This window comes from Hyposmocoma kahamanoa, unplaced genomic scaffold (assembly GCF_003589595.1).
Source record: "Hyposmocoma kahamanoa isolate Upper Pololo Valley unplaced genomic scaffold, ASM358959v1 99879, whole genome shotgun sequence".
Taxonomy (NCBI): Eukaryota; Metazoa; Arthropoda; class Insecta; order Lepidoptera; family Cosmopterigidae; genus Hyposmocoma; species Hyposmocoma kahamanoa.
In genome coordinates this window covers 252,568-324,656 of record NW_020656077.1, presented here as the reverse complement: position 1 = coordinate 324,656, position 72,089 = coordinate 252,568, and the positions used below count along the sequence as shown (strand labels likewise).

The window sequence follows — 72,089 nt, the reverse complement described above, 5'->3', positions numbered from 1 at the left end:
TGGAGAAAAGACACGCTGCGTTTTGGTAGCACCAAATTGGATAAGATTGGCATCGACTAACCATGGTCTCTCTCGACAAGACTGGATTTCTTTTCTACTGACCCTTGCATTGGTCAAGTACCTGTTTGCAACTGTGCTGTCATCAGCATACCCAAAGGTACCTGGAATCAACATATCATTTATATGCAGCAGAAATTGGATTGCGAACAGTACAGGACCCTGAAGAACTACGGCATCTATCGCCCGATGTTCGGAAGAGTAGCCTTCTAAGACCACTCGAATCGAATGTTCACTCAAGAAATCCGAAATCCAATTGCAAAGGTCAGTGGGAAGCCCATAAGAGGGAACCAGACCCTGACAAAGAACTTAGAAATTACTAAACTGCAATGGCTTCGCCATTCCCTTCTATAGACTGGTTCCATGACCTGGGAACTACACCAGGCTCAAGTGAATACACAGTGTAATAAAATTACTGTTATCGCCTTCTCCAATGTGTATTTTAATATGTTAAATTTATAATGTGTTAAAATTAATTCCATATGTATGTTGCACATTATATGCTAAATATATCTTCAAACTAAGCATACCTGATTATGTTATACTATAGTTGCATAGCATTGCGAGATTTGGTATTAGTACCAATTCAGCATTAGTGAGTAACCAGCTCCTTTTTTATTATTTCAGTTGGACGCCACCTTCGCAGCGTTTATTGATTTCGTTTGGATGGCATACAATGTAAGTATTAACCCGTCCGGCGTTCTACAGATACGCGGTGTCCTTAACAATTTTGGTACTGTAGCGTATTAGAGCCACACGATGTCACTAACGTGCAGTTGTGTTTTCAACGAACATTTTTCTTTTTTTTATTAATTTTTTTTAACATAAACATAATCGTTTTAGACGCCGTATGTCTTTCGGACACGTCTTACTGACTAAATGCACACACACAAATAACCGCCTTTGGTTCTTTGAGTTCTCTGAACAACGTTCATTTCTGTAACCCTGCACCCCGCATTCATTTCATGGGAGTTGGTAAAAAATAAATAAGTGGTTGTTTGTCACTGAGTCTTTTACGACATGGTTTTTTAGTAAGAGCGGTCACACACAACGACTTTTAGGAGCGCGTCTGCAGTGATTCAGTCGCTAATCGTCTACCTATACACACATGCGCGACTAAAGCAGCGATGCAGACGCGATGCCCGTTTTTAATTATTCAACATAAGCAACAATATCGGCGTGTTTGTATCGATGCTAAAAGTCGTCGTATGTACTCGCTCTAAGGGTTCAACTTAACAAATATGACTTTCACATCCAAAAACTAGCGCCCTATTACATTTTTAAGTATTTATCCAGTTTCAGATACCGAACAAGTAAACAACCTATAGTTACAGGTTTGTAACCCTGAGATATCAAGATGAAAAGGGAGAATTCTAAGTAATAACACAGATATAATACTGTAATTGTTGGCGAGTGGACTGTATAAGTTAGGGCACTAAGATGGAAACACCATATGTGCAGATTAAAACACATTGAACTCAAAACCGAACAAGGCAGCGCAGCGAAAGCAACTGTCAAAATGAAGTAGAAAAACGAAGGAGACTGCGTCACAGCTGGTCCCCAACATAAATAATAAACGCTAATACATAGACATCGTTGAACAATAAGAAACATTTCTCTATAATTTCTAAAAGTTTCATGTGATATGGACAGCTTAGGCGTGTCGCTTAACACCAGGCGCACGACTTGTTCGCCCCTTCATTTGTGATCATACAAAAAAGGCTTTCTTAATTAGATACTACAATTATTCATTTCAATCATCGTTAGGAATAATCCTATATTATTACAGGAAATGATTACAAGATCTTTACGTGAATATTTTGATACCGTGACAACTCAATAGAGTCGCTAGTAATAACTAACGAGTTCGGGGTTACAGTATTTTCAGTAGTGCAGTATTACAACTTGATCTAGCCCACCAATCTCAGCAATTTATTTTATGACATACTGAAATTATTAAGCTCTTTTTATAAAAACTATTTTAAGTAGGACATCTGGTATCCAGTATCCTTGCAACTTGCCAATGATTACACTACATGGTACACACACTACTACAACCATGGAGGAGGACTGCTAATCGCGAAACGGGACAGCGTAGTCGGGTGTTTAATATCTATTGGTGCACCAGATGTCACGTTGAGGATCAAATAGTTATTTTTGTAACTGATTTGTTTTACGTTGACGAGCTGCAATTTATCTAAAGCTACTTTAATCTAGTGATAACAAAACAAGTCAACTAGATGGCGCTTATTGCACTGATTTTTATGGATACTGCGACTATGCTTTTATTTTGTTTAGGATTAGCACCATCCATCTACCTATATTAGCAAGCGTTAATTACACAATACCATATAGACACTCATATTTGTCAAAATTCAGAAAGTAATTTTAGGTCTTGGTCAATATTTGAATAATATTACAAGAAAAAAAGTGAGTACTTATATTTCATATTCAAAAGGAATTAATTGATCTTCACGGCCATTTACACAATAAAAACTACTTCCAGTAGGACTAGCATGGAATCTTTATGCAAGAATAGTAGTATCTCGCGGTTTATGTCGCTCTCGCGCAAGTCGCGCCCTTTCATGCTAGCCCTACAGGTTATCGATCAACTCCATCTCTCTTGAGTTTTTAGTCCATGCTATACCTCAAGGTGGGTCTCATTTCGTTGTCAGTAGTTTTTTATCTACAATAGATTATTTCAAATTTTCCAGATTTACTGCTGGCTCTGCGTGTTCTCCCAGTACCAGATTATTCTTGAGATGCAATCACCCAACATTGAGATCTTAGTAGAATACTAAGCTTAATCTAAAATCATAAGTCGTAAGTTAGAGTTAGCTGATCGTAGACTACATTGTGCATTTATAGCATAAAATTAAATATGTGAAATTCGAATATGGATACTCTATACAAAATGGTAGAGTCTAAGGGTCGTATTCTAGAACTCTACTCATTGCTCAAGTCAGGATTGCAATTGAAACACAGGCACTGGAAATACAACCCTAATGGAAGGGACTTGAGTATGATTTCGAGTGCTTTGAATCATACTCAAGTCCTGACTTGAGCATTGATTAGAGTTCTAGAATACGACCCTAAGAGTTAAGTTATTCGGGTTTTAGTATGTTTACTATATTCCATTATCAAGCGTAAAAAAAATTAACGAATGATCGTAAATAGAACCTATGAATGAATATATGGTTAAGTAACTCACTTTAACTGACTTCAAAAAAAGGAGGAGGTTCTCAATTCGACAGTATTTTTTTTCCTGGAAACCTGCTTGCGCACTTTCCCGTAAACAATTTCAATAATACTTGGCAAATAGATGTAATTCCACAAACTTTTGAGGTCGGTTTTCTTTTTATAAAAAAGTTACAATTATTCATTTAGGAATAAGCATCTTTTTATCAATTAAGCCACAAATTTATTGATTTAAATTAAACAACTTTTCCCAAGGAACAGGATACGAAAAAGTGAAAAAAAAATCAATCATCATCGACGATATAGGTTAAAATGCATGGTTGTGCAGTTTCTGTAACGAAACTTGTAGCTTTAGTCACTACAAACTAGTCTTAAGATACACAAATATCTCGTGTGTAAACAAGTATTTGTTGTTAAACAAGTCGAATAATTATGACGTATTTAATAAGAAACAGCTGATTTTTATTGCGTCTTTTAAGAAGTCTCGTATTGAAAACATTTGGGTACAATAATAAAATTGGACCTGTGACTTCTATAGATGTTTTTTTGTTTGATAATGGATTAGGTAACCTTTCTACATCCCGTTTTACACAAAAAGTTCCAAGATGACTTAGTGCCTTCTATTTCTGTGAAGATACTATCTATTTAAAGTACTTTTATTTATAAGTATTTTTAACATAAGTAAGTGAAAAAGTAAGTGAAAAAAATGACAGAAAAAGATGACAGTTAGTCATCTTTTTCTCTGTAAACGCTGATAATAGATTTGACAACTTTGTACGTTTGCGAAATTTTAAATAAGTGTTTTATTTAATAAGTACTATAACGTATAACGTCGCATAACGTCGCTTTACTATTAAAACGTCCTGCCTACTTTTTTACATAGTCCACTTTTTTGTTGTATAATATGCAAGCAAATGAGTGCATTACCTGTTAAAACTTCACATGTCTACAGTGATTGCAGGTCATCTACTGATAAATTGCAGAACCTCAGATTTCTTGTGGTATATAAAACATTTTGGCTGAAATTTTTTACTCCTATAAAATTTAAAAAGTGAACATACAACGTTTCAAAAGTAAGGCCACGTTAAGTAACTTTAAAAATGTGCACCACATCCTGTAGATATGTTGACATAGATTTTTTGCGTGTATATTAAAAATATGTGTATACTTTGCATGGCGTTTGCAAAAGTAGTATAGACCATAAGATATATGTGTAGACATATCCCTGATAGAAATAGCAGCTTTATTTACATTGCCTATATGCACTGTAAAGGTAGAGTTCCGAACATTGACAAAGCGTCAGTAGCGTCATAACCGAGATGCAGTCTCAATGTCATGACACTTGAATTAGTCCTAGCGCCCCGCGGAGTATAATCAAGTCGCAACGAATGCACGTTCAGTCGTCTTGTCTTGCACCAAAACTATAAATATAATAAATAATAACATACGGGAGAACCACACGAATTATTTGTCTGGTCACTAACTTGGGAGTTACGGAATTCCCTCTGGGGCACTACTAGTAGTTTATTTCCCTAATTGATCACTGAGGTCGTCAAATATCTCGTAAAATCTCTCAGTCTCTTTCCGCCGTAAAATCTTCCAAATCCGCCTTTGTTTACAATTAAAATAACCGGTATTACGTACAAATACGTTGATCGTGGCTGAACCGCCAGTGTTGCTTGCTTTTCCTTTACGCATAATACTGGTACTCTGACTCGGCGTCATTGTCGTTTGGAACTGCACCTTAACTTTTTTTTCTTATCATTAGACATAAGTACAATCAAGACTTAATGTCCGTCCATATAATAATAAAATACAATTTTACACAAATATTGGATCTTGATAAGAATCTCAATCACAAAGACTGGTTTATAATAATATAATGGATTATAATAAATACGGTCGAATGTTTAATATAGTCTAGTGCCATTTTCTCTTACAAAGCACACGCACAAATGTGCCATTAGCTAGTAACGTGAATAAGAACGAAAGAAATATTTTCACTCGGCTCTATCACACCTCCGTAAGAGGAATACCACAGAGCAATACATCGACTCATCCGAAAATATAATAAATACATAATCTCGTTATTCAAAATAAGGCCAATCGATAGGTGTTTTCAAATTTTTTATATCTTATTTCGTTTCGGAAGTATAAAATCGAAAAACAGTCAGTCTGATCGCATAACAGTCGCGAAGAACAACGTACGAAATGTACAATGTTTTCAGAATAAGCAGTCTTACACATAGGCCTTTGTTCTACAGATGAGTCGAAGTGGTTAGTTAGCGTCTGACGCGTGCCACCATTGGGTCTCGAAAGACCTACGTCAGCTCAGTCCGCCATTTTCGTTTTGTATGGTATGGTTGTGTCATTTTTTCGCGCAAATTCCCTAAAATCGCAGAAAAAGACCTTATTGTGCTGTTTTGGAGTGCAAAAATTATAGCCGCACCAAAAATATTACCCGTAGTTAATATTTCACATCATCTGTAAATGTTATTTTAATCATAAATAGATTGCAATTTTCAGTTTATCGAATTCATTCAGATATTAATCTTTTGTAGTAGTCCAACTATTGGCTGTAGATGGCAGCACGTTGAATAAAATTTCAATATTAAATCAAAACGCTATAATATATAATAACTTGCAATAAAGGTAATGAACTTTCAACGATATAGTGATTGGGTTAAGTTTAAATTATATTAACAATCCAGAATTTGTTACAATCTTTTTAAATTAGAAACTGACCAATCGTTATCGAGATTTCATAGTGTTTATCATTTGTTTGTGTGCGTTTTAGTAACAGCGGTTCCGACAATAGGTACCTAATCGAGACTTAAGGCACTAACATTATTTTTTTCTTTCGTGAGGAATACATTAGAACTTTCATAATAAAGGATATTATTCCACGTGGAACTGAGTACATGGAACTGCTGGGAATAAAGGACTTTCATCAGCAAATAATATATCGTTCAGTTACAATATCGCTTAGTCAAAATAGCAAAGTACTTGTGTTGCAGAAACACACGTCCTTTCGCTCTGCTAAGGTAAATAATTTAAGTAGCAGTAGAGCTCCTTGTGAAACAGTTGAAACTCTTGAATGGTAGGGTAGATAGATAACACGTTAATTCAGCACAAATATAAACAGAAACAAAACATTTACAATCACTTCACAAAGTATAACACAAAATCACATAGAACATACATTATTATTAATTTAATATACACTTATATAAAACATACTGTGAGAGAAACAAACGAACAAATGGTGTGAGAATTAACAAAATTTTATGTATGCCTACAGTTTGTGCTAAAGTGGCCCTGACTCAGCAATAATACTGTAGACCGTAAAAAATCAAACAAAGCTGGTTTTCTGCCAGTACCAACCATATGGTGAGCGATTACAGCCCAGTAAGCCATGCCACCAAAGTGCATCACACGCACATACATATACCTAACTAAGGGTGCTGGTGAAATAACACATGGGACTTGTCAACTTATGTCTCAGGGTGACGGCCGCTAAAGACGGGCGTGTCGCTTACCATCAGGCATCGTATCATTAATAAAAAGATAATGGGGCTAAAATCTGTAATTTACTTTTTGACATTTTTCATACAACAAAACATTCAAGGCGACTTTACAAAGCAGAGCGGAATCCTCCATGTGTCGCCCAATCGTTCCTAAGCCACAGACTACATTAAACAGTCAGACCACATGACGTGTACAAACCGCATTTGAGATTCATTATTTTTTATTATACTAATCAAGGACATACACCTTTATTGGTATGTCAATGATTACGCATTGAAAATTACTTACGTTCTATTTATTTTAGTTCGATATTTTGCAATTTGTGACTGAAAATAAACTGTATCATATTACAATAGTTTTAATTCAAATTCACAGTCGCAAGACTGATATTTTACCCAATTAGGCTAACTGTAGTGTACAACCAATAAAGGTCGCTGCGACTCGCCCGTTCCCATAACTACGACGACGCGACGCTAGATATGGGTGTGAACTGACGTGTCGCACAGACACATTAATTAAGGATGAGTCACTGGAGGAGAAGTAGGAAAAACTGTATTTCTAGATCATATGGTTTAGATAATGACTTTACTATTAACAGTCTTACAAATAATAGACGATACATACATAGAACCTGCTAAATTTTGGTTTTCAACTGAAGCCCTATTAGTTATCTAATTCACATTTATTCCAAAATTTGCAAATTACCCAACGATTTAACGACGCGCTACGACGCCAGCTGCCCCGTCAGTCGCCACCGGCACTTGTCGACTTCGGAAGTGTCAAATTTTCTACGCGTGTTCTTATTTTATTTATATTGATTTACAGCTTACACCTCACCTAAAATCTAGGCTCGCGTTACATACCTCGCCTTAAGCAAACGTTGTTTTATTTAAACACATATCATAAATACTATGATGTGTTCAATAACCGCAAATTACGACCAACTTAATAAAACTGTTTTGTTAGAACAAAATTTCTTATCTGTGAAAATGTTATTATTGCTTCATAGCAACATCGAATTCGATTTTATTATGACATTCAAATTTCGAACATCTCTGTAAAACAAAACAATTTCATTCAGCCTCAATTCTAATATCAGTCTAGATTAAGTTTTATTCGAAATGAAATGTCAATAGCAAATAATTTTGTAAATTTCACACGTTACTTGATATCGGACGATATGATAGTTGGGGCCGACTCTAGTTTGTCTATGAATTAAATAAAAACTATAGTTGCGTGACATGCGCGAGAAAAGTTTTTATTTGCCGCCATTTCGCCAGTGATATGCGATTCCTGAACACAACATAGAGAGCTATTAATGTGTGTAGATAGAGCAGTGTATGTAACTACTAACTGTACATAATTAGGCATAAAAACACACAAACCCGCACTCGTATTTAATACCTTTCATTATGTAATGCTTCTCACACGTCAACGCCCCATATTTTCATTAAAATATTTAACGGCGTGAAAATATTTAATGAAATTCCAAAAACTGATGTGTAAATCACGAAATGAGACCTTGCCACCTCAAATTTCTGATCCTGAAGAAATAAACAAACATTTTCTAACTCTCTCATGTATTGGCGCAATTCCACTTTCCCAATTAACATTCTTTAAGCAGAATAAATACAACAGTAGTATTTTTACTCAGCGAACAGTAAATGAAATAGAGGTGGGTAGAACCATCCTTTCAATAAAGTCGGGAGCGTCAGGGGAAGATAATATAAATGCGGATATAGTTTTATTGTCACTGCCGCACACTCACACAGAGGTAGCTCTGAATATTATCAACAAATCCATTTCTTCCTCGACATTTCCGCTTGGCTGGAAGACCGCTCTGATTACGCCCTTACCCAAAAATTTCGAATCCTAATAATTATAAAGACCTTAGACCAATTAGTTTACTGCCCTATCTATCCAAAGTACTGGAAAGGATAGTATTTTGGCAACTGACTGCGTTTTTGGATAGAAATAAAATTCTACCTGAAGTGCAGTATGGTTTCAGAAAAGGCCTCAGCACTTCAACTGCTCTTTCAGAAGTGGTAGACAATATACTAGACGCTCAGGATAAGGGTATGGCCACTATACTGACTCTACTCGATTTTTCACGAGCGTTCAACTCTATCAGTATCCCGTTACTGCTTGCCAAACTTACATACTATGGTTTCACACAGCCACAGTAAAATGATTCAGTAGTTACTTGACTGATAGGACTCAAATTATCAAAGTTCAGGAGTTGAACGGCCATATCTCCAGATCTTCTGTAATGAGTGTGCATAGAGGCGTACCACAAGGATCGATATTAGGACTCATTCTTTTTGTTTTGTACTCTGCGAATATCATAAAGAATGTGAAATACTGCAAGTGTCGTCTTTATGCGGATCATGTCCAAATCTATATTCATACGAGTCCACAGGATTTAAATCTGTCTCTTTCGAGGATCAACTCCGATCTTGATAGTATTGCCCGATGGTCAAATCATAATTTTTTGATTCTAAATCCAACTAAATCTAAGTTTATGGTTCAAAAAACTAGGTTGTAAGCATTCTATCACACAATCTTAGGATTAGTATTCTTGGATCATCGGTCTAATTTGATAACCAGGCCAAAAATTAAGGTGTCACTGTGGACAGTGGGTTGCGATTTGTGAGACATGTAGAGTCTATTGCCAGATCTTGCCTCTTTCGACTAAAGATATTATATAAAATTCGGCATTTACTCATTGAAGGTATTAGATTAAAAATGTGTGAACCTCTTATTTTATCACAATTGAACTATGCGTATACAGTTTTCGGTCCCTGTCTTCTCGCTACCTCAAAAAAATTAATACAACGTGTTCAAAACGCCTGCATTCGTTTCTGTTACAAAATTCCACCGAGGAGTCACAACACCTTTACTAAACCTACACGGTATTCTTAATATGAAATCTAGAAGGACTGCATTTTTCTACTTTGATGCACTCTGTTGTTAGATACAAAAGTCCACCTTATCTATATGCCAAGTTAAAATGGCGGATTTATTCCTATAATTCACGCAGAGTTAATAGTTTTTTTATTGGTAACGCCATTCCATAAAACAAGAGCCTTTGAGGATAGCTTCCGGTATCAGGCATCTAAATGCTGGAACAATCTGCCTCCTCCACTTAGACAGCCAATCTCAAAATTCGCATTTAGAAAAAGTATGAAAAATCTATTGATAGAAAACCAGCGTAAGCCCTGATGCCGGATGTTCCTAACTCTGGTCTTCTAACTTATTTATATTTATGTATATTTACATGTATCACACGTGTATTGTAAAAGTGAAGTGTGGCATAAAGCAGAGGATACACAGAGCATGTACCATTTCCTTAGGTCTCACCCGACGCTGAAACAGGAACGACTGAAAATCAACGTCTGTCTCGCGGGAGATAGACATATTGCTGAGTCGTATCCTTTTCTTCTTTTGCGCCACTATACACACTTACTAATTTAAAATCACGCAGCCATTATGTTTTAGTGTTAAGTATTAGATTTAAGTGCGTATAGTGACTCAATTTAATGAATAAACGTTTTTCTTTCTTTCTTTCAAAAATAAAACAAACATATGAAAATTCTTAGTTATTTATTCAGAGAAAAGAAAGTTCATAATTTTTTTGTTCATATATCAATATCATTTAAAAAATATGGACATGAACAGGTAGTGTTGAAAAAAAAAATATCGAAAATATAATAACATATAATTGCATTTTAGCCTAGCCCATTTAATGATAATAATTACAGCATTACTACAATTTTAATGATAATTATCTTAACTATGTACGATACATTAACGAAGCTTTTAAAAAATCGAAATGAACAACATTTTTGCACTCGTATTGCACAGTTAAAAATAGCATAAATATTGTTACCGATTACTGTATTTAAAAACATCTACCTAATCATCTTATTAATTCATTACATTTTTTAAATATAAAAATAAGAAAACAAATTTGGTTTTACATGAAAACAATTGCTTTGTTGGAATGCGATTGAGTATTATATTTACTGCATTTGTTGTCATGCGAAATATCTTCGTGTAGCGAATTTCACTCTATTTTATTTGTGACTGACTCGATACCTTGCTGCCAATAGATATGCCTTTGAATTTATGTCAAACCAGGTAAACAGTAAAAAGTCATCGGTTTCCATTGCTGTATTTTTTCAGATACATAACTCGTAAACTGGTGATAGCTTAAGTGACAAGCCGCTCTTAGCAGATATTGTTTTTGGAAATTCAGATATAAAACATCACAATTAACTGCAATTTCATTTGGCAATTAAAATTACATTTATTACCAATCCTTTCAAAATGTTGTCTACTAGGACAATTGAGCTGGCTTAAACTGTCACCCATTTAAATATTGTTATAACAACTATGCAGATATCATCATCATCAACTCATTTATACGTCCCATTGCTGGGCACGTGGCTGCTCTCACGTGAGGTTTTTGGCCATAGTCCGCCACGCTGACCCAATGCGGGTGGGGATTTCACACGTTTTCAGAGGGTTGTAAACCTTCTTCGCCACACAGGTTTCATCACCGAAAAACTCATGGTAAATTTCTAGTTAAATTTCGCACATAAATTCCGAGAAACTTGAAGGTGCGAGCCTGGATTCGAACCCACGACACTCGGCTTGAGAGGCGGTAGGTCAAACCATTAAGCTACCACGGCTTCACTATGCATACACTGTATTACAATTTACAGTAATAATTGTATACTGAGTAAAAGAAAAACATTTTTCGTATGTCGACCTTAGTTTGCATAAATTAATCTTATTCTGTGGGTACGACAGTTTAAATTGTATAATACTGCCCTCCTTGTCATAATTAGTGCTAGTTTTTTTCCCGATGTGATATATATCACATCGGGAAAACCCGGAATTCGCGAACGCTGTTGTCGCGTCTACATGTTATCGTGTTATTCACTGATGTATTTAAAACAACGAAATAAGAAACTATTAACGTTGTCAATGACTTTGACGTTAAATATTTACTAATAAAGTTTCATATTACATTGTCATAAATACATCAGTTATTAATGCAATAAGTTATAGACGCGGCAATCGCAAATAATCGTGAAATATTCGCGGCTTCTGGAATTTCCCGATGTGCAATATTTACAGCGTGGTACTGTACGATGATTTTGCTTAGTAATAAAACTGTGACTAAATGAGATATTAAAAACCGCTTAAAGATAGATAAGATAGAAACGACAGATATGTTATTAACTCACTTTCGGTAACAATGTCGATTACATTAGTTAAGGAGGACAGATTACATACACGTAAATTTACATTTGTGCGCAGTCATAGGAATCCGTAGTAGCGATTCTATTTTTATAATAATCCTTAGTGGAAGTACTTTGGATTACACATACACGAATGATCTAATTATCTCTTTGTGTTTGAACGTACCGTATAATCAACATAATTTCGAAAAAAGTTGAGTTTCAGTAATTTTTTAATACTAACGCGAGGTCAGGAGTGTAGCGGGTGGAGGTTTATAGTCCCTGGCTACCCCACGAGGAAGCGTAGGTATGTAGATTCATGGACGTATCAGCATGGTTCTATGTGTGCATCGGGCGTACCAGTAAAATTTGAGACAGGTTTCCCATTTCGTAGGAATGAAAGATAAGTTATTTTGTATTGTGGATTATTGGTAGGAACTTGAGCCATGGTGATTGGCATTGAATTTCGAACGAAACTTTCAAGTGACAACAAAGTGGAATGATCGAAGCCTCAGTTTTAAATGTCTTTTGTCTATGACCAGTAAGTAAAATTAAGTAATATGTTATTCCTGAAATTTAGTAGGTATACTTATCTAATCATTGCAATTTTAATTTTACTTAAACTCATGCTGAGGGTAATTTTGAGCACTATTAAAAATAAAAAGATTTATAGTCTACTTACGAAGGTATTTACAAAGTATCTTAATTAATACGGTCGACAACTATTTAAGAGAGACAACATTCCAAAATGTACGTAAAATACCAGCACCCGTATGCGGCTAAAGTTTAAATCTAAATTGAACGAATCTCACTTTAGTTTTTTTTTTTTTCAGTTATCCAATCCCGAATACCTATTAGCTAACAAGCGATGAAATCTTTTTGAAATGTTGTCGACACTTAACTAAAATTTACAGCGTTAATGTAATGGAATTTACCGCCTAAATACAGTCGTGAGGTACTAACTATGGTACAATAATTTACAAAAGCTTATTTTAAATGATATGCAAATAAGCTATAGGTATAATTATAGCCCGCGGGTGTTGTCTGATTCAAAATTATGAACTAAACCTTATGCTATTAACTTACAAACTTTTGACGTTTCTATCGTTAGAGTTCGATTGATAATATTGTAGAAGAGAAAAGTCCCTGATACCTCGTCAGGATATTTTTAGAACGGGACATCGTTCAAAATACCTAAAATCATAGAATTTATTAATCTATTTAGAAATGGTCTTTAAAATTTAAGCTAACTGCAAATGCATCGATCCAGTGCCACAAGCACCAAGTATTTGGCACAATTATTTAAGTATTAAATTCATACAGTAGTACATTAATAATATGTCCAAAAATAAAAAAAAGTCTACAATGTTTAATAAATATTGTAAGAATTGTTTGAGTATTAATTACACAATGTCGAAAATCAATTAGTTGGTCGGTAATACAAAATTTCATGAAAGTCTTGTAATCCGTATACAATTCTCAATAACTACTGCCGCTAAAAAAATTTAAAATATTTTACCTCGTATTTACAACACTTAAGCGTGCAGCCCTAACTTAATTAAAGAGTCCAAAAAAAAATATCGAATCGCTATACCAGTTAACGATAACAAAAAAAAATGCTAAACTTAACAACAGAGTTTTTTAGAACTCAAATCAAACAAACGTTTTGAACAATCATAGGTCATAACGTAACCACCAAAACCAAAGTCTTTGAAAATCTAGTCTCTCTGGACTATCTCTTGTAACCACAGCGTGGTTATGAACCGGCTGAGTACCAGTTTGTATTTGGTGGAGCAGATTTATCTACTGGTTGATGAGAGTGAGTGGCGTGCGCCGAATGCGCCTGAGGGTGATACAGGTGAAAAGATGAAGGCGGATGAAAAAACTGTGACTGATCTATAGACGACGCGTAATCTAAAGCCCCAGGCACAGCTGAATATGCCTGTGGCTTTAACGGCAGTGGCGCTTCTCCTAAATAAGAATGTCTCAAGGCTTCCGAGTAGGCACTATTATCGTACGACAAAGCGTACTGCTGCTTATCTCTAGGCGACACTGACCCTGGAGGAGTCATTGCAGAGTGGTAGTCGCCATACCCACCGTAAGCTAAAGAGCCTATTTCCGTTCCTTTGTGACCTAGTTGCTCACCATATCCAGAACCTTCGCTACCCGGTGGAGTGGGCAAAGGTCCACTTTGGCCGTCACTGGAGTAGTATCCGCCTGTTCTACCATCGCCCAAAAAATTGCTTCGAATTACACTTTCCCTATTGGCATACAATTGTCTCAGTAAAGCTGAAGCTGGTGTGGACGTGTGATTGCCAGGAATTTGGCGGTTCAAATGATTCAAGTGGTGATTTTGTGTTCCTATCCACTGAATGGTCGATTTTTGTTGTTGTTGTTTTAACAAGGCGTCTGTAGAAAAATCAGTGGGTCGATGGGAAATTTCTTTTCCATCTAAAGCTGGTAAATGCTTGGACATTGCGTTTTCTAAATCCCTAACGGATGTGGCATCAGACGTGCCCTCTGCAATCGTTAAATTTGTTTTAGACATGTCTCGCTCAGCTGGTGATAAAGCCGCGCCGGGGTTAGAAGAAGATTTTCGTCTGTCTTCATCTCGTTCTTCGTCTTCACAGTCGGTGGTGTGCTTTCGCTTCTTCAATCTCCTCGCGGGCATTGGCGACGTTCTTTCTGGAGTGTGCAGAGGTAGAGGTTGGGTGTCATTCAGTCTAGTTAGTTGAGTTACGTCTGAAGTAGGCACAGGCGCTGTTGAACTAGAGTCTGCATTAGTTGCTGGCTCGGTCCTTTCTGTGTTGTGTCGGGGAGGCGGAGGAGGGCCACCAGAAGAATCTGCGTCTGGTGGACCATTTTCCGGGTCTCCTGTAGTTTCTTCACGTTTTACCCCTTGTACACTTTCTTCCAGCTGACAGCAATCCATCACAGTATTGGGATACTCGCGGCCGCTGCGAAATAAATTTTAGATTAATCAAATGTTTTTGATTTCCTACGATTTTGGTATTTCGTAGTTTCTTTCGAATGTAAAAGGCGGTGAGAAAAATATTTAAGAAACTTTACCTAATTGAGACTAAGTAGTCTCACAAGCCATTCATTAAGAAAAATAAACTTTACCTAATGACGTAGTTAACACAAATTATATTTTGTTCTTCGGCGTTCTTGGAAGAGCAAACGACTGTAGCACAAGTTTGCATCCAGGTGTACCCGCCGAGCTTGTTCATCACTCTGTAGTAGTGTGTCAGCACTTGGCCCTTGTTCATTACTGGAACAAAGAATTGCTACATGAACAAAACAGTAATAATATATATATATTTAAATAGATGTAACACATTTACAAGTTTATATACTGGAAGCCGCAAGGATATTTGGACTTATTTACAAAATACACTTTGGAAAAACAAACGTTTTCGAAACTTTAAGTTTCCTGCGACTTTTTATTAGTTTAACCCTTTTGCGTGGACCGACACATACTTGTTGTTAAAACAACCTATTCCATTATTTTATGAACTCTAACGAGCCTTTGGCGTCTCTTAACGTACCAATAGACGACAAGTCCGCTATAAGACTTATTAGCTCACCTAATTGTGTCCTTGAGTCGAAAATAAGTAATGCAAATTAGTGTCATTGTAGATTTCATACGATGGCATCCAATGTCGTTTGTAAACAAAATATTCAATAAGTAGATGTAATACGCAAGTGCATATTATATTCAATCGCGTACACAAAAGTCGGAGTGATGAACACGTGTATTGTGCTACGTGAGTCATTAAGACTGAGTCGCGTTTTGGTTTTGTTGTCGCATTGTTTATTGTTGTTGGCCATTTATTAATTAATGATTGCACTTGGAACTACGCCAATAAGTGAAACCTGAGCGCCATACTTTGTATGCTGATATTTTAATTACTGGGATATGTTTCAGTTTGATGCACCACTTAATCAAATTGTACATATGCAGACTATTCAATCCGCAGATAAAGGTTTGAGGTGTTGAATTTCTTTGTGATACTTCACTTTAGCTGCGTGGTCCAACATGTCTCAATCGCAACTATGTAATGTAATCAAAATAAATACATTTCTTGTCGTTTATACGACCATCATTTTTACGAGCATTCCAAAACGTCGCGCTTATTGTCGGAAGTCTCGAACTTCAGAATTAAATTTTATTGTCTTATGTACAAATTTGAATATATTTTTGGTTGGATGTCGTCAATAACTTCATCAAGTACCCCGATGGCGTAGTCACTCGTAACCAAATTACCCGCTTTCTAACAAACACCCGGACTTTTATGGTAATTTTCAAATTTGTTATTCTACACCCGATTTGTCCACATTTGATCGCCATCTATATTATACGTTTTAAATTCAAATGGAAGATCGCGTAAAGCCATCAACGGGTAAGGTGCTAGAAAAAATATCATTTGACTTTAACGCCGTTATCGTGATTGACTTTACAATCATCGGCCATCTTGAATTTTCTCACCTCGATTGGATGCAACTTTAAGACTCGCGATTGATTGAATCAGATTTTTCCATCGTTATTAAAATGAACGAAAACATCATACAACAGACGACGTACCTAAATACTGATACAAATCACGTGTAGAATCGTTAATCATTGCTTGGGGTTTACTCGGGGTTAAAATATTTTGTTGCAAACAAGACGTTTGTATTTGCATCATTTTCTTTACTATAAAGCTGATGATTTGACCCAGAAATCGTTGAAATCCTTAAGTTGGGACTGCCAAGCGCAAAAGACAAGTTTAAGACTAATTTCACAGCATGGGCATTTGACGACCGACACAAGCACCTCCGCTGACGCACGATTAGTAAATGTATAAGTAATAAATAAGAGTCACTGTATACTCAAGACATGCTAAATGTAGGTACAGCATGTAACTAAGTCGTGTCGGACCCGCAAGGACGGCAGTCAGTATCGGATTCTGGGTCTGAGTTAGGCTATTTTCTTTTTTAAACTTAATTGATTAGCAAGTTTTGAGACTAGGCTTTACAAAACACTACGAATCATGTAATTAATAGATTCAGATACTGACTGGTAGGGTTGTAACGAATATTCGCTTTCACGTTCGCGAAAGCGAGACTTTCGCACCATGTTAGATTCTCGCTTTCGCTTTTACTTTCGCATCTAATAATGCAAAAGTTTTAACGAAACGTTTTGTTACCCAGAAACACGTACGGACGTGCAGAACAGTCGCCGATCATGGGGGACTCGCTGCTTCGTCAGGCAGCGCCGGACACGATCAGATGTGGCATTTTTCTACGCATATCTCGAACTCCTGGCCAGGTTATAGGCTGTGTTCAACCATTTAATTGATCAATCATCGTCATTTAACATACAAAGAGATAAGACGAAAATTCGCATGGCAGTTGCAATCGCTTTGGCACAACAATGAAATTCCTTCGCAATCGCTACAACCCTGAGAACGTATTTCTGGTCCGACACGAGTAACGTTACATGCTGTATCATAATATAAAATCATATAACACGCAGGCATGTGTCAGTCTTACAGGCATAAAACGCACAAAGATAAAAGTAATGAAACAGGATTCAAGATCCTAAAAAGCACCAAAAGCTATTCCGAAGGACATTAAGGTATGACATTTCCCACGTCTGTAGTCAGGGAAAGGAAACCAAAATGATGGTATAAAAATTATTATTCAAATCACAATCCACATAGAGACGAGCCGGCGCATGGCGTCAGGCCTAAATTGTATTCCTCTGACGAATGCGTACAGAAGCCATATTATCATACGTATATGAGAAAGATTACATTATTTGAATAAAAATGTTTCGTGGTAATTTATATCAAATCACTAGTTATATAATTTCGGGTAAAAATGTTTCCTTCAATCAATCTGAAAACACTGAAATATTACTCAACTAACATTAGTACATTAGTGCTGAAATAAATGACATTTCTCCGCAAAGCGACACCTTAAAGACTCGAGAATGGTTTGAAAACAATGATTGGTAATGAAAGCTAAACGTACAGGAAAAAAATTAATTCAAAGGAAGAAGACAAAGAAACTTCGGACCGGTGCGGTGCTGTAAATTGTAAGCAAATTCCCAACAAATCGGAGCAAGTCGTAAATTTTCCTCGTAACGCCGCACTTACGCCTTGAGCTGCCAGTCCTCTTGACATGGATTTCTAAAGAGTACAAACTGAATACAAATCGGCAGTTACAACATTAACCTCAGAAGGATTTCACCACATATTATTGGGTCATGGGACGATACATCAGCGATCGTAAAATCCGATCGAAGTGTAAGGTGTTACAATGAGGTGAGTCTCAAGAATAACAATGATCTAGAAAGAGACATATTATGCCAATTGTGCTGAATATAAAAGTTATGTAAAAGTCATCTGAAAAACACTGTAGGTAGGTACCTATATGCTATAATTTACATATATGAATTAGAAAAGGATTAAGAAGTGCAGAAGGTACACAATTTAGTACATATTTCGTACAAAACCATATTTTTTAAAATTCTCAACACTCACAATCTACGTGACATTTCCTAAGCTTGTTCGCGTCTTCGCCATGGCAGAGTGCGTAGAGGTTTTTCCCTGTGAGCTCCTCCGCAGTGTATCCGAGCAACTCCGAAACCCTGCTGTAAATAATCACACAATGCATACCGGAAATTCATAACATTTGAGAGGTTGTATTCTATATCAGAATAACGATTTATTTTACTAAAACTTTAGTATTGGAACATGGAAAACCTGGGCTCGCAGTGCGCTATGCGGAAGTCAAAATTGATCCGTGTGACGAACATATCCGACTCTAATCGGATCTCGTGGACCGAGGGTGGTGGTAACGCAATGGCTAGAGCTACCATCCCAAGGAGAGCCGGTGGGGACTTCCGACTGTGAGAAAATGTGTACTGCGGCCGTAGACGGCACAGCATCAACACCACCTGCAAAGAAAAAAGTGTTTACAGAAAGAATGACGATAAAGTCAATATATGTGTTGAGCACAACATAGGCTGAAAAGTAACTGCAAATTCGAAATGGCTTGGATATAACTGCATCTTCTATGCTAATAAAACAATAAACTTAACTGAAGTAGCTAAGACATATTAACAAACAGAAACACAAAAACAACAACTGAAAGTCAGACAAAAAAAATCTTATTAAAACTTCTGATTTCATTGTCTCACAACAACAAACACGAAACGTGTTTCATATAAGAAAGATAAAGTTTTGGAATGTAACAAGGAAACTTTAAAAGGCTATTTATATTGCGGTAGAGTTTCCGAAATCACGTACTGTGCGGAGTCATATTCTCAGGTAATCGACTGTGAGTATCAAGGATGAACTAATTTACAATTTTCCTAATAAAAGCTTTGCCCGTGGGGTATTATCCTTAGCGAGGGAGGTAATATACGGGCCACACTAATTGCTCTGTCGATTCTTGCGCGAACTGTATGAGCCATTTAGATCGCGATTATAGAAATTATAGCTGTAAGTTACAGATTAGTTTAACGTTTTATGGCTTGTTCTATCCAGTTGTATTTCGATTAAATGTTCAACAGCGCATTCCATTCTTGCTTTAATATATATAACGTAATAGGAGTAATTTTCATTATTATTTAATATTTTTGCAGAAAGTATTTCTTAGCAATGAAACAACAACAAAGTGCACATACAATAAATAAAATACCACCTCTTCAAATAATACAGAAAGGAGGTTATGCAGCAGTTATAAAATAAAAACAGAATTTACACCCCGACGACAATCTGTTACGTAAAAATTTACGCACTTATCTATTATGATATTCGCAGGTCGGTTGAGATTTAATCGCATTTTATGTTCTAACACCGAGTTAAAGCAAAAATTATGGGCCGCAGGCCGTGGCTTGAGGCACCCCACGCGTTACAATAATTCTACCCAATAATATTTGTGATATCGGGCAGATAAAGAGCGTATTGCTATAAAACTAAAATAACGTGTCGAAGTCACAGTTATAAAGTTTAATTGGAATTATTCGAATACTTCATTGTTTTAAAGCCTACCATTACTATGGATATCATTGTTAAAATAAATTATATGTCCCTAAAGGTTATCGTTTCCTGCCTGACAACACTGTGCTTCATGATACCCACCCGCCAATTACCACTCTCTCCGTATCTTGATGGCTCACCCTCCTTGCTTCTTCCAACCTAGATTGAAAATGAAAATTCAGCGTCCATTTATTTTCTCATTCTAAATACTAGAAGATAAGAATAAAAATGTTCACAAATTTTCAGTCTTTTTCGTTTGCTAATGACTTTGAGATATTTCGTTTATTTTCTGCTCCCTTAGACCTTTTACTTCAGATAAGCGTAATACATTAAAATTATAGATTAGAAATATAATTTTCTATATTTCGTTATAGAATTGTTTGCTTACCCTATATCCCGAGGATTTAAAGTGGCAGCCACGTTTGGTGAGAGTACTCTTCATTCTGATGCAGAAAGCACGATCCATGCCTCGGTACAGAGCTCCACTTGCTGCTAGACTCATTTGCGATGACACTATGGGAATAAGGAAAACAAAATATTAACTTTACTGCATTACATACGAGTAGCAATCGAAAATCAACTATTGTAATTATAAAAATGGAAGTAAATTAATTTGCGTAAAATTAAATGAAATAAAACAAAATTAATTTAAGTAAATTAAATTAATCAAAGTAACGCCTGAATTTATTAATTGTTGTAATTATGACATTCTTGGGTCTGTTGTGAATAAAATTCTAATTTACATTAGAGAAAGGAAATAAATTGATTCGAATTTGAGAGTGATGGCCTGCAATAGGTAGTCTGGGCTAATTAAATGGTTGGAGGAACGATGGATCCCTTCAGATCAGGACCACGCTTTAATTGATTTCACTGAGCTTGCTTCTGGCCCCTGAGAAACTTACCAGTGGTTCTTAAAACTTTCTTTTGATAGTTCGATTGAATTCAGAAACATATGTTTTTGTCTTTTTGAGTTTTCGAATACAATACAATAGGTAGGATACAATAGGTAGGATTTTAAATTATAGATTAAAGTTAAACATTTTTTGAACTTAATAATAATGTGCCAGACAACCACACCAATTACCTGGTCTCGAACTCGAGATTACTATATTAAGTAATTCCCTATACTACATATAATAAGTACCTACTAGAGCGAACGGAATTCATTCTGAGGCATTTCCCAGAGCACCAGTAGCTGAAACAATTTAGAAAAGTTCATTTTCCAAATTGTTCCTACCTTGAATTAAAACCAGGACCTCTTCATCCAGCACCCACAATGCAAACCGTTGGACCACCGAGTGAGAATCGTCCTTGTAATGTACATAATATGTTGTGGTAAAGTTAATGTTATATTTTGCAAATAGTAACCTCCTAAAAGACAGCAAAATCTATTTCAAACAGCAAAAAAGTGTTAGCTAGAACGCCTGACAATAAGTATTTTTTACAAAACCGCATCAATCGCTCAATCTTCGTTATTGGCCTAACAATTTCCATTGTGATGATTGCTGTTGAATCACGCCTTTGTGCAGTATCAAATGCGAATAGGGTTGAGTCAGGACATAGGCTATTGTTCTAACTTTGGCACAAGTTGGTTTTCGTGAAACACAGGCTCTTGGACAACAGTTTAATCTATCTATCGGTAGGTGCCGTTTCATCAGAATTATGTTGTTACAGTCTATGAAATATGCTACGGTATTGTGTTGGCATTAGAAGGAGTAAGTACTTGCGCTCCAACAAAAACTAATATGAACTGTAAAGTAAGAAGGGATCTCCAATTTGAAACCCCAGGAGAAACTAATCAATTCCGAAAGAAAATTTTTGTCAGCGACCCCATCAGACAGCGAGAAAAGTTTAAAAACCGTAGACGTGGATCAATCTTTTGGCATGATCAGGCTCTCGAACAGAAGTGCACGCCTATCAGGTGACAATGTGCATCTTATCCACGGACCACTGTTCTGTGACTTCATTTCACCACGGCTGTCACCATACAATAGCTTACTGTCACACCACCTCGATCCTGATTGATTTTTTCGAACCGACTTTTTACACATCCAAGAGTAAATTGAAAACGACTAGCTAAGTATTCATGGTACTAAATTAAAAAACCCTTAGCCATTATGTCGGAAAAAAATGGGTCAAATGTGTTTTTCGTTTCGGGCAAATTGATTTAAAATCTAGTACAAATTATGGATCATTATTTTTAGAAATTGTTTATATTATTTATGTAACTAAATTCCCGTAACGTGCACTCGTGTTGTTGCATTATTCCCCAATTTGTAAAATATTTTTTTTATATTATTTATTATAACAAGTGCAAAACTCTAGATGCTCGCCTAGTCTCTAGCCTCCAATGAGAGCGAGGGCTAATTGCTGTTTGATTGTAATATTAGATTTATAGGAACGAGTGAACTTTTGTGCACTTACTTATGTGTTTCATTATTTTTTTACCAAAGAGTGACTTCCTGACCCCTAAATAGTATTTATTACTAAAACTTTGCGTTTGAAAGGAAAGTACAGGATCATACAGCTTCATTTCTTTAATTTGAATAGCGTAATTTAGTAAAAAAACATACAAATCGTCACTGTACCTAAGTTATCATAAGAACTTATAATACGGTGTTCGATTCGCAGTGGCGCCAGAATTTCAATAAATTATTTTGTTACGTTCCCGTAATAGCGAAATGAAATATTTAATCAATTGGTACAACGGTGCGTACACTGACGCCCCAGTGACCATTTCATGAGGTCCCAACACACCGTGAACGGTCCATAATCTAATTTCAATGTGGTCCACAACTTATTATAGAATGCTTTGAGCGATTCGATACAGCGAGTGAAATTTTTGGGATCGGTATTGTCGCTGATTGAAGAAGGTTCAACGGCCTCAAAAAGAAGGAAACTAATTGAATTCTGAACAGTTTTTTCTCGTTTTTGTTGAGGGGAGATAGTTAAGTAATCGTCGTATTTTCTACATAGAAATGTTTTAAAATTAGGGTTCTAAATACAATGAACACGGACACAATAAAAATGGAACTTTCGACCTACTAAAACGAGGAAAGAGAGACTCGTTTCCAATCTTATCTCTTCAATACAATTTGTTTGTGACATACGTGGATAAATGAACGGGGGATAAATATTCAGTACTTACGAATTACCTACCGTTCTATGAATAAGGACTTACCATCTGGGTTATTAGTACCATGTTGACTGCCCTCTTCGCTGCCTGAGGCAGGGCTGTTAAGCCCCGCGCCCGATGACCGACCCGCCAACGACAAGCCCAGCTGTTCAGCAATTTCCGCGTGGTCGCTTGCATGCACGTAGTCGAATATACTGCTGCCAGTCATCTCTACCTGATAACAAATTTACATGAGGTTTCTCCAAGAAGTCCTTTACGATAGATCAAGTCTAAATATATATACTCTCGTATCTGCGTTTAGTTTCACCTCTATATTTTCTATTTGAAAGAGTATTTAAGTTACAAGTTGTAAATTTATAACATAAATTTATAATTTGTAACATAGCAGGGTCTTGGTTAGGGTCAAGATCCTTAAGTCCCAACATCCTAATATCGACTTTATCCCAATATAAATCTCAGCAATACAAAAATAGAAAATGAATAACTTAATTTTGTACTATTCTTCCTAATGTAACATTTAAACTTAGTTAGGTACCAACTCAGTTGTGTGATACTCGTCCAAAAAACCAGTTGCAACGCCTGAATGGTGCAATGGAAACTTGTCACGTACACTGTCATCGTTTTGATATGAATGAACTACTGTTATCAAGCATCGCATAGCAGGTGGCTTCATAGAAACAACACAAAACCTCGGATGCAACGAGGATGGGCTTTACGATGGGACAATGGGAGAAAATAATGTTTAACGGGGCTCCAAACGTCATGATGAAAGCTGGCAAAGTTTCAAGTTCGTCGTAAACAGGCAGTACACTAAAATTTATTACAACCCTCCTTTACCATATTAAAAATTAAAGCCTTTAATATATTTCGAAACATTTCTTTGACTGACCCTTTCACAGCTTATGTAAATAGCTCTTTAAATAAATTTATCAAATATAAATTGTGAGACCCTATTACACATTCAAGTAACGTGTATCCGCAGTCAAGTCTTGCATGTGAATCCCAGAAACAATGGTGACATTACGGTGGTCTTTTCTGAGAAAGATGCTAAGGATTTTATGGTGTTTACTGATTCGCCGATTGATGGGCTACTTTGAGGATGATGGCATGTGACTGGAAATCTTCCATAAATCGCGATTAGGTGTGAGCGTTCCACACAACACAACTCAATGGTTCACACATTCGAAATTGAATCTATAGCCCCTGGTTAGGTACTAAGGCATCATGAATTTTCATGTCAATTTAACTAGCGAAATTCGTTTCATATTTCGCGTTTATCTTTCAATAACCTGCTAAAAATGCCTACGATGGTAATCCAATCTTTCTTCGGGCATCAACAAAAAAGCGACACGTAAATAATTTCCCCGGAAAGGCCGAAACACATCACAACAAAAAATAAAGTATCCATTTTCTTCTTTTATCTATAAAAGAAAAATATGATTTCCCATTGTCGACGTTATCATCAGTCTTTACTGCGGACCCCGAAAAAATACCCGCAACAGAATTTAATATAGCAGGAGCGTCTCTAACACAAGCCTTACTTATAAGAAAGTTGTATCTACGCTTATTTACCAGGAAGTTTATGTATTTTATATGTGAACACACACAGGCGTGTGGTGAAGAAGACTTATGGATGGTAGTGTGTCGTTGCCGGGAAGGTGTTTAGATGTTGTTGGCGGCGCGGACGGGTGTGAGTACCGCGCGCGGCCGTGTGTGAGTGGTAAGGTTCGCAGCCGCATTAGAATGAAGAGCACGCGCGCGCCTTGCCCGGGACGTGACCGGCATATCGCATCGTCCCTTTCCCCCCATTTTGCCTCTCTCTCTCTTCACCCCCGAAGCCAGCCATGTTGGAAATGAGAATTTCCCAGTTTTCGGATCTTCTCAGTGCCTTTTAATTTTGTTCTTACCTAATTTTATTTATTAAGACACTTACAGGCGTAATATTCCTACATTTACTATTTAGTGAGTACTTTCGTCTTTTGATATAGGTAATTAGCCACTAAAATCTCTGGCGTAAATTCATATTCGTACCGAAATTAATATTTAAAAAATCTTTAGAAAACTCTTTCAACTGCACACTACTATTATGTAAGCCACGCATCGTATTAATAAAGCACCACTAAAAGTTACTTTGATAAACAAGTAAGTAAGTCCTCCCAAGAAACGCAACCCTTTACAAAGATCTGAGTAGACAAAAAATTGATAGGTAAGTATAAAGGCAGGCCACGTAGGAGGCATAACTCGACACGTGTTAAGGAGTTATCTGCGATCTGGTGCAGTTACCACCGGATGTCTTTCTAGCGCCGCCGAAAATTTCAGATACTATCGTTTCATTGTGTACCGACTCTTTAGGAATGTGTGTGTATGTCAATGAGACGCGTTGCTATTATGTGCTAAACAATCTAGGGGGAAACCTAACGGAAGTAGGTACCTCAAGGTGAACTTACAGGTCCAATTTGTCGTGTTTTTCATATCCGATGAAGATCGATTTCATCCTGAAATGTCCTTATAATATTATCTTACTACTTGGTACTTGGTGTAACGGGCTAGTGTCCGCAACTCGACGTCAAGGCGCCTATTTTGCGTGTAAATAATAATATAATATTATAATATTATATTTATCTTTTTGTCTTTGTTTGATCTTCAGGTTCTCGCCATGCGATAGCGCCTGTCTGACGTGTAGTACTTAGAAGAAGTAATACCTTATAGTCACAAAATTGTAACTTAACTATAAAATTTTATTTATGGACGACGTCGAATTAAATATCAAAACATTTTAATACTTATACACGCTTTATGCGCCTAATAGTCGATGAAAATTTAAATTCCGTCATTTGGTAGATATGACCCATTTGAGGTTTAATTCGAAAAATTATATTATGGTTCCAGGGACTCTTCATCGAGGTTACTTTAATTCATTAAGATATCGCATACAATCGCAAATAACTACAAATTTCATCTAGGTATTACAGGGGTTTTGCAAGCCGGCTTAAATCCTTTTTGCCATAGTCGTCCCAGCCTCTGTCACAGTTTTTTCGGGCTCTATAGCAATAATAAAATCTTTCTCTATTTAAAGAATGATATAACCCTATCTTTCAAACCAAAACAAACATTATCGTGTAATTTTTTCTGTTCTTGTCGCTGTCTGATCTACGAGCAGACCAAACAAATTTTTATTCCGTGACTAGACACTGGCAAGTTTTTCGTAGTAAAACGCCATTTGAAGCGTCTTAGGCGAAATTAAAAGTTACATGGTTGATCTGGATGATGGCAATTGATTCTAAATTCTGTGCGACTTACTATTATGCCGAAACTTTCATCATTTTGTGCAAAAGCAGGAAGCAAAAGAAAGATAAATTTATAATTTTAAGGACACACCAAAATCTCAAACTAAAAGAAAAATAACTAATATGAGAGATTGCACAAGTGTTGTACCAAATTGAATTAATGACATTGTCATAAATGTGTAGCGGAGTGTAGAACAAAATATTTTGATTTTGGTCATAATTATATGGTTGAGGAGTCTACACGAAATGTGCGTTTTCAATACGATCCAAAAACAATGCTTCGATCCAAATACAGAAGATGAGGACGTTACTCGTGGACTGTTAGAAATACTTTATATGTCCCTACATCAAACTAACTAACCCGTTAGTATGTTTAAAGTTACTTACTTGTGATAATCCTAAGTAAATAGAAACGGTTTCGGATATGTAGAGAAATCTTCCGTCGGCTGCTACTGACAGCGCGAACCCATCGAGACTCTGTGAACAAGAACAAAAACCTTATAAAATTCCTTAACACAGTCAATAGCCTGATTATTTGTAAAATAAGAGATAGCAAACCAATAGCCACTAGTGTCACTTTGATATATGTATATATAATTTAATACAGTGATGTGTTTGGTGAAGCTCACAGAAGCTGAATCAATCAGAAACACTTTACAGATTTTTTACTTTAGTCTCTGCATACTTGAATAATTTTTCTATTGTCAAATTTATTTTTTTATTCTATTTCAATACCTACAAGTTATATAAGATATGATTCTGATTTATGCTGAGTGAGTCAGTGAAGTCCATACTAAGTGAACAACTTTCATTTCATCAAACATTAGCAACCCACTAAATGTCCGTTTTATTATTCCTTATTAAAAAAACCTTTATAACAATTACAGTATTGCATTAATATTTAGCCCCTATATAGTCCCACTGTTGGGCATAGACGCAACAAATAATGTTAGTAAATAAATATCACAGTTTACAAAAATAACAAAAAATTACCAAAAAATAGAATAGGCGACGTGTTCATTGGAGGTATAGACCTGTACTTTAATATCATACATAGAAAAGTAAAACGTGTGCATCGTAAATAATGAGTTTCATAAAAATTAAGTATCATAAATTATTGTAGTACTACTTTAAATATTTTGATTATCAGGGAAAACATTGTAAATAAAAAATGTATTTTTGTTCATTCACAGAAAAATAGTAGTAGGTATTATATCAGTTAATCAACCATTAATTTCGTTGCCGTGGCGAGTGAATACTAAAAAAGTCAAACAAACCCGCCTGTGATGACGAAAAACGATCACCACGAGTCGTTGCCACGACTATATAGCTACTGGATGTGAACAAAACTCTTTAAACTGTGTAATGTCACCGCTTATGTTCGTCCCGTCACTGGTACCATAATAAAAAATATTACGATGGCTAGTTTTATTTAGACACGTGATTCGTATTAACCTTCTAAGGCCCCGTGTACATCAAAACATACGTAACATGTGAAGTGATTCAAACCCAAACAACATGATTTCTATGATCACGTAAACGCCCAATTATAATGAAAATATCGTATTCAAATTTAGCACTATAATATATTCTATATAACCATAATCTTGAAAAATACGTTTAACATATAAAACTGATACTTGCTTGAGCCTGAAGCACCAAGTATTTAGTACACTTTAATATAACATTAAAGTGGTGGTGGGTAACAAAAAAGGGGGGTGTCGGGGCAAAACACCAACTTAATGTCCCAAAAGTCGTCCTCTTCTGCACGTGGTGCACCCTGCCGGCAACAGATGACGGTATATCCATCTACAGGCCGAGTCCTAAGTACCCTGGTCAGCGGCGGGCAGCAGCGCTGTTGACGCGAGACTCGGTACTGTGCTCACCTACCCGTTTGCCCAGCGTGGTGAGTATGGTATTAACCCCCAAATGTCAAAGCCAAGGAAGAAGCGGCCCCCAGTTCCCGGCCGTCTTACAATTCCGGGCCAAGGCAGCGGCCACGGTAACGGTGCGACGAATCCCCGGGTTACGGCTGCCACAAATTGACCATGGCAACGTATAACGGACGCAGTCTGCGGCTAGACGAAAGTTTGATGCAACTCGAGGTGGAACTAGAGAAAATAAGGTGGCATGTGATAGAGTTGTCTGAAGTTCGAAGACAGGGGGAGGGGAGGACACGACTACTCTAGAATCTGGCCACCTATTCTACTTTCGAGAGGGCGACCAACTATCCCAAAGAGGCGTAGAGTTCCTTGTCAACAAAGTTCTCGACAACGTGCTGGAGGTGTCCAGTGTATCGACTCTGGTAGCGTACCATGTCCTGAAGCTAAGAGCCGAGAGATATTCTCTCAAGGATGTACAGGTATATGCAGCGACGTCGACATTTTCGGACAGTGAGGCCGAAGCCGTGTAGGAAGACGTGAGAAAGGCTCTACACAACACCACCAAGTCGCACTTCACCGTTGTTATGGGGGACTTCAATGCCATAGTGGGAGCGCGTGAATGCGAGGAATCGTGCATCGGACAACACGGTATTGGACGGCGAAACCAAAGGGACCAAATGCTGGTAAACTTCCTGGACATGCAGGGGCTGTTCTGCATGAACACTTTCTTTAAGAAGAAGCCCCATAGAAAGTGAACCTGGCAAAGCCCCAATGACATTACGAAGAACGAGATCGACTTCATCTTGACGGACAAGAAGCGTATATTTAGGGATATATCTGTGGTCAATAGGTTTAATACCGGTAGCGACCACAAACTCGTAAGAGGTACCCTAAATATCGACTTCAAGGTCGAGAGAAGCCGTATGATGAGATCTTTTATTAGTCCAACGCTGCTCCAAACCATGCATGGCTCCGAAGCGTTCCAGTTGAAACTGAGCAATCGCTTCGCTTTGCTGGAAACCACGGCAAATGTTGACAAGGATCCTTGAAGGTGTGGTAGAGGTAATTCGCGAAGAGGGAATTTAGACACTTTAGAACACAGCGAGGAGCCCGAAAGACCAACACTCGACTGAGACTCTGGTATTGATGAAGACATGATGATGGATACCAGAGGAAGCTTCGTCAGATACCCGTCGTCTCAAGAAAGCCAGCAAGTCGGTGAGACGCGACCTCCGCAGCTTCAATACGCAACTCATACAAGAAGATATTGGAGGAATCGGGGGTCGAAATTCTTTACAAAAAGACAGGGTAGCTGTCAACTGACGACGGTAAAACTGTCACATCAGTTCCAGAAATTCTCGCAGAAGTCGAGGACTTTTACAGCAGTCTATATGCCTCGCGTGCTCCAAAGCCACCACCCAACGCGAACGACGCAAGAGCCACACTTTCACGCCACTTCACAGACGAGTTACCGGAAGTGGACGAAGACGAAATTGGGAGGGCTTAATAATGGGAAAGCTCCCGGCGAAAACGGAATAACCTCTGAGCTTCTCAGGACAGGAGGAGACCCAGTGTTCAGAAAGCTCAAGGAGGTATTCAACGCCGCCATAGCCAATGGGACTACCCCGGAAGCATGGAGCAGAAACATGGTAGCCTTGTTTTTTAAGAAAGGCGACAAAACCATTTCTCAGGAGCGCGATAGGTCTGTCAGAGCCATGTTATAAGCTGCTTTCGAGAGTCCTCACAAATCGTCTCACCGGAAGATTTGACGCTTTCTAGCCACCGGAACAGGTAGGGTTTTAAAATGGCTATAGAAAAGTGGACCACATACACATTGTTCGACAGATTATACAGAAGTCCGAAGAGTATAATCTGCGACTGTGTCTAGCATTTTGTGGACTACGAGAAAGCCTTCGACTCCATCGAAACCTGGGCTGTTCTGGAATCATTGCAGCAATGCTAAGTCGATTGGCGGTACGTAGAGGTGCTGAGAAATCTGTACAGCAAGGCCACGATGTCCGTCTAAGTACAAAGCAACAAGACAAGACCCATCCAGTTGCACAGGGGCGTGAGACAGGGACAGTGTTCTCTCTCCAAAACTGCTCTGAAACTCTCTTTAAGACACTTGTTTGGACCGGATTGGGCATTAATGTCAATGGCGACAATCTCACACACCTTCGCTTTGCCGACGACATCGTTATAATGGCAGAATCGCTGCAGGTTCTGCAGAAAATGTTGAACAGCCATAATGAGTCAGCATTAATGCTGCCTCATTATCGGTCGGTCTTCGGTTGGATTTTGGATTCTTGTTGAAAACGTCTTGTTCAATGAGCTCGTCATCCCGGAACCGATCTCGATTAATGGCGAAACGCTCGAAGTTGTCCGAGAATATGTCTACCTCGGGCAAACCCTGCAACTAAGCAGAGAGAACTTCGCGCGTGAAATAGCTAAGAAAGTGCAGCTGGGTTGGGCAGCATTTGGGAAACTCATGTCTTCTCGTTACCACTCCTGCAGTGCCTGAAGTCCAGGTTTACAACCAATGCGTCCTACCGGTCATGACTTACGGAGCCGAGATGGAAATATAACGGTCAAACTGGCTCACAAACTACATGTCGCTCAGCGAGCTATGGAAAGGTCTATGCTGGGAATCTCGTTAAATGACAAAGTCCGGAACGAAGTTATCCGACATAAGACTATAGTTGTGGACATCGTCCAGAAATGTAGCAAGTTGAAGTGGCAGTGGGCTGGCCACGTCTATCGCAGAACCGATGACTGATGGATTAGACTGGTTCTCGAGTGGAGACCACGCCTCGGCAAATGTAACGTAGGACGTCCCTCTGCAAGATGGACCGATGATCTGAAGAAGGTAGTAGTAGGTAGTGGTTGGATGCGGAAAACGGGTGATCAGGCACTATGGCATATACTTGGCTCCCCACTGCTTATGTCCAGCCGTGGACTGCAATAGGCTGATTGATTGATTGAATATAACATTATATTTTTATAATGTTATATTCAATCAATCGCCCAATGTTATATAATTTAACAATATAATATTAGGCGTTTAGCGCTCTTCTTATTATAGTTTGCTGGGATTTAGGAATTGAGTATGAAATGTAAAAGATTAGAACAACACAACAGTTTTCAATCATGTAATTCATCGCCTTGTCTCTAATAATTGAACGTGGTGACGATTAATACTAAGCTATATTCCGGAAGCAGTCAGATGTGTCGACTCCGCTCGTATACCCACTGATGTATTCCTTACCTAACCAAAACTAATACGCCATCTAGCAACATATAAATCGATAGCGCCTCAATCTTTATTTTAATGAGAAGCACGGTTGACAAAGTACCTATTCTCAAGCTGAATAAGCTTTTTTGTACGAAATTTGCGTCTAAACGGTAGATGACGATAGTGTGAAATAAGAATAAAATTTTGGATTAAGCCCCTAATAGACTGCGGTCCATGTTGTTTTGTTATTCTTTACTCAGCCGCGCTCTGTACGTGTGCCTAGTTTATTGAAGCTTTTATCTACTTTTTCTCGATACTTAATAAATTTTTGATTGATTGATAGTTGTCATCACCAGCTTAGTAGCAATAAAAAACTAATAGGAACAACGCGGAATATCCAATTTGAGGAAGATACGAAAATTAAGTTTTTGCCTTCAGTGTTTTTCGTGTTGTTTTTGTTTATGAAACTGTGCCAACTGTGCCCTTGCTAACTACTCTCTCTATATCCGGATAATTATGGAACTAATAATTTTGCAACAGCAAACAACCTGCAGGCCTCGTGCGTGCACGTCCTTTGTTTTTTTCAAGCAAAACGTACAACTTGTCCCGCAAAGTTACGTTTACACATAAAAAGCCGACTCAAGGAATCACGTACGCAACCGTTTTCAGTCCGCAGTCCGCAAAATAGAAAACCGCAGCACCCACAATATTGTAATGATGGAGAATCGATTGCACAAATCGATATAATTTACGCGATCGAATGATATTATAATAGATTTTTTTTTTTCGAGAACCCTGTCAAAGTGCCCCAGAGTATGTACTATTCTATTCTATTAATTTTGTGATGAAATTTTAGTGAAATCGGTGAAATATTAAATTGGTGTTTCGTTATTTTGGTGTGTGTTGCGGTCGATCTATTGTGCGCATGCTATTGTATGAGTAAGCGGTAAAAAAGCGTGAAGTTGGCCAGCGATTGCGCAATACAAAGTCAAGTTCGAGTATAGAAAGGCTTTGTGTATGCTTTTTGGAGCATTTTTTGTCGAACGAGTTATGAAAGTAAACAAACAAACAAACGAATTGGTTTAATGTCGAAATTTTTGGCCTTTCTGACCGCGTACTGAATATAGTTGTTACGCACCTGTAGTATGTGGGTACCCTGATGCTGCTCAAACAACTCCATCGCAAGACCAATGGGTGTTCGTCTGCTCTGAGCTCCTGCAACAAAAGAATACGAATTTGTATACCTTTGTTTAAAAGAGTCATTAAAATTACACACTTAAACAGTTTAAATTAAATATATACAAGGAATATTGAATTCAGTTTTAACATTATATCATGAAGAAAAGAAAAAGTCAAGAAACCTGGCCGATGCAATCGTCATAAAGAAGTCGGGTGCGCACAGACAACCCGCAACCCGACACCGTCAGATAGCATCGCGCATGCGCATGACGGATCGAACATGGCCGGCACAGTAGCTACAACTTTATTGAGAAAGCCCTTGTTCTCGTCACGACATTTTAATTTTCTGCACGCATTGTAAACTATGTATGTATTATTACTACAAATCTGTCTCTACAGTTGAACCACAGAATATGGACCTACAACTGTTTGTGAAGATTTTGATTTAACCTATGCTAATCATTTCACTGCAACGACATCATAAATTCGTATTTTTAAGCAAGTACGAAATAATAAAACGTTTCGACAGCGTTTCATTAAACCACAGGACGTGTACAATTTTCAAGCCTCTGTGTAATATTTTCAAACCATTGATGTAAACCTGGATTAGAAATTTGGGCACGTTTTGTCCATACCTACATTTATTACAACTAAAGATTTTCAAGACAATAAATTGACTTCACTAGCAATGTATTTTTAACAGATATCTTAGTTGTTATCAAATATGAACTTTACCGGCATTTTACCGGGTTTTAATTTATTGACTGTCAGTATGTCTCACAACCATGAAATTGTATTCTTTTTTGTGAAATTACTGTACTAGTTTGTTATAATTATTAATACAACAAACAGTTAAAAAAAGTTTCTTCGATCCGGCTGGATTGGAACCAATGTCTTCTAGCAAACCGTACTAGACGCTATGCCAACTAAGCCACAGAACAAACAGGGGACCTTACGAATTTTTCTATGTGCTTGTTGCAGATCTTTTTTTTATATTTAACGACTTATTTGCCATAGCGCCATCCGTGAGAAATCTATTTCTTCACCTCTCTTTCTTCAAATGTAAAGAAAAGCTTCTTTACCGGGTTTCATTTACATATGTAACTTTTCAAAAAGTATGTTTTACTTTCCTACAATAAATATTTCAATAAAGAATTTTAACAACAGCTTTAGCATTAACGCAAATATATAAAACTTGATTAAGGGTGTCCTTAATCAAGTCTTGTACGCAATGATGACGCTCACTCCTGTAAATGTATCCCATGACGTCATTTTGAAGAGTAAGTTAACTCTTTAACGTGACATTACTTTTGACTTTGTGATGCTAATCCTGTTGAAGATATTTTTTGTTACTTTTGATGCCGATATACAAAAATCAGCGAACTGCTTGTAGTTTAAATTCATTCTTACATTGAAGTTCTATTCAATGTTGCCTTTTGGAAGATCGACAAGCGGGGATCACATATTGGGAGTAAAAATTTTGTGACATTTCACCGTTGTTGTCAACGAAAGTGACTGCAACAAGTTTTGGGTAATAATGGTTAAAACGTCCATTGAGCACAAGGACACGCGCCGGCCGTCGATCGTGACAGCAGTTCGTGACGTCGGCGCGACGGTACAAACAAACATACAGACACGACGCGCGTAATGCTACGATTTGATGCTTGCAAGGAAATTGTCAAGCAGCGAGCTCTCACGAACTTCTATACGTAATTTGCCGGATTGTGATTTAAATTAGCGGCTACGAGTTTTTTTTTTAACTAATTTTCAATTGTTCGCAGCCTCAGCGACAGACGACAACTAGACAATTTATGTCTTAACATCGTGATCACCCATTCCCCTTTCTCCGTTTTTGACAAGCAACATTTCAGTAAGGAGTGTACTTTAAAAAAATACATAGTAAATATTTCAATTGATATGAACTGTACATGTTCAATGGTCTATTGTAAGTCGTCGTGATATGAAATCAGGGGAAAAAATTACTTTAGAATGTCTTTATCTCAGACCGATAGTGTACGTGAGCTCTAAAAACATAAATATAAGTTTACTATTCTATAAATTATTGAAATCTTATCTAAAAAATAAAATAATTTAAGTAGCAGTAGAGCTCACCAATTTCTGTCGCCAAGCAGTAATATGAGCATTACTACGTTTTGGTTTTGAAGGGTAAGAGTGCTGGTGAAATTACTGACAAATGGTACTTGTCAAGTTATGTCTCAGGATGACGGCGGATGTGGCAGTGCCTCTCAGACCTTTGCGATTTAAAGCGCTGAGTGGCACTACAATTGTTTTGAATAGGCGTGTTGCTTACCTAGCACCAGGTTCACAACTTCTTCGTCCCGGCACTTGGTATCATAAAAAAGTAAAAAATAATACACTAATATAAACAATACACAAAGTATAGAGTACGAAAATATCGCTGTCTATGTAAATGTACGTGACTAAAAGTTACATGTGAGTTACAACTTATAACTGTACCAAAACTATGTGAACATGATATTATTTTGTTAAAAAATAGTCTACATTGAAAACAGTTATACAACGTAACAAATAGGTAGGAACTTTCGCAGATTGTTTAACTTTACTTTTGCTGAATGACGTGAGTCTCTACATTTTTAACTCACTTCAAAAAAAAGAGGATTGTGGGATGTGGGAGGATTGTGAACCGATCCCCGATTTCAATAAAACTTGGCAAATAGATGCAATTTCACGAACTTTTCAGGTCGGTTTTTTAGTACTCTGTACTGACGTATATTAAACGAATATTATATTCATTCTTATCTTGATATATGTATTTCTAGGCCGTTTTCGGTTTTTAGTCAATTTCGTTTATTTAAATATAGAGTAAAACATCAAACAATATTATTCAGAGAACATTAAACACAAGAATATAGGTTCTATTTCTTTATGATTTACATGTTTCAAATAATATTTCAACAGTTTTTAGGGTAAGCCTATATTTATATTTTTAAAGCTCACGTACCACTATCGGTCTGAGATAAGGCCATTCTGGAGTAAGTTTGTCGTATAACTTTATAATACGACGGTTTATGAAATACTCGTAGATGATCGTACATTAATAGTTCTATGTTTTAATTTACTCTAATTTCCATTATTAATTAACAATAAGTTTAACTTGACAACAATTCATATTATTAAAATAAAGTAATTTGTAAAACATAATGCAGCGTAAATTGGAATGTTTCTTTGTAAAATTAAAAATAGTATTTAATTAATAACTTTTGAAACTATAGTGAAAAATAGGGTAGTTTGCATTAATATTAGACATAACTGGTTGATGACTGTACCACCGCAGTCAACCGTGACCATGGCACCTGTAAAGGGCCCGAAACGTTGGATTGTTTGAAAAAACAAATATACGCGATTTAAATCCGGAAAAATAGTTTCATTTCCTATGTGTAACAATCGCGAAAATCTAAGAACTCGATATTAATAGTTCTTTTTAACTTTATTTTTTGTAAGTCCACTCCTTAGTAAAATATTGTGACTTGTACTGTAGAGCAACCTCTGCTAGAAAGTAGTCAATATATTATCATGAAGTATGGCGTCTCTGTGGAACCTGCAAGTCGGCGTATCAAAGCGAAATCCTCTCTTGTTTGTTGAATTAAATCGCAATAAAACATGCGGCCGGTAGTATCGCAACATCGCGCCGTTAAATATGGCCTGTGCCCCAAAACCGTGGCATGTGAACTTTTTTGTTACTTTATCTGTGTGAAAATTTAAAGAACGAGCTCATGAGCTATGCGACTTGTAAGAACAACAGGCCCATGCGGCACATTTTAACATGAGATTAAAACTTAGAAAGTGAATTTGTATCCAAAAAAACTACTTTAACGAGTAACTTTAGGCACAAGTTACACTGCTTGGCGCCACAAGATGCTCTACTGCTACTAAAGTATGTTATTTATTTTGTTTCCTTTTCATTATGTATCTCCTTTTTTACAGTCAAGAGTACATCAATTTTAATATATTGCACTTTGAACCTTTTATTATTGTAAGTGGCATAGACTTGAAAATAAATATAAAGTGACAAGCTTACTGTACTTGTATTTTTAGCTTGCTGTATAGCAGGAAAATAATACATCCATTTATTTTACTCCATCAACCCCTAGATAGCCGAACAAATTTTTATTAAGGCCGCTAAGACTTCCGTATAATTTTCGCATTATAACTAGCGCGGTGTGGTTATTACCCTTAAGTCAGATATTGTCATCATTATGGTTGTAATTTGTTGAGGCGTTAGATCTTAATTAAGTTTGAGTATTAATCTTGAACATTTTTATTTCGTTCAGTAATCACGAATAAAAATTTGTTTTTCCATACGAATTATTCCTACTGAATCAAAATGTATAGAAACTATAGTTTTTCTTCGCTTTTAGAGAACTGTTGAAGAGGTTGTAAGCCGCTAATGTACCGTGACCAGCAATAAAACAGACAGAGTTCACGGCAATAAAATAGAATACTCCGGTCCACATATCTTATTTCATAAGTAAAGTTGAAAGAAAAAAAGAAAGGTCCGAAAGGGCCGAGTTATACAATATAACCAGGTTACATTGGTATTACAATTGGCGCATGATTTAGGTTGGGTATGGGGGCCTACCATAATCTTTCAAAAAACAATCTTATTTTAAAGTAAGCTTATAGTAAGCTTATTATAATATTCCTCATATTCTTACCATGACAAACCTATCAACCAAGTAATGTATTATTGCTAAAGTGCCTGATAGAACGAATGATTTCCCAATATTGTCTATTCCTTACTAAAAGTAGGACAGAAATAACGCTATATGAACTGTGTAATGCCATCTCTTTCTTTTTTGATGTTCCGACTACCGAATCGTCCTATCGTAGTTTTATGTTAAAGTACTTAATATTATTTACATTTTGCAAAATTTTAACTGCCCAAAAAAGAAACTTATGTAATAATGAAATATATTAAAATTGCGTTGTTTTCAATTATTTTTCCGCATTTTCTTGAAGAAAAATAAATAAAACAAGCTGAGTCTTGATAGTCACGTTGTGAATTCAGAAGTATAGTCTAGTGTCAACTGTTAGTGTCGCCAAGGAGAACGAAATAAACATCGCGTTAAGAGATTTATGTAAATAAATAACTTCAACTTAACTTTTAATCATTACGAAAAAAGTCGAAAATAATATGGTTTCCGTTGCATCCGTGTAACTATTTTAAGATTGCTAAATTTGATATAAGAACAATATTACTTTAATGTTCAAGTCGCGTCATAGTACGAACAGAGTGAATGAATAGTCACAACGCTGCCATTAAAACATCATAATTTTAACATTATAATAAGCTTACTTTAAGCGCGTCTTGGTACGAAAACTCAATATAAGGTAAAAGTTCTATTGTTTTAATATCAATTTTCATGTTATACCTATTGAAGGGACGAATAAGTTGTGCGCCTGGTACTAAGCGACAGGCCTGTCCATAGCAGTTGCAGTGCCACTCAGATCTTTAAATCGCAAAGATTTGAAAAGCACTGCGACTGCGCCCGCCACGTCACCCTGAGACACAAATTTTCAAGTCCCATGTCCGTGTAATTTCACTAGAACCCTGACCCTTGAAAACTGAAACACGGTAACACCCACATTAGCGCTTGGCGGCAGAAATAGGTAAGGTGGCAGTACTTCCCTGGATGAACTCTTTCACAAGGAGGCTCTACTGCAATTAAATCTTATAATATTATTCTTTTTTAAATTTTGTAACTGTCGTACTTACGAAAACTTTGTCTAATACAAATTGATCTTGAACTGCAGCTCGTGCCATACTCTTTCTATCTATGAGTTATATTTATGTATAAAAAGGTAGACATTTTGGTACTTTTTAACTCAGTTGTGACAAATTTATCGAATAGGGCAGTTGGTAAGGACAGGGATGATATATAGGATGTCACAGAACAAACATTTGATGCATACAAAATATGATAGACGAGTTTATCAACGTCAGACTTTTGAAGCACTAAAGCACTACGCTACCTTCCTAACACCAACATTTTGCGTAACTGATTTATTTATTTATTGCACAGGAAAAGAAGTTCTGCTTATTTCTAACAGCAATTTCTTCCTGCAGACCTAAATACAGGACACAATAATTACAATAACGGGTTTAATACGTGCACAACAAAACAAAAATTATATAATAAAAGAAATCAAAAACATTAAATTATAACTATGTAAGTGCGTAGATAAATATCTAGTTATATTATATATTATTACAGGTATATTACGTACTACAATACCTTTAAAATGGATTGGAACAGTCGATAAATATAAATAACTTACTTACCCCAGAAAAAAGGCATAAGAACCAACTTTATTATGATAATGCATAAAAAGATCGAACACACAGAAAAATATTTGTCGACCCGGGCTTGAACCCGCACCCATGCCACGCACAAGTCACGGGTCCAGTTACCGAGTCGGCGAAATTCTCATAAGTGTTTGTTACAGATCTTTGTACTAACTTTCGGCGTTCTTCGCCGCTTTAGATGTCACAAGCGGAGAGAGGTTTTTGAATAACCTTCTCACCGCAACCGATAGCATAGACGTGGTTTCAAACCCAACCAGGTCGATGAAAATTTTTCTGTGCAAAAAATGTCAATAAAAACCAACTTTATCGTTTTAATGTATTTATATATTTTATTAATACAAAGATCAGACCTAAGGAAAGATTCCTTCGATCTGACAGGACTCGAACCTGCGACTCTGCCATACCAGGGCGACCGTTTTGCCAACAGACCAAGTCAGCAGACCTTACAAATTTTTCTATGCGATTTTTTGTGCGGATGTTCGTTTTTGGTTTTAACGGATTTTTTTGCCGTACCGCCATCTGTGAGACAATCTATGAAAATTTATTCTTCACTCAACAAATATTTATATATTTTTTTATTTAATACTGTAGGTATTCTAAACTTTACACTTTGCCTTTTCGTCCTTCTTTCACCGCAGTATCGTATGTTCAAACAATCCGTATAGTCCTACTTCATATATTTTTCCTGCTCACTCCCGACCCGAAAATGCAACGTCCAGAGTCTCGGTTCATTTAATAAGCGCCCCCTGAGATTGACCAATCGAACTGTGTATTACCACCAGTCGATTCGAGAATAAGACGTGATGAGTGTTCTCCACCCTATATCTCATTAATATGCAATACTTGAATAATGTTGTTACTGCGACTTATTATCAGGACGAAATACTCGTATTTATACGTAAACCGCAAAGTTTTATCTAAATATGTTTATTACAGAACAATGAAGAAAACTTTGCCGCTTTTTTAACCGATTTTAAAAAAGGAGGATATTCTCACAGTCCGGTAACCGATTTCAATAAAACTTGGCAAATAGATGTAATTCCACGAACTTTTGAGGTCGGTTTTATTAGTGCTCTGTACTTAAACTGTTGTATAAATATAATTATATGAAAACAAATGCACCTAACTGGCGCTAAAAGATTACTCGAGTATGAATAGCATTCATTCATCATATTGATTTAAAACGCTGCCTTTGGCGTCATCTATAAATGAACTTTTTTTTGTAATATTTTATTATGTCAAGTGACGTGACGGGACGAACAAGTCGTGCGCCTGATGGTAAGGTATGCTCCTGTCCATAACAGTTGATGTGCCACTCAAAGCTTTAAATCGCAAAGATCTGGGCTTTAAATCACAATCTGAGGGGCACTGCTACTGCGCCTGTCACCCTGTTGACAAGTAAAATGTTCCTGTAATTTCACCAGCACACTTGCCCTTCAAGACCAGAACGCAGTAATGATCACATTACTGCTTGGCGGCAGAAATAGGTAAGGTGACAGTACTACCCTGAACGAACTCTTTTACAAGTAGCTCTACTGCTGCTAAACTCGAAATGTATACGGCGCTAAAGCTAGAAATATATAATAAATAGAAATGGAAACGCTGTCAAAACCGAGTATCGGTAAATATATCTATCGATTTATGTGTATAGAGAAGAGAGAGCAATAATTTGGGCGTATTTGTCCATTTGGACATGTGCGGTCTGGCCAGTGCTAACATTTACCGGGGGTTGCTATTTTCACAAGCCGAAATTAAATAAAACTCACGCCTAATATCGGAGGGTCTGCAAAAAATTACTAGTTTTCAAGATTGTGTAGTTAGGAGGTCTTGAGACGGCATTTTAAAAGAATCACAATATTTTGAGGAAAAGTTGTTATGGTATTTCTTTTAACAAGATTATTTAATGAATTTCGAATACTTTGTAACTTTACTTTGTAACTTACTTCGTAAATTTTAAGGAAGTTTGCTCTCGCTCCTTAGAAGAGATTAGTGCCAAATAGTGGCATATGGACGAGTTTATAAGGATGTAAGAGGAATTATCCAAATTTTTCTTTCGTACAGAAATTTTTTTGTGAGGCCAAGTGTTAGACAAACAAGTCGCCCACCTGGTAGTAAGTGCCACGCCTTTCCATAATAGCTGCACTACCACTTAGTGCCTTAAATCACAAAGATCTGAGGGGCACTGCCACTGCGCCTGTCACTGTAAGACATAAGTTGACAATTCCCATGTGCCTGTAATTTCACCAGCACCATTACCCTTCATAACCGGAACGCAGTAATGCTCAATATCATACTACTGTTATGGCAGTTGCCAACTTTTTGTTAGGAGTAGAAATTTTGCTGCGAACGCTCACGCACCCTCAAAAATAATATAAGTTAGAGGCGTTGATTGCCAACCCCTGGGGCAGCTCTTGACCGGAACTCGGGATCTCTAATGAAGAATTACCGCCCTTTGTGGTTAAACCTCTTCACTTGAGGGCTATCGATTGATCGCCTCTTTTTAACTATATCTCTCTTGATATAAATGCATTCTTTTCCTAGATTCAAATGAACTTTCAGCCGCCTGCTATTACACTTAAGCGGTTGTCAATTTGCTAGCAATGTAATAGATATCAAAATGCCAATAATGCAAGGTTGTCGAAATACAAATCCGAATTCAAAATCGAATAAAATTGTTCAGTCGCGTAAACCGTCGAAATCGAGATAGCCAACGAGTTAAATGAAAAATACCAAAAAATCACAATAGCGAAACAATAATGAATTGTAACTAGCCCATTACACGGGCGGACAACCCTTCAAATAGCGATGCGGGGTCGAACGGTCGCGCGCCCGAAAACGATCGATACCAAATAAAAATAGCTACAAAATCCCGGAAAACGATCTGCCATGCAGAACACGTACTGTCAATATAGAATGGCACAGGGTGATGATTGTGATGCACCGACAGAGGGACGTATAAAAATTCTGACCTATCGACTACTATAAATTGAAAATAAAGCGCAACTTCTGTTGAGATGCATTTATTAAGGTCCCTTCTATTGACCACATTCATTGTCACCAAACCCATATTAGTGTATCCCCGAATTCCCCTCTAACCTTATCACCTGAAACTCAAATTGTAGCTTAACCTAATGGATTGATTAAACAAGTAACTACACAATATGATAGCGTTCATGAATTAACTGACGACACTCATTATGGAATTATTGACGCGTGTTACAGGCCCATTTCTCCTATTATTGGTATATTAGCAAACGTTAGTACGTATTTAATATGGACGGGTCACGCGCAGTTCATTATAGCCGGGATTAGTGAAGGGTAGCTCATTGAGCCGAAACGGAATTCCGCAAGAAAGGCTTAGGGGATCGAAGGATCTCGTACAATTCTTATAGGTGAAGTTCTTTGTACTAAACTCGTTTTGGAGATAACCATGAAGGGATTAATCTATTTCCAGCATGTTTTATTATACTTTGTCGAGTTAAGAATCCAACACGTTTAAAATGCAGTGAATTAAGCTGTGTCCTTCATTGATTGATAAAATTAAAGAATATTTTTTTGGATTTTTGCATCGAACTAACTTGATTCTGACGTCAACTGACCTCCAAACGTTCTTTTGAAGACGGCCTTCATGATGACGACGCATTGAAATACGCCGATTTAGTAAAGTAATGAATTGATAACATTACAAATTCATTGACTTCCTTTAAAATCGCAGCTATTAAACAGGGAACCTTTAGACGTTCGTGGTTGTTAGAGACCTTCTAATAACATGCTCACATGTCATATTATGTCCTGATAGAGCCATAACTTAGGAAAATTGTCCACCGAGACCCTGCAAACACTTGTCCGGTTTTTAATTGGCGTTTAACGCTTGCCTACTATTTGCATTCACATTTGAACGTCAATAAGTTATCTGTGTAAAGGTTTGCAAACATTAGATAAATATACAAGTACGTGCATGTATAGCAATTGACATTAGAGCTGGCTTCATGAAACTGTGTAATAACTCTTGAAGTGAATCTGTTGGATTACATATCAGAAAAATGTCCAATATAAAAATAACGTGAAAATGGATCCCAACACATTTTGTCCAATATTTCGCGTTAACCCGTGTGTCGCTCGCTAGAAACGGGACGTATTTTCCCTTTATTTATTGTTATTTTTCTATTTCGCCGGCAGATGTGCCGTGCCATGATTTACGGCAGCCTTGTATTAAGGAACGTGAATTATAACACCAAGTCTGGACTGGTCAAGGAAAAACAACGTGTTTCCTATGAACAATAGTTTTGTTCGTCAATATTATTTTTTAAGTCATGGTTGACGATGATTCGTCACTCGTCATTAGCTATTGTTATCCCCGTTGTGTTTTAATATATGTTTAATTAATGAAACTAAAAAGTACACGATCTCAGTACAGAGTACTAAAAAACCGACCGAAGTCATTCATCCCCTAGTTTTCCACCCTTAGAGGTGGAATATTTTCTTCAATTTTAAATGCGACCACTTCTGGGTCATCAAAAAAGAATCATCAAAATCGGTTCACAATTGCACTTATCGCGTCACATACTTAAAAAACATACAGTTCAAATGAGAACCCCCTTCTTATTTTGAAGTCGGTTAATTATAAAACGTAGTCTTCAGTATCAACTTTTAAAACACCGACATTTCAATATTGTAAATGTTGCTTTTTTATTTACTAAAGTGTCAACTATAACCTATTCAATTAGTCGTACCTGTACGAATACTGCCAAACACCCCACAAAATATTAGCATCAAATAAAAAATCCGATCAAAATCTTACACGTCCGTTCGCCGCGAGATGCATCGCCCTAATGGCAATAAATCAACCGTGCTGCCACCAAACGGCAATATGGGGTACGAAACATGTGTTTACCCCGAAGTTAATTTGTTGAATTTATCTGACTTGTCTCCTGTTATAGTATTAAGAAATATTGCCTTCCTACCGTTTCTTGTTTCATTTCGAGTTGTTTATTAGGCCTTCCAGTAGACAATCTAATATTTCTGTCAATTCACGGGAAGGCCAGTTTTCGAGCCTTTTTTCATCAATCTACAAATAAAAATTTGCATGTCCTTCACTAGCTTATACTCTGTTTGCAGTAACATCTCCTACTGGTAGTCTGATTCTTATTTTTATTCCAGAAGTGACTGAAAGTGACAAAATATAAATTTTAATTGCATTTAGTATTTGAACGTTTTAAACGCCGAATGTTACTTCTAGTTGTAGAAAATACAATAGGTATGAATATATATGAAATCGCAATCACTTGGAATCAAGTATGATCTCAGCCTAATAGTTAATTTGAGTCCAATTTGTCAAGTTGTCAGACGGGTTGTCAGCGCGTAGATGACTATCATTTCATTAATCCATATTATACAGAAAATAACTCAGTTAGTTTGTCATCTAGTTACGGCTATGTAAATAAGCTATTTTATGTACTATGTTCAGTGTTATAGTCGCAAGCATGTGGTAAATGAGACTGGTTCTTAATGGCGCTTTCATTTACTTCTTACTTCCAAGTATCGATTAGGTATGTCTAGAAGTCCTACTGCTTCTTAGCTAAAGTTAGTACTTTAAAGTCAGTCAAATGCTCAGCGTAATACACTTTAATACGATACCCATTTTAAACTTCAGAAATATAAAGGGCCTTTTGAAGGCAAGAGTGAATAGGCATATTTTGGTGTGCATACACCATCGTCGACCTCATCGTCAGTTTGATCCAGTCAGTTCCATCAAATGAGATGGAGATGAAATCCACAAATTAATTTTTTAATGAAAAATAAAATAAAAAAAGGTTCGATTTCGTCAAGCTGACCTTCAAGTTTCATGTAAATCAGTTATAGCCCCAGGTTCCTGAAGAAACGTATCTCGAAAAGACATCTCCTCTAACGCCAATGACGTACATAAGCACACTTATTGATTGTCGCTAGTTTGTATTTTTGTAACGCAAAAGTTTGTATTCAAATTTTATCTTAGAACCAAGTTACGCAGTATGCCTATAACGTGTTGCGCTGTATGTGTCAAGCAAACTCATAAAGATGGGCCTAAAAAGCTGAAAGTGCTGGTCGTTATGGCATAACTGAAAAGGACGATACCTTCACGATTTGGATGCTAGAAACTACAAAGACTCTGACGACTCTGTGGAGGGACAATCGAGTTTATACGAACAAAATATACGGTAGTATTTTAGTGAGACAATGGATTCCAGGTCCTGTTCAATTCGAAGGAAGCTTAATATTGGTTTCACTGGAGTATGGTATAGTTAATAATCACAATAAGTAACAAATTTACGAGTACAACTTTATTATGGCAAATTCCCACGATCAATTCTAAATAACCATACGGGTACAAGAAATCAAAATGTTTTTTCGCTGAATTTGTTTCATAACATACATAATGATCGTCAGCTGGAATATTGTTGCACCATTTTGTTACACTCTGTATATCTGCTACACCCTACGTACATCTTGTATTTTCACTTAATTTACTAATAGAGGAAATAAATATATTTTAAAAAATTTCATAAATTTGTTTACAAAACAATTACAAACTATTTGTATGTACGTACATACATAAGTATTTAAAAAAATGTAATTCCGTCCAATACTGAAATTACCCAAGAAACAGTTAGTAGCAGTAGAGCTCCTTGTGAAAGAGTTTGTCCTGGATAGTGCCACCTTAGCTATTTCTGCCGCCAAGCAGTAATGTCTGCATTACCTACTGTGTTTCAGTTTTGAACAGCAAGGGTGCTGGTGAAATTACAGGCACATGGGACTTGTCAACTTTTATCTCAGGGTGAACGGGCGCGGTGGTAGTGCCCCTCAGATCTTCATCAGAGAGAGATCAGAGACAGGCGTATAGCTTACAATGAGGCGCTCGACTTGTTCGTCCTGTCACTTGATGTTTTTAAAAAAAAACTGACCATTTAGAAATATTGCCTACAGAGAAAATACCTAGTCACCCTTAAATACAGTAAACTAATTTAGGCAACCGCAAGACGAGCAGTGAAAACACCAATTAATCGGGCCAGACAAAATCGTCAAACGAACCCCAGCGCAATTTAAATAAACCAACCAAGTCACGTACACTAAATAATCAGCACTAACAAGCGGTATATCGCTTGCACTGATTGTTAATTGATTAGATTAAAAATTTTGGCCCAATTCGCGGAGTATTGTTACGTCGTGGGGTCTAGCCCCAACGAATGAATTAAGATTTTTAAATAGCTACGGTGTCCTTTACAATTTAAATGTTGACAGATGTCTCCTAAATCTAATTGGGTAATCTTATAAACTTCTTGGGTTTTTTGCAGTAAAAATAAACCACGATACGTAAATTTGGGAATTCCTTAAACGAGTCAATGCATTATTGTAACCGCAAGTAGAAATCCAACTTTATGTGAAGCACGTCTCAAATTCAAGGTGGCAATTTTTTACGATACATCGAAGTATATTTTCCAAAACTCCTGTCTTCTAAATCTTTATTGCTACGTGAGTACATTCGAAATTTCAAAATTTAACCCTCGCAACATTTTGAGAGACAGTTTTGACACCCTAAATGCTTATGTTTTATTGCCTCGAATATTTTTATTTGAATATATCTATAGGTGGGAAGGAGAGACTGTTTGAAAATTGAGTTAAAATGACAGTGGCATACGTAGTGATTCGCCCCGTGGTCGCATTAAGCGCATTAGGGGCCAAAATTGGATTTGTCTTGGGGCGTTTTATTGGTACACTTGTTACGAATTTAGAGCCAGTGTGTGCTGTTAAAAAAGCTCTTGGCAAAGGTATGTGCTTATGTTACTTAGGCTATTATAATAAATTTATATCGATTGCGATATGAAGTATCAAAGTTTGAGCCAATAATAAAAACTATATATAGGTACACTAGACTCTATATATGTAGACACATTGTGAATAAAATTTTAGTATTAAACAGTTTTTCAGTCAGAAAAGATGTAAATATGATGAGCACCTGAGATTGACACAAGAATCAAAACATTTTTTAATTGAAGATTTAATCTAGATACAGCAGGAAATAAATCTTCTCAAAAACGGCATTTTTCTTGAATCAATCAAGCCCATGTGTGATGTTGACTCAGTAGAACAAACGTTTGTTTTTTCGCAATAGAATAGGTAATATTTATTTGACGTATTGTGGTGAATCAGAGTCCCCAAGGCGCATTTATTTGCGTACACGCTTGGCTTGCCAATGTTTGTGATTTACCCCGAGCTTTGTTAGTTTTTGTCTACACAAAAAAATAGATTGGTACAGTGGACTGCTGGAAATTAGGCTTCACGTTTTTCTTTTTACTGGATATAGCTACGAAAGTTTTATAGCGCAATAAAACTCCCCACGAATGTATTGTGCTCTTATGCTTGATATATGCAACAATGTAATCAATGTAGTAAATACATTTTTAAAAACGATGATATGGTTATATTTTTTCTGATTTTAAGTACTTATATAAAAAATATCAGTTTTTAAAATAAGCTATACTTATTATTTTCAACGTATTGTTATATTATAATACATTGTATTGGTACTACGATTTATGCTGACTGCGACAAAACAAACGTAGTGTCAGCCCGTGATGCCTGTACAGGGGAGCGGTAACCGGGTTAGCACTGACAATGACTTGATGAAGGCAAATCAGATTTGTCGACCCTCCTCAGTTATTTTAAACCTACTCACTCATTTTGCATAGTTTTGCTGAACAAGGGTGGAAATGTTTGGCTAACTTAGTGCTAGAATATGTTCATTAAGGCTTGAGTTCAACGAATTCATAGAGTAATTTAAGCCGAGTTCCTTAGTGTTTAAATGTGATAGACAAGTGCACAATCTTAGTTTTTAATATAATAAACAGTTCATTTGTGGGCAGTTATAGAAAAAGGTTTTTGTTATGCTGAAGTGGAATACTCGTACATGAGAAACATATATTAGATGGATACTTATTTGTGATTAGTAGATCGCAGCACCTTGTGAGCATCCTCAATATTCTATATAGACTCTCACATTGTGTGTAGTGGTAGTACAACAACAACATCATTCCATTTATACGTCCCACTGCTGGGCACGGGCCTCCTCTCAGGCGAGGTTTTAGGCCACAGCTAACAGAAGCCACGCTTGCTTCTGCATAAGAGGTGTTGGGTCAAATCATTAGAGCTCATTCACTTATCTTGACTTCAGCCCTTTCACAGCGCCACAGTACACAGTATATCATTATGCGTAACTAAATCCGTGAATGATATTTTTGTCATTGTCATCGCTTATGACTGAGAGCAATTTTTTTGAAAAACGAGAAGCTCGTCAATGGTACCTCGATCAATGTCAACACTGAAGCCATTTAAAATTTGATCCGTACGTTTTAAGTTACAGTCTTACCTTTCAATGTCTTGCTGGTAAGAGGAGGATCCCGACTCCATGGCGGATCACCGTGTCCAGAAAAGTCCCTTAGTTTGAGGTAGCTAATTGTCAGCCTGATGATTGACGCTTTGTCCAGCTGGCTGGTGATGGCTGCGGGCAGTGGCAGCATCTTCGCCAGCTCGTAGAACTCGTAGTTCTCTTTCCCTCGCCTAGATCGAGCTGCATCTCGACTCTTCTCTTTTCTTAGCTCCAGAATACTGTGAAAACAATATTAAGGTTAGCTTCTCGATTTAACCGCTTGTTTATCGATAGGAACACCGTGCTTAGTTAATAAATATTAGGTAGATTTGTTGACTATAGTTTCAGTTGATTGTTATTGGTCTTAAACAATAATTTCGTGGATTTTAGGAACGCCATGTTTAGTCAACAAAAATGAAATATATTTCTTGACCATGGTTTCAATAAATTGTCATTAGTCTTAAAATTGTCTTAAACAAGGCAATGCGCAAAAGTTAGTAAGGAAAACGGTTAATTTAGTAGATTTTTGGAACACCATGTTTAGTTAACAAATATTAAATACATTTCTTGACTATAGTTTCAATAAATTATCATTAGTCTCTAAAGAAGGTCATAGCGCAAAAATTACCTAGGAAAACGATTCATTCAATGGATTTTACATTTCAAAAACAAAAACTTGTGTGTGGAAAAATATTCCTAAAAATTCTCATGATGAATCTCAGGTGGGTGTTTTCGTAGCCACACCCACGCCACACCCACGGGCGGGGTTACTAATGAGTCCTGTGTTTTATTAGTCAGACGTATGGCATTTACATTTAAAACGGGTTAAAAGATACAAATTTACATTTTATTGCTCTTCGTGAACGCTTGAGATTCCTTTTGGAACAAATAATCGCCGAACATGGACTGATAACTTCTATAGACCTATCTGTTATACTTTGTTTCTCTTAGGTACCCGTAACTCACTACAGTGTGTAATCATTTTTTCTGATCTAAATCGTGTATATTTATTTTTTTTTAAATAAACCAACGTTTCGGGTCTTTTACAGGTCCCATGGTCACGGCTAACTGAGATGGTACAATCATCAACCAATGTCAATTGTTAATGCAAGACCACCTTATTTTTAACCGACTTTAAAAAAGAAGGAGGTTCTCAATTTGACTGTATTTTTTTGTGTGTATGTTACGCGACTACTCGATTTGTGACACGATTTTAATGATTATTTTTTTGTAGGAAAGAGAGAGTACTTCAGTAATGGTCCCATTTAAATTTGAAGAGACAGAGACATGGACACTGAGAGCCGCCGACAGGTAAAGAATTGACGCCTTTGAAATGTGGTGCTGTCGCAGAATGTGAAGGATACCGTGGACAGCCCGCCACACCAACGTCTCTGCACTTGAGGAAATCCAGATAAAGAATACACAGCTTCTGTCTTTAACTTGCATGCGTGTGATACGCTATAATGGTCACGTGACACGTAGAGATGCTACTAACCTGACACTTTTGATGGTGACAGGGAAGGTGGAGGAAAAGCGAACTAGGGCCAGAAGTCTCAAAAGGTAGTCGTATCAAATCTCCGAGCAACTGGGGATACCTGTCAGTGCCGCACTACATTGGAGCAATTACTATGCATATGGAGTAGTTTTAGTAAGGCAACATTGATTAGTAATTGAATGTATGAATATGCCATCACTGACATTCCGTTGAAACTCAACTAGAGAGCCATTGAAACTAGATTTTAACGGAATAACAAATATGATATAAGAAAATTAGCAGAATTGGGCCCCTTTTCAAACCACTGATCATTGTAATTCTGTTGAGACTCCAGACATTATATTGCAATTATGATAATATACTCCCGGACACATAATTCGAGTCACCTCGCATTTTTATCGTAAAGGGCTAGAATACAAAAATAGTATTATCATCGAAGAAAAAGTTTTCCCCGGTTTTACAATCCAAATTCCCAACAAGGACTTATGGGAAAGACGTTTAGTATACTAGTTTCAAAATTGCATAATAGTTTTTGATCAATCAAACATTGTTTACGCGTAGGGCACTTAGTACTGAAAATGCGTGGTGGCTCGAATTATTTATCGGGAAGTATATTTTTTATTCCGCTAAAATCTAGTTATACTAGTAGTCAAGTCTCAATAGAGTGGAACCAGTGAAGTGACGATGTGACGACGACAGTGAGTGATGACATTCATTCACCGATCGACGTTGCGTTAGTAAAAAGTGTCATGGAAATATGCATATCTTATTATTTCTCGTTTAAACAGCAATTCAGTCTTAAAATTAAATATTGTCGCTTAGCAGACAACACCGCTCTAGTAATTTTAAGTAATTTTAAAGGGGAGTGAAAAAACTGCGCTAATATTATTGCATACAAGATTTTCTAATCTATTATTGATAGTGCTCTATTTATGGACACATAATTAATTGTATATGAGTTAGCTGCAAAATTTTTATTAATATTCACGTTTTATTTGGACGTGGGTAACGTTCAAAAATAAAATCGCCATTTTTCGACTAGAGCGGTGTTGTTTGCTAAGCGATGACATGTATAATATTAGTAGAATACAGCGACGACGTGTGATCGACTCGCCATTGAAGAGCGGAATAACAAAAAAATGCAATGGCAGTTGAATAGTAGCTCGACGAGTTGTGTGTCGACAAAATGTCTCGACTCTGTCGACACACAACTGAAATGATTTAAAATTAGCAGACTTGGGGCGCTGGTATAAAATTCCCTGTATTATGATTACCAAAGCAATGAATTCAACCCCAGGACCCCCAGAATACCCAGACCAGAATTTAGATAAGTTCGTTTCCCAAATTATTAGCAGTAGAGTTCATTGTGAAAGAGTTCATTCAGAGAAGTACTTACCGCCTTACCTACTTTTACCATCAAACGGTAATATGAGCATTACTACGTTCCGGTTTTGAAGGGTAAGGGTGCTGGTGAAATTACAGGCACATGGGACTTCTTATCTTATGTCCCAGATCTTTGCAATTTAAAGGTGAGTCGCGCTGTAACTGTTATAGACAGGTATGTCGCTTAACACCAGGCAAACGACTTGTTCGTTCCGTCACTTGGTGTTATTAAAAAAAATTGATCCTACCGGGTATCAAACCCGGAAACACTTCATCTAGAGTCCACAGTGCAAATCACTGGACCTACGCGACCGTCTCTTAATTATTTATTATATTGATGTAAATCGTATTACTGTTTATACAATACAGATAATATCCCAGCTATGCAACAGAGTAGCTAATGAAACTCTTTCCGGTGTTAAGACACATCAGCTAAAAGTTTACGGTCAGGGGTGCTAAACCGTCGCCGCCAAGGTGCATCGTAAGCGATCCCCTGATGGGCCTGCTTTACGATCGTCGGATTACAGTCTTCTCCCACGAGACCGCGCTTTATAACACCTGAGTAAGGTCGTCTCAAAATTGGACGACGAGTTTGGTTTATGCGGCTTACTTAATGTGTTGATGAGGTAATTGCTGTTGTTACTTTATGATAATAAGTTCATCTTGCATTTCATAATAGTTTGGTTTAATAAAACTTTATAACGTCAACTAAAAAGTCACTTTTCATGATGTTTCAACTTTAGATCAATGATAAGAAATCAGATATTATACTGATTTAAATAAAATAGGAAATGTAGTCTAATTTCCATTTAATCAATAAATTCAGTAAAAAAAAGTCGTTTTGCAAATCGTATGTAGCGTAAATTGAAATGTTCTTTGGTAAAGTAAAATAAGATATTTACTTAAATTAATAACTTTTGCAACTATAGTATAGAATATGGTAGTTTGTATTAATATTAAATTGTAGTAACCGTGGCACCTGTAAATAGCCCGAAATTTTGGTTTGTTTGAAAAACAAATATACTCGTACACGCGATTTAGGTCTGAAAAACTATTCATTCTAAGGAGTAGCAATCGCGAAACATAGTGACGCGACAAATTTTAGTAAATTTTAAAATCTATTTTTACACATTAAAAGTCTTAAAGAAACTAAAGTAAGTTTGTGTGTTAACTCAACCATAGTATTCCACTTTGAAAGTAACCCTTAAGCTCGAACTAAATCCTTATCACAAAAAAACTACAGTACAGGGACCAATAATTCTTAAAAAATCTAAACAAACCCCTTCCGGCGATATAAGATCGAATTTCCCGATAAACGCACCTAACAGTTAAAGCATAAAGCGACCATCACATTGAACTTGATTTAATGTTTTCCAAGGGTCGACTTGGTCAGTTTCGGAGGACCATTGTTGGAGCCGCATTAGATTGTTTAAAATAACTTTACAGTGGCCGAGGGTTGGACGCCCCAGGCTATTATGGGAACCTGTCCACTTAGGTCGAATTATATTAAATAATTTTATTTTTCTTTGCCTTTTTTACTTGAAAGTTCCATACGATATTCCTCTAAAGACATTGACATCTATGCCGAAGCATGTATCATTGATTAACTAAAGGAAATATTCCAGGCATGCAATATCGTCCCCTCAGAGGAGATAATATCTTACAGAGTCAATTTACCTCACTTGGGATAATAATTTATGGTTGCCAAAGATAAATTATTCTTGTCAACGCCCAGTACGATAGCCTCATATCTACAGTTTTTGTTATTGTAAAGTAACATAATAGATACGTCTACGTTGTGACCTGGAATTTTTTAATATTTTCGTCGGTAGAGATAATAAAAAGACTCCACCATAATTTCCAAGTTCATGGAGTTGAAGTTTTCAAAAAACAACAGTAAAAGGATATTCGTGTTCGAAAAGGTGACAGAGATTCAGTTTTCCGCTCGCATGTGCCGAGTGTAATGGTTTTTATGAGGCATTCCGGAGTTTCACAGCCAAATGGATAAGTAGTCCCCTGCTCTGGCCTGCAGATAGCTTAGGTAGACTACTACTATGTTTAGAGTAGATTTTCTTTCCATTTTCTATGTGCAAAGTAAAGCAACTCTTTCCAGAATTTTCAGTAATATTTAAAATGTCGTCGATTTCTAATGTTTCATTTTCACCTGGCTTTTCTGGCGTATAAACTGCTTTGTTTGCTTGAAGACATGGGCGCTCGTTTTTTCTTAACGGATGAAATGTTTATATTTTTAAGGAGACAGTCTACTCTGGTCCATTTTGTTCTGTCCAATTTTTATGACGGACCTCCCTTCATTTTAGAAGTGGCTGTCTTTAAGTGCGCACGTACGTGTCTCGACGCCCCGTACACCTGGGAATCGAACCCACAATACGCTACTAACGCGTTGACCCTCTCCAAAGTCTTCCCTAAATCTGATATCCGAAAACGCGCCTTAATGTGCACATCTTTAGGACCCATTTCGATATCCGACTCCGAGCGAACTGATCAGTCATGATTGGTAGACCTTTACAGAAAGAAATCGTAACTACCGATGTCATTCTCAGGAACCTAAACCTTAAAGCGAGGAAACAAAACCGGAATTTGTCGCGCGAAACCCGTACAAAAGGAATTTTCTTAGAAATTGAAATAGGAGAAACTGAAGGAAAAAATTGCGCCGGAATCGAACAGAGGCCCGGTCGTAAAAAGCCGGTCAGTGCGCAACCGTGTCGCAGTAGTTACGGTTAATGTGTCCGGGACAAATTGAGTTGTGCCTGGGTAGAAAAATTAGCTGGCCCCTTGGGGCTTAGGAATACATCTCTAGCTCTGTACGTATGATTATGACGCTTGGAGATGACAGCATTTGTACGAGTACTGAATAATATTACTCACTGCGAACCAATATATTACATCTAATCCGCGGCGCTTGTATGCAAACTATTCCTTACGAAGCTTGGAAGTGTCGATAAAAATAGTGATGAGATAAGACCTACTGAAGTCCGGCATTAAATTAGTATGGATGACACTTAGTTGTAATTTGCATAGGAGGCTTGTTTCCTTGCTTTCAGATTATAGATTGACTAGAACAGTTCACCTTGCCATATCTGGTCTCTTTTACCGAAATCAACCGAGAACTCAAGTAGTGGTGACACCATTGCTAGTCTCATCGTAAGCTATGCTGATAAGGTTGAAGATCAATGAGGAACGCAATAATTCCTCATGAGTCTTAAATAAAAACAATACTTGTTCGAAGACGACATATCCTGAATGGTACCGATATTCCCATCTGTCACGGTATACTTAAACCTATTCCTTTGTAAAACACAGATTCAATACAGGTAGTAAAAGATTTTGCTCAAACTTGAACCAATAGACGGCTAAATTGTCAACGGCTAAAGAAGGGTTGAAAGGTCGACACCTTCACGATTAACCCCACAAATAATGGGGTCTTAATCTTCTTGTTGTCACACTTTTAGATAGCGCCTGGGAATTTTTGAGTATTTTCTGCTTGAATAGTTTCAAGTCCAAACATGGGTTATTGTTGCGGTTGAAAGCATTTATCGTGAATCACAAGAAAAGATTGTTAAAAGTAAAGTTGTGGCAGTGAATTGGTAATCATCCGTTTATATTATTACGTTATGATTTAAGAAATTCAAAATGAAATTCCTGTAAAACAAAAACGTTATAAGTGGCACGGAATAAGGCAATTACAACCTGTAATTGTCTTACAATAACAAGGATTGAATAGAACATCTTCAAATTGCAAAAAGAAATATAAAAACACGTTTCTTCAAGTGAAAATAAAAAATACACGTTTTATCACCCCAAATGCAATAAAGCTCCCTTCTGAATGACGAATATGACATGTTACATTGTTAGATTGAAGTGGTCTTGTCACCAAATGAGTGCTCACTACATTCTGTATAGGGATATTAAAACCCACAACAATGCTTCTTAGTAATTTTTAAAGAATTATTATCGACATCTTAAGGTCATAAGTATGCATTATGAACTCCAATCATGACGTTCTTGGAATAATAATAGTCGCTAACGTTCTAGTAACGTACTAAGCAATCCCTTAAAAGTACACATGTAGGAATACTAAATTTGATCCCAGTTCACAAAACTTTTCAAAGAGAAATTCACACCCTACACTTAAGGGTCGGCTAGTTTTCTTTAAAAGAACAGATATTTGAACCCTTGGAATTTAGTCAACCGTCCGCTCCCTTGAGCCTTGGAGACCCCACGGTCACTTAGAAGGAAATTCGTATAAATCGCCAGAATATTTGCCTACAATGTACATCGATTCTTTCTAATTCTAGAAACACATTTATGATATAAATACTATATTTTAAGAAACTATCACTATTAATGTGTAATATTAACATATGATGGGTTCCTAACCGTATTAAAGAATACGATATATATCGGGATCTACTAACTAAACGATGTAATGACGTGACATCTTATTTATACGAAGGGAATTAACTAAATAAAAACGAGGGGTGACGCCGCCATATTTGACATAGGAAATGAAAATGTCATAGGCTTATTACGACTTAAGATTATTAATATTGCTGACGATTATCTGTTGGCGTATCACAGTCGCAGATTATAATCAAGGAATACTATTGACGCCATCTTTGATTACATAGGATTTATATTGATTGATATTCATGGTCGGACATTTTACTTGTTGGGGTTATGTAATTTGTACAATTTCAATCAATTTCATGTTTCACGTCAGTAATCAGACACGTATGGTGAATAAACAAGTTCTTAGGACAAAATAAACCATTATTGTAACATGACATGACGCCGTCTACCTACAACAGACTTGCTTAGCCTTCCCGGGCTCAGCAAAAGATGTGGGACGGTGACAAAAAACATCATTGTACCAAAAACACGAAGTGAAAAGAGGCAGCGTATCTAACCTGAGGTCACGTAGTTATTTCCGATGTCAAACGGTGCCCAGTCAGGTCACTAGATAAAAAGGTGTAAGATTGTGTGATCATCAAGTTTTTCCAGCTTTGAAGCGTTCCTCTGTGTTCTGGTGACAAGTACATTATCCTAACTTGCAACTTTCTTTGTTCTCTTTGAAGTTTTAACCAAATTATACTTAATTTATAAGCACTTCATCTAAAATCTTTCGGTATTTTTATTAATGAAACGTTTTGTTTGCGCCGATTATTATTAAACGTTACGAACAAGGCATTTCATCAGTGTCTGATATTCTGGTATCAGATCGGAAATAATCAAGTGGGGCCACGTCTCGCGGGACAGACATTTTACTAGGCTCGCACCCCCGAGATGAGTTTAATATGACTCGGCAAATTTCCGAAGCCCGGGTCGTGACGTTTTGAATAGTCTCCATCGACACGGAACTATCGACGACGATGACAATACTAATCATCAACATTACTTTCTCTGAGATGAGATATATTTTAAATCTTGAATCGACACCGGAAATTACTAACAGTAACAATGATACGCAAGAACGCTGAAAAAATCTTCTAGACTATCTTCAGTATTCACAGGAACACATGATGAAATTAGGTTTATACTTCCAATGCTGCGTCGGCAATAATAATGCAGGACAAAAATAAATAAAGCCGACTGAACTGTCCGGCCCCGTGGGCCCTGCGGGACGAACGATTTGTACGCGCGCCAAATTGCCGCTCTTTAGCCGGACTTTAATAATCACGTCATATCCAATTTTCCTTTGAAACGCACCAGGAATACCAATAGGGAGGTCCGAAGATGCTGATTGAATGTGGCGTTTATTTATCTGTTAATGTATTTATTGTGCTAATTGAGGAACACTAAACGAAATTATAATAACAATAATGTGCCAGATAGCCGCACCAATCTCCCGGTCTTAAACTAGGGAATGCCCTTTACTATGAGTACCAAAACCACCATAATTCACTCCTAGGCACCACCCAGAAACAATAGGCTTAGAGGACACAATAATAGAAGCCTTAAAATATGTACTGTACCTGTTGATTTTGAATACATAGAAGTATATTTCAAATACACGACATTCTCTGCTCTTAGTTATACCCTTCGGTGGCCAAATCCCACATAATAGGAACAAAAAATGACCAATCTGTTAGAAGCGTCGATACGAGGATGACTAATGATAGCTCGGCGTTTAGCAAATTGCCTGCCAAAATCGTAGCGAAACTGGAAAATTGTTTTATTCATAAATGCAATAGCCCGGATTTACTAGGATGATTTTCTGATGAATAAAATAGTGATGCGGGGATTTCGTAGCCCCATATGAACGTGGTTTCTACAAATATTTCATATCCTTTTTCGAATATCATTATTCGGTTATACCATGCCATTATTGCATAATTAGCGTATTAAATTAAAAAATGCGCTATTAAGTTATAAAGTATTTTTTAAACAAAAAAACAGTCGTTTGAACTCTATCGTCGATTAAGTAAATAGAACTAACGTAGACAAAATTAGCAATACAAAGAGAAACGTCGGGGCTGCATTCGCTGCCAATTGAAAGGAGAAGGAAATAATAGTTATTTGCAATAATCGACTGAAGGGACGGCTGATTGCGCCCGGGGCGCGGGAGATATTTTTCCCGTATTTTTGTCTGGTAACTTGTAGTTTCAACGCACTGTTCGTTAGTGCTTTCATTGTAATTTTATTAGCCATTTACTAACGTTGGACTCTTCTGTGAAAATGAACATTGTAAAAGCGACGCCTGCATTAGATTAAATAAGCATTTTTATTATTGTTCTTTTGAATGTGTTCCTTGTGAATGTCTGTGATCTCAAATACTGGTTAAATCAAATTAACGGATATAGTAATGTTAAATCTCCCTCGAATGACGGCAATTCAACCCTATAAGAAGAATTGGAACAACAAGGGTCAGTACAAAAGTCCGGTGATGAGGTAAAGGGGGAAATAATGGATCATTTTCGGGACACTTGTCTTGCTGTTAATCCTGGCTGACCGGCTGTGATCGATTGTTTTCACTCTATTATCGAGTCATATTCGAATGTCTATTATAGATAGGAAATAGTTCGTATTGAAATCGGATTATTTTTAGGAAGTGTTAGTTGCTATATTAACAAATGAATGTCTGAGACTCACGGGTTCTACTTGAGCGATACGTAAAAACATGTTCAATAATAAAAAAAATATGTGTTGCTTATTTTAACACAATTCTTGTTTTGTTTCGAAAAATACACCTGCGATAAAAAAGCAGATCGTAACCGCAAACATCAATTGGATGTTATTTTCGAACGATCGACTTTTTAACTTTTATTCAATTCTGCATAATCGTAGACATAAAACCTAATGGTTTGAGCGTGAAAAAGTAGAATGGATGTTTTTTTTTCAAATTTACAAATTGCATAATAAAGGTTTTCACTCGTAATATATACACAATATATATTATTAGTAGAATATAAAATATACCTATATTAATAAATAATAAGATTAATCCTATTAAAATTCGTTCGAGAGTGTTTTATTATACAATTATAATGAATTTGTGAAGCGCATTTACTTAATTAAGACATGCATTTTATTAAAAAGGATTATTTGAGAAGGTGAACAATGACAATAACGTAAATTAAGCGTGACTGAAGAATGTTAAACAAGTCAGGAAAAACTACTCAAATGGCGATTATATATATTTTTTAATGATACAAAACGGGATCAACAAGTGGTGCGCCTGGTTGGAAGCGACACGCCTGTCCATAATAGTTGCAGTGCTCAGAGCTTAAAATCGCAAAGTTCTGAAGGGCACTGCCAGCAGTCTGCCACCCTGAGACAACAGTTGATAAGTTCCATGTGCCTGTAATTTCACCAGCACCCTTTTCCTGCAAAACTAGAACGCAGTAATGCTCACATTACTGCTTGGCGGCAGAAATAGGTAAGATGACAGTATTTCCCTAGACAAACTCTTTCACAAGGAGCTCAATGCTTGAGTAGCCTAAATAATATAATAAATATATTCATCGAACAGTCGTTTAATCGAAAGTTTAATTATAGATCGGACAATTTAGGCACAGGCGTATTTTTCCAAATCATAGAGGCAATCCTTTCTCCAGCGGCAGTGGTAAAAACTGGATAGAGGGCGCGACGAATCGCGGTGACTCAGCGAGCGGCTGATTGAGGTTGGCCACTGCCTCACAGGGTGCTCTCAGGTAACGAGGAAAAAGGAAAACACGAGGACAACTTAAGACAGTAACTTGTGGTTAACATTAGTATAAGTGACTCCACGAGCTGAATTTTTATACCTAGATTTAACTTTGAACGATATTTGTGGTGATTCTACGTGAAAAGACTTTATAGCAATCCCATACATAATACTATTATAAAATTCAACGTTGGCTAGGGCAGTGGTTGTGTCAACACTGCACTAGGTCCCTTCACGTTTGGATTCCACTTCCCATTTAACATCACGTGAAGTAGAGTCGTCTGTCCCGTTTAAAAAACTTAGATCTATGTATTTCAGGTTGAGATTAATGGGATCTAATTTTTCTTTGTTTTCTTTTTCTAGCAGACTACAAATAAGACAAGAACAACCTGTGAATATAAAAAAATACAAGACAAAACGTAATAGATCCATATATTCTAAAAAGGGCCGGCTATCCTCTCCAACGCAAACAAATTGAACTACATTGTCGGAAACTGATAAAGTTCAAATTTGCATGAATGGAAACATGTGTATTGGATGGTAAAAAAGTAATTTCGATGAAGTGAATCTGTGAGTTGATTTAAATCGTTGTGATATTAACCCGGATATTGATATTGCGTTTTTTCTTCCAAGTTATTTTGATAGCACGATATAAAATCGGCGTTGAAACATCGATCAACACTAATATCTTTCATTGTACTTTAAGTGAGATCATGTGACGAAGGAAGAAGGCGCAACAATATCGCTGCAACAATAGATTTGTATTTTAGCTCTGTGAGAAAGTGTTCAATTAGGACGGATTTTTCGCTTGATATATATATATACATATACAAATAAGTAGCAACGACAGGTCTTCTTATTCCAATGTAGGTGATTTATCACTTATGTAATAAAGTGCTGTATTTTTGAACCTTTATTGATAAAATTCACGTTTGAAATTGTAATCGGCAAAAAGTCAAAACAATTTTCTGAAAAAGTAAATGACATTTTCTCCTCCAATACCCAACACCTCAAGCGCTTGCAGTTGAACTATCGCGTTCGGGCTCATTAAATTGGTTTCGACGTTGTTGCTTGCAGATGGTGACTTTGTAGACTTTTTGGAGAGCGTTGTTTTATATCGGGAGTTCTTTTAAAGGTGAAATTGTTTTTTGAAAATGTAAATGACGTTTTCCCCTCTAATACTTGGATTATCTATATGATGTACACTTATCAATATATCCATCTAAATATCAAAACTTAGTTCTCTTATTAGCTGCGTGCAACGAATAATGCAACACTGTAACGTACTAGAGCCATATGGTGTGTATAAGACGCAGCTGTGTTTTCATCCATCTTTAAAAAAAAATCAAATTTACGTCAAAAAACTGTATTTTTTTACATTTACGTTACGTTTACCTGTCTTACGTCGTCATATTTCTAATATTAAATTGCAAAAAAAAGAAAGATTTGACTCAATTACCTACATTGAGACAGAATGAAGGACAAATTCTATTTAAGTATTAATTTTAAAAGTTAATTTCGGATAAGTATAATAAGTAACCAAAATACCACTAATTGTGGTTGCTCCACGTAGTTCTGAGATCGGATTCTTTTCGCCGCTCCGTTGTGGTTAGGGCGAGATTTTTTGTTCAATCAGGTGCAACGATTGAATTCGACTTTTATTCTCGTAAATATTGGGGATTTTGTTACTGTTTAATGGGCGGATTTGTGTTTTTATTCGATGTTTTTAACCGCTCTAACTGTTTATGGATATCTTTAACGGCCATAATATTTTTTATGTAAGGGGTTAAAATAAATGTAAAGAAAATTTCTAGAGATTATTTATACATTTGTCCATTACCCTTCTAGTATTCATAAAATACTTTGTTGACCTATGTATATACATAATATGTCCCTACATCAATCAAACTTTGTATTAAAAAGTAATTATGTGTATCCTTTTGCCATATTCGTCTTTATTCACGATCTATTGAACACAGAACGATACAAATACATGTTATGTTATTTAGTCACGCTCTTTATTTTTCAATCAAAATACTTCAGAGTGCGGATGCAAGTTTTTTGTTTCAGAAATTCTATCGGTTTTTTAACGTTTAGAAATTTTGATGAAGTGTGAAAGGTTTGTTGTCCTGTGATTGAGTCAAAAGCCAGTTTTTATTTCACCGTTAAGAAGGGCAAAAAATTAATTTATCACAATGGGTTTGAAAAAGTTACGTCAGTTGCTACTGATCTACTGCTGTAGAGTTCCTTATGAAAGAGTTCGTCCAGGGAGAACTGCCACCTTACCTATCTCTGACGTGAAGCAGTAATGTCAGTATTACTGTGTTCCGGTTTTGAAGGGTAATAGTGCTCGTGAAATTACAAGCACAAAGGGACTTCTCAACTTATGTCTCAGGGTGACGGACGCAGTGACAGTGCCCTCTCAGATCTTTGGAATTTAAAGCTCTGAGTGGCACTGCAACTGCTATCGACAGGCGCGTAGCTTACCCGCAGGTACACGATTTGTTCGTCTTGTGACTTGATATCATAAAAAAATATATAAAAGTTCGAAAAGTTGTTTTTTCATTTAATCCGTTCATGGACAGTCTGTGCTTAAAAAGTACCGTGCACAAAAATGTCACTATTTACTATTCTCGCCGCAATGTTTATATTGATCATCGAGTATATTTCATTATGCTCGATGATACTGATTTAATGTAAAATTTTGAATATAAATCATTCGAATCTGTTAGTGTATTGTTAATACTTCTCTATGGAGAAACAGTAGGCGGCAACTACACAGAAAGCATTTGGTAATCGCACTGTAAATTCCGTAGTTGTTTTTATTTTTTTTTTGAGATTGATGATATTATATAGCGAAATGGGGTACCCCGTACTATTATACTGATATTTAATTTCACTGTTCTACAGTAAGTGCACACATATGTATAAACTAGTTATACACCACATTGACTAACTTCATGCGTCTTATCTCGCAAATTCTATGATTCTAGAGCTCACCACTTAAAGTTCAAACTTCAAATCTTTGACAAAGATGGTTCATTCTCCATTCAAGGCTTTACTTGTTACCGTCGGCGGCGGTTGCGTACATTTCAAGTTTATGGGCACTTGGTCGCTGTGTGGCAAACAGCCGCCTATGAAACCGGCCAGTTACGTCTACAACCGGTGTAATGTTAGATTTTTACACAGGCCTAATTGTAGTAAAGATGATACAGACTGTTCTTACACTAGACTCCTTGGCGTCAGAAATTAAAGATCTAAGTCATTTTTTTAGATAAGACCCACTTCAGGTCGATGAGCCAACGGAGTAAGTAAGTAATTTATTTAGCTCAATGCAATTATGTCGTTTTTAAAGTATCGGCACGCTATGATGGCCGTTTTGACGTTTGTCCGCTCATCAAGTTTCGTAATAATTCATAACTACGTTGAAGGAGCTAATTGGCGTACATTGTTGTCAATAGTAACGTGCAATAAAAATTTATGGATGTATAATTTTACGACACAACTAGTCATTGATTTACCGAAAGTCGACATTAAAAAAATGAATCTACACGATCGTCACTTATGGGATCGCTGTCCAGCACTCTCGTCAAAGCTCAATGCAAAACAAAGCAGTTCCGACTTGACGATATATTAAATAAACATTTTTATTTTCGTTTTATTAAAATTCTTTAATCAGCTACCCCTTGCAATACTACTTATAAATCTAAAAACTTATAGATCAATTGAGATTTGACTTCACTATTGTAATCTGTCAAAACAGCCATCATAGAGTGCCGGTACGGAGTTTCTTGTGAAAGATCGTTCGTGGTAGTACTGCCACCGTACCCATATCTGCCGTCAGTTCATTTCATTTGGCCCAGTTTTGAAGGGTAAGGATGCTGGAAATTATAAGCACATGGGACTTGTCAACTTATATCTCTGAGTGACGGGCGCAGTAGCGATGCTGATTATGATCTTTGCGATTGAAAGATCGGAGTGGCACTACAACTATCATGGATAGACGTGTCGCTTACCAATTAAATCTATACTTAGAAAATAATTAGCGTTTTTATTATATACTGCTAGGATAGGATAATACTATCAGACAAATAAATCAAACTCTCATCCCAATTAACATTTGACTTCTAAATATGCGAACTTTGGGACTCTTGTTATATTAAAACCAACAAAGTCTCATTAAGGCAAATAAGTCAAAATGTTTCTGGGAAAACGGCAAATTACGAAGGTGAACTTGATCTTTGTAGCGATAAAAGTCGAATGACAATATTCGTCGCTTCATATTCTTCAACGAGATACAAATTTGTTTCCGCCTACAAATTAAATTGTTCCTTTTGGAAATAATCATTATAATACTAAATTCTGGTGTAAAATTTGTCCTAAATACACACGCCAATTAGTTACTCGTTACTCTTCCTATAATTTTACAATCGAATTGTATTAATTTACAAAATAAAAAAAAATAAGAATCGTGCTATAAAAAAAATAATAAGAATCGTGCTATATATAATAATATCATTGTAACATTTAAATTATAGTATTTCTAAAGATTTTGTTATACAAGCCATTTTACGTATTTGCAGAATTACAGTTGAGCAATTAGAAACGCTAGGCAAAGTTTTTTGAAACACAATATAATTTAAATAAAATGTGAAAATAATCCAACATTTTGTATATTGTACCGTGGCTTCACTTCAACTGTCACGAAATGATAACCATCTTAATTTGTATACGTAACTTGCTCCGACCACGCGTCTTTTTTGATATGGTTCTCGTATTGTGCGCATGAGTCGCTTGTGAATTCATTTTTAGACTTAGTCAACGTAGTTGTAGGTATTGTTTCAAATTTTCTACGTATTCACTACATTTTTATGATATTATGTAATATTGATAATTGGAAAGAAACCAACTTTCCTACAAAGAATAAGTTACATATTCTTTTTTTTATGGTATCAAGTGACAGGACGAACAAGTGGAGCGCCTGGTGGTTAGCGGCACGCCTTTCCATAGTAGTTGCAGCTCCACTCAGAGCTTAAAATCACAACGATCTGAGGGACACTGCCACTGTGCTCGTTACCCTGAGACATAAGTAGATAAGTCCCATGTGCCAGTAATTTCCCCTGCACGCTTACCCGAACACAGTAATGTGAGTATTACTGCTAGGCGGCAGAAATAGGTACGGTAGCAGAATTTTCCTCTTTCTTGTTACATTAATTTTACATTTTAATCGACTTAAATAAACAGGAGGTTATACGTTCGGCTGTATGTATGCTTTCCGATTTCTCCGTCAATTGTAGACCGACTTTGATTTTTTTTTTCTATTCTAATCTTGGCTCTAACAACTCATTATGTGGGCTAGCTGTCACTAGCTATGGCTACCTACAAAATGAGTTATATGTGAAATGTTAATTGAGATGTGAGTTTGATTTATTTGTCTAAAACTTAGAATTATATATTAAAAAACGCTAATTATTTTCTAAGTGTAGATTCCTACTAATAACATAATGATTTAAATACTTTAGATAGAGCAAAACATTTTTTTATGATATCACATGACGAACTAGTACGTCTGGTGGTAAGCGACACCTATCCACGACAGTTCCACTCAGAGCTTAAAATCACAAAGATCTGGTGGACACCATTACTACGTCCGTCACTCTGAGACGTAAGTTGACAAGACCCATGTGCCTATAATTTCACTAGCATCCTTACCCTTCAAACCGAAACACAGTAATGTGAATAATACAGCTAGGTGGCAGAAATATGTACGGTAGAAGAATTTCCCTTGACGAACTCTTTCACAAGGAGCTCTACTTATCATATTATGTAGATATGATAATATATTGCCATAAGCAGGGATATGGTACGTAGAGTTACTTTACCACATAGATTTGATGCATATTTTCTAAACACAGTCTTACGTTTCACGGTTCCGAATAACAAAATATTTTTATCGACGTTTGTTTATACTAAATATCTATACGACTTAATTTTTTTTTTATTTGGTTAAGCAGCTATAAAAAAATATTGCTTCCCTAAATTTCTAGCGTTAATCGTGGTGACTTTACAGCTAGTACAAAATAATCGCGTTAAACCAGTACCACCATGTCATTGAGATAGGGATCAAGAAATTTAGACATAATTTTGCTTAGCGTTTGGACGTTTATACACTTTATTGTCTTGTTATTCGTTGTTATTATTATTAACTTTGTTAAGTATGCCTTTATTATTTTCTTGCATGTAGTTCTTTATTTTAACAATTGTTCCATTACGGTTCTTTTAATATAGGAGAGTCTGGATTTGTTACATTAATTTTACTTTTTAATCGACTTAAAAAAACAGGAGATTATACGTTTGGCTGCATGTATTTTTTCCGATTTATCCATCAATTGTGGACCGATTTTGATTTTATTTTCAATTCTAAACTTGGCTCTGACAAGTTTATTATGTGGGCTAGCTATCACTAGCTATGGCTACCTACAGAATGAGTTCGATTCTGCAAAAGTAAAACGTCTAACGTGCATTTGGGAAATATACAGGAGAGCGATTTAAAGTAATTTTTTTAAGAAAATAAATAATTACTTAAATTTTATTTAAATTTTATAACAAATAAAATTTGAGTTTTTTATTTTTCTATTAAAAGAAATACCTTAAATCTCCTGTAATATTTTCCAAATGCACATTAGACGTTTTACCTTTTCAAAGTCGAGTTAATTGGCAGGACGTGATTGTTTTTAGATAGCTTGTTAAACAAACCTTACCTAAATAAACTTGCAGAAACAAATAACAGCATATTGTTAAAAAAATACACATAATTGACATCGATACAACATTAAAGTTCAATATTGAATCTAAAAGCTCCTAAACATAAACAAGCAAAATAACGAAGTAACTGCAAACAAATCTAATGCAATTATCTATAAGGTCTATAAATTAATGACTTGTTGACTTGTCGTGTTGATTCTTTAACAAAGTAACAAATAGTATACTTCGTTCAAGAATAAATAGTATTAGCTTAAAAAATATTGTGTGGATTATAAAATAGAGGTGAAATACTTTTTACAAGCAACATCGACAAGCCATAACATTTTCGGAAAACAATAACTAAAATAAAAAATATAAAAAGAAAAAATGAAACGTGCCCAGGTTCGAGATGCGATTGGTTGGATGCTTGTTGCTGCCGACAGATATCCGGGCTTGTCTGTACGAACCAGGAATGGGTGAAGGCCGGGTTGAGGCCAGGATTGAGCCCCGGCCCCGGGCCCGGCAGTCCCATCACTCCAGGCAGTCCGCCGGGCCGCTGGTGGTGGTGGAACCCAGCCGAGGCCACCGCGTAGTCCATTGCCACCGCTTGGTACGGCAACATTCTCACTTATGCACCCAATAGACCGTACAATATCTACTTAGTCCAAGTCTGCAGTTCCGCCAAAATATTTTCGTGCTCCTTCACACACCATCTCGAATGTCGTCGAGTGTTCAAACGCACTGCTTAAGTTCGTAGTGGTCAAAAAAGTTCCATAATTATTTTTTTGCGTCACTTGCACTGCTACAGTTCGGGATGCCTATTAATTTTTGTCTAGTCCTCGTTTAATTTTATTTACAGAAATGTTTGGAAAAAGTCTGTCCAGTACAAAAAAGATATTACCAAAAATCACAAGTCCCGGAACTTTAATGGCGAACAGCGATGTTTTAAGCGGTCAGAGAGGTTTTCAGTTAGCAAACAAACGCCCGTTCTATTTTCGTGGGTGATCATTTACGGGGCTAGCTATTCACAGGGGAAAAGTCACGCACAGCCACCCACTTAATAAATATTCTGGGCATATATCCGTTTTTACGTGGACGTGACTGGCGGGATACTGTCCGCTTTTCACGTACGGAACGCGCGGCCGATTATCGAAAACAGTTGCACGCGTCCCCCTCCTTCAACCTCGGACGTGCAACTGAAACCAAGCACGCGCGCCAAACGCGACTCTATCACACTCAGCCTAGACACCCCGTACACCATCAATTCGGAAATTAGAAAGGGACAGCGCTCTAGAGACGACAAGGACGCGGATCGATCGGACGTCATCGCGAAGTTAAAAGCCTGCGTCGTTACATGGCCCGTAATAGGCGGTTACGTGATTGGGCGTGGCCTAGCCTATTAAGTTGAATTGTCGCGTTCTGATTGGTTGAAATTGGTAGTAGTCGTCTACGTGATATGTTCAGGAATACGTTTATAGCCTGCGCTCATAGAATATAATAAGTGAGTTGTAGGTTTGGATGCGCGCCAGTTGAGGAGATGCGGCGTGTTGCGGTTTCATTCCCGATTCGCGTAATGGTTTTTAATTATTACTTTGGGGACCGTTAATAGGTTAACATTGCGTGTTTAGCTGGTCGTTGAATATTAAAACGGATGCGTTCGGTGAATGAACGTACGAGCAATGGGCGTGGTCGGGTACGCACCTTGAGCATAACCAGTTATATCGAATGACAAGCTGTCTGCTGGTTTCGCTGTTGATTCTAGCTAAAACCACCGACATATATGTGAAAACACTGAACTGACTGAATTTCCTCTATTGATATCAGAAATAAACTTCTATATGGTACCGTTCCGAAACATTACAACCAACTCCTAGGCATAAGGCAAATTATCAATACAGTTGCGTTACGAAAATCTATAGAAATAATCATATTTGGGACCACGATTGCAATGATACTTGAGCAAAACTTCCAATAAGAATCTAGCATTGTATAAGTTTGAACTTTTGATTTTCGTGTTTGTCTTCTGAAACAAAACAAAACTTCATTTACCGATTAAAAGCCTATTTTGAAACATATTAGATAATTTCGAAATAAAATAGACAAAAATAGACAAGAACTGAATTAGACTTTGATTCGCGGGTGGGAATTTGTTCAAATCCTTGTTATAGTGATCAATAGCGCAAAGTTCAAGTTCGCTCACGTCTGCCCGCAGTTAGTATGCCGCCTCGCGTCCGTCCCGCAGAATAATGGGCTGTTACGGCCCTCTCGCTGTAGGCACTGCCACCAGCTGATTTTTGTTTAGTTTCTGGAGTACTGCCTCCGGTCCTGGCGAAGGCACGTCCTTTACTTCATCCATTCAGTGATTCGTAGAGTCCAAAACTGCTCTACAAATACAATGCTTGGTACAACCCACACATTTTGAGACTGGTCCACTTATGTCTCAGGGCGATGGGCGCAGTGGCAGTGCCCCTCCGATCTTTGCATTTTAAATCTCTGAGTGGCACTGCTACTATTATGGACAGGCGTGTCGCTTACCACCAAGTCCATGACTTGTTCGTCGTATCACCTGGCGTTATAAAAAAAGGAATGTATAAACTAAGTTGCAATTAGAAAACAAGATGGACTCGACAGTTTTATTTTAACAAAATAGTTTCAAGTCTGATGTTCCAGTAGAATAGACCCGACAATCTAGGTAGAATCCCACGCAAATCAACGCAATCAATAGGTGAATTATCTAAACAGTACTGAGTCCAGTTAGGTGACCACGACCGGAAAGGGCTGCAGTTGTGGCTTCCGCTGCGCCGCCCGCACCGCTAACATTATACATGCGGATATCTCAACAACTGTTCAACCATAACTAACATTATAATACCTCTAACATATAATACGTACAGTTTCTATAATATGATTGCTTAAATACTCAATTGTGATGCGAATGAATGGTAACTTGTAACGTACGTGTGTGTATACGTTACAATTTGCAACCAAAAATGAGCGGTGAGTTGAAAATGAAACTATTTTTCCTGATTTAAATCGCGTATATTTATTGTTTCAAACAAACCGACGTTTCGGGTCTTTTACAAGTCCCATAGTTACAGTTGACTGAGGTGACAAATATTAATACAAAGATCGAACAAAGAAAAATTCCTTCGATCCAGCTGAATTGGATGGATAAACCAGCGTCTTCAGCATATCAGGTATAAAAACATTGTGATATTCAATAAACTACATATGATAATTTTATTACCTATGGATAATTTAAATAGTATCATTTTTATCCGAATCTATGACAATACATGGGGTTACATGTAAGCCGATTTTGACTGCAATTTAATACGCTACAATCGCTATATATGTTCCAAGGTTTCAAAAAAAAAACAAATATATTCGATTTAAATCCGGAAAAATAGTTTCATTTCCTATGTGTAATAATCGCAAATACCTAAAAACTCGATAAGTTTTTTATAGATAAAAAAGCTACTCCACACAACACCCACCTTGCAATAATGTGCACATGACGACTCGATATTTTATTTCAATGCGATTTTCAAGTAAATCGATCTATAGAAAGGCAAACCGAAACGTCTAAATAAGAAAGCAATTAACTTTTGTAATAATATCATTCAATTTGAACAAAATTCCATCCACAAATTTAGTTGTAAATAGTTTCTGCCCTCGATTTTCGCCGGGTTAAAACCCAGGCGCTTGCCAATCTCTGCTTGCAACCGTACATATACTGCATAACCTAACACTTAAACTAGTCTTGCAATGTATACCGTACAAATTTGTAATAACGACATTTTTTGCTGCGAACTATGAAAACCTCATCAACAACAACTGTCTCTACAAGCGGATAACTTGAAACCGCTTCTGAAGACACGTGTAACACTGCTGTTCTATTATTTATCTATGTAACCTACTTAGCAGTTTATCTTTTTGCGAGATCTGTGTTGATTTTTTGTTTGGGTTTGTGGATAATTTTAGAGCGTAAGAGATGGCAAGTGTTTACGATTGGAATCTCTCTGGTAATAATCAATAAAGAGATCTTGTAATGGACACGGTCACGCAAAGGCGTCCAGAAGCGCGGACGCGTTGGTACGCCAGGACTGCGCGCGGTGCTTGAGCGGTAGCGATAGCGGCAATGAAGGCCGACGAACGAGATTCAAAAACAACGATAGTGTTTCCTGTTTAAAACATGTGTCTTAAACATACATACAAACTATTATTATTATATACTACATCTCATTAGAAAAAAAACTGAAATTTAATTAAATATATCAGCATTTCGTAAAATTTCGCATATTGCAGGAAAGTTTGAATTTTGAAACATACATAGCGATTTTAGTAAACTAAATGCAGTCAAAATTAGCTCCCATGTAACCCCATGTATTGTTATAGAGTCGGATAAAAATCATACTTTTTAAATTATCCATAGGTAATAAAATTATCACATGTAGTTATTGAATATCACAATGTTTTCATACCTGATATGCTGATATGGTTCATTCATCCAAAACATCTGGATCGAAGGAATTTTTCTTAGTGTTCGATCTTTGTATTAATAATTGTAATAAAATCATCAAATAAATTGGTTCACGGTACGAAAAACCTCTTCGCTTTTTACTGTGTCCTCTGCTCGTCCACGTTTAGGCTACTGTTTAGAAAACCGCCTTCTTATTGGATAATTCGTGATTTCAATTTTTTTTTTATCGATTCATGGTGACAGGTGTTTGAACCTGTCGTCCACGATCTTGACATTGGAGCATTGAGATACGGATCGTACCAATCCAACGTTGGGTCGACGAACTCAACTTATCGACAAGTGCCATCGAGTTTTACAGTTACATCTGTAATCGATTTTTAGACCGGAAAAATCTTTGCTACTCAATAGTACAGAATTCGGGAGATTTTTTTTAGATTTTACTCAGCATATTTTTTTATAGAAATCAATTGACTGCCGATTCCTTGGCGACATTCAATCAGTAGACAATTAGCGTTATTTCTGCGTTAAAAGCCCGTTTCAATTGCCATTATACGAGTACCTGCTATAAAGTAGGCGTAACGCATATCATCGATCAGGCGTACGACTTGTTTGTTCCGTCACTTGCTCTCATATTTAACAGCAGTAGAGCTCGTTGTGAAAGAGTTCGTCTAGGGAAGTATTGCTACTTTACCTATTTCTGCTACTAAGCAGTAATGTTCGCATTTCTGCGCTCCGGTTTAGAAGGGTTAGGATACGGGAGCAGTGGCAATACCCCTCAGATCTTTGCGATTTAAAGCTCTGAGTGGCACTGTAACTGTTATGGACAGGCGTGTCGCTTACCTATAGGCGCACGACTTGTTCGTTCCGTCACTTGGTATCACAAAAACAAATATTTTGATTTTCACCTTTCTGGAAGACTAACGGTAAAACGACATATTATCTAATTAATATATTGTTCATACAACAAGTAAGCCTAAATACTCCATTTGAAGGCTGGTAGAAAATACAAAAATACTAACTTGTACGGTCATTACACACGGCGACTTTTAGTAGCGATGCTGTCGCGCGTTTATATCGATGCAGTCGCGCGCTTGCATCGCGTTTGCATCGCTGCTTAAAATCGCGCGTGTGTAAACGTGGAAGATTAGCGACTGCCTCACAATTGCATCGCCGATAAAAATCGTCGTGCGTAACCGCTCTTATATATACCTATTATACATTACAATAACTTAGTCACCTTTTGTTAAACTCTGTCTTGATATGGTTAATGCAAAACTTGTAAAATT

The 72,089-nt window shown here is 36.8% G+C and overlaps 2 protein-coding genes across 2 annotated transcripts in view; one reads left to right on the top strand and one right to left on the bottom strand.

The window, feature by feature from the left end:
- Positions 1–3,030, top strand: part of LOC113239520 — a 6,826-nt gene extending 3,796 nt beyond the window's left edge. The window contains exons 5-6 of the mRNA XM_026476559.1: positions 685–735; positions 2,772–3,030. Of these exons, the coding sequence (XP_026332344.1) occupies positions 685–735; positions 2,772–2,858 (138 nt within the window). The 3' untranslated portion in view covers positions 2,859–3,030. The remainder of the gene's footprint in view (positions 1–684; positions 736–2,771) is intronic.
- A 10,322-nt stretch (positions 3,031–13,352) lies between these two features.
- LOC113239339 (protein trachealess) lies at positions 13,353–66,942 on the bottom strand. The gene is made up of 10 exons (XM_026476288.1): positions 66,719–66,942; positions 48,535–48,773; positions 32,742–32,818; positions 26,876–26,965; positions 23,247–23,415; positions 20,454–20,578; positions 18,785–18,978; positions 18,563–18,672; positions 15,156–15,303; positions 13,353–14,989 (listed from the first exon to the last, which is right to left on the bottom strand). The coding sequence occupies exons 1-10, from the start codon at positions 66,940–66,942 to the stop codon at positions 13,789–13,791; spliced, it is 2,577 nt and encodes an 858-aa protein (XP_026332073.1). The 3' UTR covers positions 13,353–13,788.
- Between the last annotated feature and the right edge of the window lie 5,147 nt (positions 66,943–72,089).

Excerpts from the sequence above, each read along its gene's own strand:
- LOC113239339 (XM_026476288.1), bottom strand. The coding sequence starts at position 66,942 with ATGTTGCCGTACCAAGCGGTGGCAATGGACTACGCGGTGGCCTCGGCT. Across the intron at positions 32,819-48,534 it reads TACCAGCAAGACATTGAAAG|GAGCTCAGAGCAGACGAACA; the intron begins GTAAGACTGTAA and ends CTTTTGTTGCAG. Across the intron at positions 26,966-32,741 it reads AGGGTACCCACATACTACAG|AGTCTCGATGGGTTCGCGCT; the intron begins GTGCGTAACAAC and ends TCTTGTTCACAG.